This window comes from Panthera uncia, chromosome D4 (genome assembly GCF_023721935.1).
Source record: "Panthera uncia isolate 11264 chromosome D4, Puncia_PCG_1.0, whole genome shotgun sequence".
Classification (NCBI taxonomy): domain Eukaryota; kingdom Metazoa; phylum Chordata; class Mammalia; order Carnivora; family Felidae; genus Panthera; species Panthera uncia.
In genome coordinates this window covers 65905501-65977589 of record NC_064807.1, presented here as the reverse complement: position 1 = coordinate 65977589, position 72089 = coordinate 65905501, and the positions used below count along the sequence as shown (strand labels likewise).

The 72089-nt window shown below is 40.8% G+C and overlaps 2 long non-coding RNA genes across 3 annotated transcripts; both read left to right on the top strand.

Annotated features, from left to right (window-relative positions):
- Positions 1 to 43615: 43615 nt before the first annotated feature.
- LOC125920304 (uncharacterized) lies at positions 43616 to 50609 on the top strand. 2 transcript variants are annotated; one of them, XR_007457006.1, is made up of 4 exons: positions 43616 to 43723; positions 47572 to 47749; positions 48566 to 48688; positions 49691 to 50609. It is a non-coding gene; the product is annotated as an uncharacterized LOC125920304 (long non-coding RNA). The 2 variants fall into 2 exon arrangements; XR_007457007.1 differs by lacking the exon at positions 48566 to 48688.
- Positions 50610 to 55174: 4565 nt separating this feature from the next.
- Positions 55175 to 60988, top strand: LOC125920311 (uncharacterized). The gene is made up of 4 exons (XR_007457018.1): positions 55175 to 55653; positions 55975 to 56115; positions 60007 to 60205; positions 60599 to 60988. It is a non-coding gene; the product is annotated as an uncharacterized LOC125920311 (long non-coding RNA).
- The last annotated feature ends 11101 nt before the right edge of the window (positions 60989 to 72089 follow it).

Here is a 72089-nt window from a genome sequence, read left to right as displayed (position 1 = left end):
AGTACAGTTTCCATTTTATAGATGAAAAAACTGAAAATTTAGACAGGATATTTAAGAATAGACATATATATAACAGGTAAGAAATAGACTGATGACTTTCACATACCATAGATGCTATTGATGGAGCCATTTGCAACTATGTGAAACCCAGGAATCCAGCCTACTGCTGGATTTTATCTAACATAATTATTACAATTATAATTTTAAATGAGCTCTTAGGGGATATTTGGTTTATGAAAAATGACTGTATTTTTAATATATCAGTATGGCAAGTAATAAACAGAATGAAACAATCAGAATAAATGAAGAGGATTTTAAAAAAAACCTTTTTTTGTGGGTGTTCTTAAGGTCACTAAAGGTTAGGTTGTTTTGTTTTGTTTTTATTTTTGCCATCACCCTTCAAAGCCATAGATTTAATTTCATTTGTTTTCATAGACTAAAGTTCTCCTGGATGGCAGTATTAAATATGAATCTGGAAACCTGAAATCTGTAGACTTCTAAACATACAGTTACCATGAAATAGGAAAGAGCCAAAGCTCCTGGATTGCCTCTAGCAGGTCCAGGGTTCCATCCTTAGTCCCTACCTCCCTTTGCTCTGTATACTTTTCCTGGATTATGGAATATATTCCCATGATTTCAATTATACTCTATCAGCTAAGACCTCTCTCATTTTCCAAACTGGTAGAGATGGCCGTCTGACTGCTATCTCCAACTGGATATCCCTCAAGCACCTGTAACTCAAGTAAACTTTTGTTCTCCTCCATATCTTATCCCCAGCCCCACTGTACCTGTACCCCTAACTGTGTGCCAACATGCTTCTTCTCTGTCTTTGAAGCTTCTATGAATTGCTCTATCATCCATGCAGTCATCCAGCCAGTTGAGGGATTTCTCTTCCTCTCTTTCTGCCCTCTTATAGCCCTGCTTAAACAATCATCAAATTGACCTACTTTTACCTTCTAATTATTACTGTTATTCACCCCCTCCTCTCAATCTCTGTAATGTCTGTCCTGGTTCATTTCCTTATCTTCCCTGGCCTGACGCAGGACAATAGCTTCTTCAGTGGCCTCTCTGCTTCCAGTCTTGACCCTCTTCAATTTATCTTTACTTTGCTGCCAAAATTAATATTCTAATAAATAAATGTGATCATGTCACTTCCTTGATTGAAACTTTTCAATGATTTAGTATCATGTGCTAGAAAGTCAGTAAATAATAAATGTGTGTGTGTGTAAAATGAGTGAATAAGATACTGACAGAACCCCTTAACTCATGAGACCCTTCATGAACTGCCTCTGCCTACATTTCTAGCCATACTTCCTATAATTTCTAACTCACTACTTTATATACTAATAGTTCCACAAATATATCATATTGCTTCACTTCTCTGGACAGGTCTGGAAAGCTCTTCCTCATTTTCTTCATTTGGATAATTTTTAGACTTCCTTCAGGACTCAGCTTATGTGTCATTTCCTCCAGCTCATCATTTCTCATCCATTCTTCCTCAAACAGTTAATTATCCTACCATGTGCCAAGAACTGTGTGCTAGGCACAGGGAACAAAATGGCAAGTTAGACCATCTCTGCTCTCAAGGATAGATAGGAAGATAGATATGGAAACAAACAAATGTCACTCATTCATTGAAAGAAAGGCTATGAGGAATGCAAGAAAATGGTGACCAGGAAGGAGAAGAAAAACAAGGTGTTAGTTTATCAACTCTATCTGTAGAACTTAGAGGGTTGGTGATAAAGAATTCCTAGCAAATGTACCAATATGTACAGAAACATGGGAGAATGAAAGCAACTGAGGGCAGTGTGATGTTATGGGCTGAACTGTATCCCCCTGCCCAAGTTCATATGGTGAGGTCCTAATCTTCTGTATATCAGAATGTGATCTTGTTTGGAAATGGGGTCTTTGTACAGATAATCAAGTTAGATTGAAGTCCTTAGGGTGGGCCCTAATCCAGTAAGCCTGTTGTCTTTCTAAGAAGAGGAAGTTTGGAACCTGACACAGAGAGGGAAAACTGTATAAATAAACATGGAGAAGACAACAATCTATGAGCCAAGAAGAGAAGCCTGGAGCATATTCGTCCCTCATGGCCTTCAGAAGGAATTGACTCTGCCGGCATCTTGATCTCAAACTTCTAGTCTCTGTACTTTGTGACACAATACATTTCTGTTGTTTAAGCACCAAGTGTAGGGTACTTTGTTACAGAGGCTCTTGTAAACTAATACAGATGGTAATTTGTTTGGGCTGGAAGATGGCGAGAGTGGACAGAGTTGAGAACAAGTTATGGGAAGTGTTACATGATACACTGAGGTTTTCCTCTTCCAACTAAAGTTTGAAACTTACTTTATAGGTGATGGGGAGGAATGAAGACAAACAGTTTAGAACTGAGTCTAGAAAGCCCATTCTGGTGTGGGCAGAGGATGGGTCAGAGGTGGGAAAGCATGAGAATGATGGACTACAAACAAGCTGTGGTGATAGTTCAGATGGGAGGGGCCAAGAGCATGGTCCATTGCACTGGCTGTGTGAGTGAGGGGCACTGCCATATTGATTTGATTGCATTTATCTTTAAATTATGTGAGACTTACTGAGCCTATGCCTGAAAGCACAATGAGGGAAGAGACAAACCAAAGAAGTTCATACAGATAATACATTTGCTCCCAAAGTGTCACCAGCCCTGATTCAAAAATCATGGCACAGTCCAGACAGTTATAAGTCATACTCAGTATTAAATGCTTCAGTATTAAAGAACAGTTGGAACTTATTAAAATTGATTATGTTTAAAGCCTACAAACAAATGAAATGTTACCAGAAGCTACCAAGAGAATAATAATTAAAAAAAAAAAAAGAAAAAGGAAAACTCCAGTGGACTTCCTTCTTGAGACAGCAAAGAACATTCTTTCTTCTTCCCACCTTCCTTTAATTTATCCTTTTTCTCTTTCCCTCTTTACACCCTTCAACAAATAATTATTGGGCTCCAACTTCACTCCAGGTGCTACACTAAATGCTGGCACACAGAGAAAGCAAGCAAGCAAACAAAACTTTGTATGAGGATGTCAAGACTTACTGGAGGAAAGATGTATAAACCAAGAATCACCATCCAGTGTTATAAAAGCTGTAGGCACTCTGAGCTGTTTGGCAATGTCTGCTCTGATGGAAGAAATTAGAAAATACTTCCCAGAAGCTGTGACTGGAGTTAGATCTTGAAGGGGAGAGAGAAGGGATCAAAGTCCTGGAGTGTGGGAGAGTGTGCTATCTTTGGGGAAATGCAAACTGTCGTGTGACTGCCGAGTTAGGCCATCTCAGGACAGACAGAAGCCGAGTGAAGAGGTTGGGGAGATGACCTAGGGGTCTGACTCATAAGTCTGACATCTTGCCACTGAACTCATCAGTTTGGTCCAATGACACCAGAAAATGTTTGATTCCAGAGAGGAGAGAAGATTCTTCAGACTCTTTTCTCAATCGTTCAGCTTTCAGAAAAAAAAAAAAATCCCAGTAAGATTGTGGATAAAGAAATGAATCTAAACTCAGAGATCTTCACTAGGGCAACATGTTCTATAAATTTTTGGGTCTCACTGTGGAAAACTGAGCAAACTTCTTCAAGGCTCTGGGTGTTAGCTTTTCTATAAGATGGCATTATGATGGTGGAATTGGATATGAGTTATAGCTCAGTGACTCACTGGTCATGCCAGCCGGGATAAGTTGCTTTGTTTCCCTAAGCCTTCTTTGGCTTCCTGAGAAGTACTCACATTCCTGCTCTCAGTCTAACATCCCTCAGGAAAGCTGCAGCCACTGCTGCTCCAGCTGGTGCTGGGGCTCCACGATAACATGCACAGGTACCATGAGAGGGACAGAGACATTGACTCTCTCCAGTCCCCTTTAGGGCAGGTGCCAGAGCCACCAGCCAGAGTCGTACCCACAGGATGGCTACAGTCAGCTTCCCTGGTGAAGTGAAAACTTTAGCTAAATCAAAGTGCTGGTCACAGGGCTGTTCTAGTTAAAAGCACAGCTCAGGCCTGGAAAATTCCAGACTGGCACAGTCAGAGGGCATTGGTGCAAGGAAGAGCCTTGCAAGTCATTGAGTCAAACTCCTTTCATTGTACAGAGGGAAAAACTGAGACCCAGAGACTCTAGAAGAGCACAGTTAATCAAGCATTATTAAGCACCTCATTAATTCCCTTTATTAGGGCCTTTATTAGGGGAAATAATCTGGTGTTGGAAGAAACCCTATTTCACTTGAGCAACTGATTTGGTCCTTATCTTTTGGTCATGAAGAACCTAATTATAGATAGTGTTGCCAGCTATGATACAGGAAACCCAAATGAAGCTGAATTTTTGACGAACAACATAATTTTTTACCAAAGTAAAAGTATGCCCCAAATATTGCATGGCACAACTTATACTAAAGTTATTCATTTTTTAAAACAGAAGTTCAAATTTAACTCTGTTTCTTGTTATTATTTTTGCTCTACCTAGCAACCCTAATTATAGAGTGTCTTTCCATCTTCCATCCTCACTCCGACTGCTAGGAAGCTTAAAGGCAAATGTATCAGCTTTGCTTTCTAATAGGACTTTATGCTATGCACTTAGCTTTATCTGTCCTTACCATTCGTTTATATTCCCTTCTTTTCTTTTTTACCAGATCATTGGTTTATTATAAAAGGACATCAGTTAGGAACAGCTGGATGCATAGGTCAAAGTATGAGCAAAGGACACACACATTGCTTCCATTTCCTCTTCAGGTATAAGCCTCCCTCAGGACCTCCATGTGTTTGCCAACTCCAAAGCTCCTTTCTCTCTCTCTCTCTCTTTAAAGAAAATCCAACTTTTATAAATATTTCAGTAAACCACATCAAAAACTTTGCTTGGGTATGACTTAAAAAAAAAAAAACCCACAGCACAACACTAGGTAAGAATTAAGGGCCAGATTTTGTACTAGGTCCTGCAGGTGTTAATATGAAAAATACCTGCTGTCCAATCTCAAAAAAAACCTACTCAAGTAGAAGAGATAGTCATTTATACAAGTACTCACAGTGTAGAAAGATGGATGACGAATGTGGCCCAAGGTCACATGGCTAGTTGGTGGTAGAACCAAGATGTGTTTCTTTACACTGTATTCCATATAGTTGGCTAGCTGATAACCTTTTTCTTACACATATCTACCTAACTGCCTAGGGGACAGCACAAGGGTAACTGATTGGCCTTCTAAGCACTCATCCTTTTTCTAGGAGTAGCATCCTTTTTCTGGAGGAAACTCCTCTCTCCCTCTCTTCCTTATACTTTGTAATATAAATAGGAGCTGCCAATTGGAGTATTTGTTCTCCTGGTCATGGATGATTGGTCCAGGGTATGGACACATGACCTAAGCCGGGCAGAATCCTTCCCCAAGAATTTCCACACTGGAACAAGGAAAGAGGCAGTCCCTCTCTTACGGCAAAGATGAAAACAGAAGTATCAGCCATATTGCCTGCTGTGTGGAGGAAGCTGGGCTAAGCACATAAAGGTAATATGTGAAGAGCAGCAGAGACCAGAGATGAGAACACTCTTGCAATGTCTGAGTTTCTAATTTCAGCTATTCTCAAAGCTCAGCTGCAAGTCTGCTTAATCCTTTTAGCCTAAAATGGTTTGAGTTGTGTTTCTATCACCTACAAACAAACAAACAAACGGGTTGTAGCTAATAGAGATGGTTTGAGCTCAATTACCATTAGCATTTTCCCCGACCCCTACACCATAAAGGGATACCAATGGGTTCCGTGAAATTCTGTGGCTCAGAGCACAGTTTACACAAAGCCGTTGATTCTGCTTCCAAACAATACAGAAAAACTCCTGCCTCTCTACTGCCAAAACTAGTGTTTCGCAACCTGCTTCCAAGATACCCTCAAGATGTTTGCACTTAGGACATCGTTGTATCCAGCAGAATCGAGCCAAGCTGACCTTGAGGTTTCCAAGCTAACTTCATACTGCTGTGGTAACTGCTTCCATTTTAAAAAATGGGGAAATTAAAACCCAGAAAGGCCAAGTAGGTTATTCAGTTCATACATATTTGGCTGAGTTCATTCTAGAACTTATCTATGTCTCTTGCCATCTAAAACACTGCTCTTTCCAATATGCTCCCTCTTAATGGCTGGTATCATTCATTCATTGAAGATCCTCAATGTGGAGAGAAATTATTGATTGCGATGAACATAAAAAGAGCAAAAAAACTTTCAGGCTATGTGGTTGTGTATTTCAATAGTCATTTGGGGGAGAAACCTTCAGAAAGTTAAGACATAATATACATTAGAGCATCCCCATTTTGGCTACATATCACAATCACTTGTAGAGCCTTTAAAAAGGAAAAAAAATGAGGGGGGGGGATGTTCTCCACTCCCACCAAAATCCATTGAGTCAGAATATTTGGGAGGTAGGCACCAGGCTTTTATATATTTAAAGAACTCCAAAGATAATTTGAAATGAACTGATCTACAGACCAGCATTTGGCATCACTAATGCAGATTGTTGGGGGCCAAATCATCAGTTGTTTTAGTAGTAATGCTTAGGAAAAAAATTTCTTTTGGTTGTATTTATGTAAAATCAACAGAATCACTTATACAACAATCTAGACTTGCTATTTACGCAATGTTCTATATCTCATTCATTCAACCGGTATTTACTAATTCCATACTAGTTGCTGGGCGCTGTGCTTGGCACTTGGATTTGAAGATGAGTCAGAGAAAAACGCTGCTCTCAAGCAGCCTAATGAAGAAAATACATGTGTATGCATGAAGTTCAAATGAAGTTGTGATGTCAGAATACCGTGGGTAGGTGTTCCAGGGAAGAAACTAGAGAGAATTAGGGACAGCATGGTGGAAGAGTATCTGAACTGGGTCTGAAAGCACTGTAGGATTCAGATTCGCAGCCAGGAAGAAGCTCTTCAGGCAGAGGAACCAGCACAGGCCAAGCCTGGCGACACAGAAATGATGGCAATAATAATGAAAGTAGTAATAATAATAGTTATTATAGCAATTTTTGAGTGCTTGCCAAATATGTCAATTAATTTTATAAGCACTTTACATGAGCATCTCATTTAATACTTACAACAAAGCAATGAAGTAGTTACTTCTATTATTCCTATTATACGGATGAGAAAACGGAGTTAGAGACGGGTTTGGTAACCTTCCTAAGGTCATGCACCAAATAAACCAGCTGCTTCTATTTTGCTCAACACTTGTTTGTGGAATGAGCAGATATGTTAACCCAACACCTTTATTCATAGATGAGAAAACAGGGTCACAGAGAGGTCAAGAGACTTCCTAAGGCCACCAGGCTGGTTGGTGGCAGTGCCCAGAGTAGAACATTTTAGTGCATTCTCCTCTATGCTATGTGCATACACGATGTGAGACTGAGAGAAAAGTGTTGGTATGTCATCTCCTTGTAGTTATAAAAATATGGAGGAAATGCAACTTAGAACTGATGCTTAACCAAGCTATCGCTTTTAAAGGCAGGAGAAAAAAATATAAGGGAGAGGAAGTAAAGCATAGTAGAGTAGTTCTCATTTTGGACAACTCTCTTCACCTTTGTGTCCTCATTTATAAAATGAAGTAATTAGACACGAAGAACTTTAAAAATCCTTCCATTTTGGCTATTCTGTATGATCCTAGGAAGGGCTAGAAACAGAGATTATACAAATGTATACATCTAGGCTTGATGGACTGAAATATAGTCAGAAACGAATAATCATGGTCTAAGAAACCTATATCTGGGGGCCAAAGGCAGCTGTTAGATGAATCGAGAGAGTAGTGTTCTTTGGTGGAGGCCTGATGCTTCACTTATTGCCTCATGTGATGCTGAGAAAGTCATTTGATCCATTTACAGAAACCTCCAGGACCTAATCAACTTCTTCCTTCCAAAAAGAAGGAATGTAGCAAGAGACAGCATCATTTCTCTGTGATGTCAAAAGCTGAAGAAAAGACTGAGCAGATGGTTGGGTTGAGGCCGCTGGGACACTTCTGGTTTGTTGCCTATTGTCCCACTACATACAGTATACCCACCTGGTTGCAGAGTTGAGAGCTTTACCCCCTTTAAGTAACAAGATAGGTTCATGTGTATTCCCTGTGTTGTGCTGTAATTTTTCCCAGGGAAAATAAATAAAAGAAAAAACATCTGGGAGTTGAGGTTGTTTGTAATCTATTCCAACTGGTACCACTGCACCAAATGCAAGCTCTAGCTGCATCACCTGTTTAGAAGCTTGAGAAAAGCAGTGATGCTAGAAAATGTTCTTAGTCTATTGCAGAACTAGATGGATGTAGAAACATTTCCCACATAGCAACAATGATTATATTTTGTATTTATATAGCACCCACTTCTGGAGAGCCTCAGAGAGCATTTGAGAATATTTTTTTCATTTCTCATTTTAAGAAGACTGTGAAGCCAATTACATAAGGTCTACTGCCAGGTGAAGAGCTAGACAGTGAGAGGCACACAAGTAGCCTCTGGGTCTCCTGAGTTCCCCAGTCAGAGGTTTTACTGCTAAACCTGAGGTTTTACATGGCCCAACCACCAAGGGACAGTGCTGATTTAGTGAGTCCCTGTATCTTGAACACGTTGGCAGCTCTCAGGTGAAATGCAAAGGCAAGAAAAAGCCTTTGCTCTCAAGGCTCTCAAGTTTTAAAAAAATATCAGAGTCAATAGTGAGCATAATCAGAGAAAAGTTTCATAAATATGGAAAAGGGAAGCCTAGAAAGAAACCTGAGGTGTTAGATTGGAATTGGAGATATGAGTACACTCACAGCTTAGTTTTAAAATATTTATCTATCTATGTAGCTATAGAAACAGACATAGATGTGTATATTAATATATATGCATATGTGTTAATGTACGTACATACATGCACATATTTCTTACCTCTGTCTGCTTACAGGGCCTAGAAGCAATGCCATTCCAGTAGCAATGAGCATACCAAGCTTCCGTATCTTGCTTCCCAAATAGAAATTTCCACTAAAAGGAACTGAGGTCCCTTGGGGAAAGGATTGACTCCAGGGCTGAGGCAGGAAAAGCATAAGTTGAGACCCCCAAGTTTCGTCAACAGAAAGTAGGAAAGTGCTCTCAGACTATGGGGACAAGTCAAAAGGAAACTGGAGTCAGGGGCTCCTGCTGACCAAATCTAGGACACTTTAAGCATTACAATAAATATTTGTAACAGATTAGCACCTGTTGCACAAAATAGGCGTTTTGGGGTCTATAATGAAGAGAGAGAAAGGAGGGGGCTCTTCCTTCCAGTAAAATGCCAACTAAATAAATGCAGTGGGGATGATGAAGATAGAAGCTCAGCATTTGACAACCATCATGGTGATGGCTATTTTAGACAGGAATCATGAAGGCATGCTAAAGCATGTGAGTAGAGGTCTGTTGAAGTACAGGGTATTGGTTAGTTTGGAGTATCTTGCTATAAAATTATGATCTATCACAAAGTTAAAAACTGTGACTCTAGAGAAACCTGGCAGAAAGCAATTTGACCAGGTGGTCAAGGTTTGGTGTCACTAGAGGTTAGTAAAGTGACATTAGATGTCTCCACATGGAATGCACTAAAAGGAGCAGAGCATAAAATTTATGATATTCTTCCAAGAATACATGCCCTGGGGCTTGTCATGAGGAGACAGTGGATCCAGGTTGAGGGACATCCTATGGAATGGAAGGCTAATCATCCACAACTGTCAAGTTAAAGAAAGATTAGAAAGGATAGAGGAACTCAAGAGACATAACAACTAAGTGCAATGCATGATACTAATTGGATCCTGGATCACAAGTAAACAAGAGACATTGTTGAGAGAGCAAGAATTGAATGGGGCCCGTATCCAGTAGTGCTGTATTGATATTGATTACCTAAGTTGGAAGGGTACACTATATATATGTTGGAAAGGGTTTGTGTCTGTTTGGTGATATACATATTGTTTTCAAAAGACTAAAAAAGAATAAGAATAACATGTCTGTAGGTAAGGGGTGGGGGTGGGGTGGGGAGGAGACACAAATACAGCCAAAGTTGACAACTGAGAAATATGGGTGAAGAAGATACAGGAGCTCTTTGTACTGCCCTTGCAACATTTATGAGAGCTTAATGTTATTTAAAAAATTAGAGCTAATTTTATGAGGTCAGATAAAGTATGCTCCAATCTGAAGCATTTCCCATCCCCTAACATCCTAACCTTAAATACAATGATTAAAAGGATCATTCGCTCCACACCATGAATTTGTTCTTTTATTTATCCAATAGACATTTTCATCAACTCAGTACAAGGTCCAAAGCATGGTAACCAGATGATAAGAAGAGCAGAATTAAACTGTGGATCTCAAAACTGAGAGACTGTATTTCGAATTCAGGAGAGATTTCATAGAGAACCTGAGGTTTGGGTTGAATCTTGAAAACAGGATAAAACGTGGCCAGGGAGAAGTGGGAAGAAGGTATTCAAGATAGAGGGAGGGGACAGAGCAATGACTATTTAGATTATAAGCAGCAGAAACCCATCCAAACTCTCAACAAGAAAAGGAGACCTTATTTGGCCCTGTACATGGATGGTACATAAGTAGTCTAGCTTCAGGTGTAGTTAGAACCAGGTGCCTAAAATATGCCCTTAGGACTGAAGTCTCTGTCTCTTGGCTCTGCTTCAGCCTGTATTGACTTCGTTCTCAATTTACTTCTTCCCATTGCTAGTTACAGTTGACAGGCTCAAGAATCCTGGTGGAAAAAAATAGCTTCTCTTTTCCAACAGTTCCAACACAAGTCCAGAATTACAGCTCATTGGTGTGGCTTTAGTCATATGCCTATTTCGGAATCAATTATGATAGAGAGAATGGAATGCTCCAATTGTCAGGTTTGCCACTGATTCTTTACTAGGACTGGGAGTGAGATTAGCCCCCCAAGAACCACAAAAACTGAGAGTGGAAGAGGGGCAGCTTTCCAAAGGAAAACTTGAGTGCTGTAACCAAGAAAAGAAGAAATGAACACAGGGCAATCTAATTCTGCCAATGAGTGTTTGGGGAACCCCAAGTGGTCCAAAACGACCTTAATATGGGCAGCGTTAAGGACGAGACTAGGAATTAGAATGGGAAGCCAACTTGGGGAAACTGTTTCGAAGGTCTTAAATGCTGGCCTGAGGTCATGGTTCTTATTTGATGGGTTAGAACAGGCATCAGCAAACTCTTTATTCAAGGCTATCTAGTAAATGTTTTAGGCTGTGTGGGTCATATGATCTCTATCACAACTACTCTACTGTTGTAGTGTGAAAACAGCCTTAAATAATACATCAACAAAAGAGCATGGCTGTATTGTGATAAAACTTTATTTATAAAAATAGGCAGTGGTTTGGATCTGGCCTGTGGGCTGTAGTTTGCAGATCCTTGGTTAGAAGAAGCTCTTGAAGGCTTTGAGTCTATAAATGGTATCATCAGAATTATGCCTTGGAAAGATACATCTAGCTCTCAGATGGAGAACAGATTAGAGAGAATGTCTGAAAGTGGGAATAAAAATTAGGAGGCTGTTGCAACGGTCCAGATGTTTGTACTGTGAAGAAACCAGTATTGCTTTTATGAGCCAAATGTACCTGGGAGTTTGGCTTCACAGACTAGCTGGCGCACATCTGGGCCTGTGTGTCCTTAGCTGACCTAGATTCTCAACATCTTTCCAGTTTAGCCACCTCTGAAATCCTAGCCACCTCTGAAATCCTGTGTCAGAGTTTGTAAATTATCTTGGGAGCCTGATTATTCCTTTTCTTTGCTCTACAGTGTTTTGATTTTGAGGACTAAGTCTGTACTATTTGTATGAGAGGGAAAAATCAATAGAAAGAGAAAGTTTAATAAAAAAAAATACATTCTCCATTGACTTTAATTAACTTGGCCTTAGGTTTACAACTTGGGCAAGTATGGAAAATGAAAAAAAAAACCTTACATTTTACCTTGTACACCAAACTTTTTAAGAATAAAATCTCCAATTAAAATCCATATGTTATGAGCAATTTTTTTCCCTGCAGAAAGTTGAAGAAAAAGAATAAGAAAGGAATGAAAAGAAATTCCCTTGTAGGATCTGACAGAATAGGCTGGCACTTTTAATTCCTGTGGTAAACGACCAAGTACCAGAATCAGGTCAATAATTTATCAGTGTCAGAGAACCCTTCTATTTTTCTCAGATGGTCATGGCTCTGGTGTCTTCTTCAGTCTCATGACTTAAGATGCACAATCTTTGAAACCTGTCTGCACTAGCTTGTCTCTTCAGCACCAATGCTTTCTGCCTTGGGGGCAGGGTTCTCTTATAGGGAGGAATAAGAGGAATGATGTGGGTACCTGGCTTCTGCCAGATGCCTGCAGAAAAAGCCCATGAATTTGTGGACAGTTCACATGACATACTTGTGAGATTTTCCTGTCATGTGAAGTGACACATGGCTATCGGTAGACACAGGCATTAATGTAATATATAATAAGTACACATGCACCCATGCGTATGGTTTACCACACGTTCCATAAAATAACACGTGCATTCGATTGCACAATAGATACATGCATGAACATCTGTTCTCGTACATACAGCACAAATAGATATAATCAAGTAACTGTGTCACACAAATGTATATATACTAGTTTTATTTCTCTATATGTATATAATAGGTATTTAGACAGTAAAAATCCATGTAAGACTAAAAATTCATTTAGAACTAAAAAGATACATACGTCCATATTCATTATATGATCTGGTTCCCCTCATCTCTTGAACATACTCCTTCTAATATTCTGTCCTTCCATCATTATATTCAAGTTATCCCTTGTTTTTCCATAAATGTCAGGTACATTCCTCATCTCAGGGTCATTGACCGGTTGTTCCCTGTAACTGGAAAGCCCTTCCCAGCAGATATTATATAGACTCTTCCCTCACTTCCTGTAGGTCTTTGCTCAAATCAGCTATTCAATGAAATCTACATAACTACCCTGTTTAAAACTGCAACCTATCCACTGTAGCCATATTTCTGTTATTAGTCCATTACAGCACTTACCATCTTTAAGATATCATATAATTTACTTATTTATTATACTTACTTTTTTATCATTGCATCCTCACCTTTCCACTGGAATATACTCTCTAGAGGGGGCAGGACTATAGGATATATTTAGGACATATCCCTAAATCTCTCTCTTTCTCTACACACACACACACACACACACACACACACACACATCTTTGTTGGGCCATATTCATATACTAACAGTAGCAACATCCATTCCTATAAACATGCCATATATATATGTATATACATATATGTACATATATGTATATATGTATATATACATATATGTACATATATGTATATATACACATATATGTATGTGTGTGTATATATATATATATATATATACACACACACACACACACATATTCAAAGAAACAGACACACTAGTAAAGGTGCGTGTGTGTGCTGAAAGTATGTGCTCCTGTTGAGTGTGCTCAGTAACTCATGGTAATTACTGATTCTTCACTGCCAAACAAAGTTTCTGGCTCATTACAGGATTCAATAAATATAACTGAATAAATTCATGAATGTAAAGAGTCCACACCAGTTTATCTGGGACCACATCCATTAATCATGACCACAGACCTCCTCTGTCCCACATTAGGATATGGAAGGAGCTAGATTGGTGATTCTATGTACCCCAGCTACAGGAACCTATTATGAGAGCCCATAGCAAGACAGGTTCAGAGTGACAAGAAGTTTTGGAAGAGAAAAGAAACTGATTGGATGCTGGGAGACAGATTTTGAACTCCAAGAACTATGTTGATTTCCAGAACCTAAAGGTCAGGAGTTAACTCTGTCTTCTATTAAACTTGATAACAAACCAACACAGAATTTCAACTTTGAAAACATTGCTTTAAGGTGAGGTAGAGGGAAGAGGCAGAATTGCTTTTAGTACTTTAGATCTGGGCTCAAACATGTCTGTCTCTTTTAAGATTTCTATCAGGTTCAACCTGGGGAATATGAACTAGATGGAAAGTTTCAAGTCAGAAGCCTTGACTTTTGGAAATTTAAGAAAATATAAAACGTCTCATACCTCTCTTCTCTGTTTTCCACATCACTGGTGTGTGTGTGTGTGTGTGTGTGTGTGTGTGTGTGTGAGAGAGAGAGAGAGAGAGAGAGAGAGAGAGAGAGAGAGAGAGTCTGTGCACATGCACACATGCCTGTGTGTGGTATGGTAGGAAAATGTTTGAGAGGTATTTTTATTTTTCTACTACTGCAACAAAGAAACCAAGTCAATATCTGAGCCTTTCCTGAGCAGCTGGATAGATACAGCCCTTTGAAGATTCAGGGCACCCTTGATACTCCTTGAGACTCCTCTGGAACCATCAGAAATTGAGTTGTCCCATCTGGCTTTCTGACTGCCTTGTGACTTCTCTAGAGATGGGGCAAATTTCCAAGTCCTAATTTCTCTCATGTCCCTTGCTCTTTGACCTAAAAAATATCTTTGAATCAATAATGAGGCATAACTATGGTGATCGTGTAATTTATTGTCTAAACTAGGACACTTTTGAGAATAAAGGGGTAATATTGTTAGTTATGTCTCTTCTTCTTGTTCTTCCTCCTCTGCATCTTTCTTTTATTCCTTACTTATTTACAATATTGTTGACTACCTACTGTGTGCCAGCTGTGTAAGTCCTTAGACACACAATGCTCTGCAAAAATAACACTGTATCCTCATGGAGCTTTTGAGTTTAGGAATGGAGAAAGATGATGACTCATTCTTTCAACACACAGTTCTTATAATTCTTTCAACACATAGTTCTTCTATATAATATTATGTGTTTGGCATTATTTTAGATACTGGGACAGAGTAGTGATCAAGATAAAGTCTCTGCCCTTATGAAACTTATAAATGCACATAAATGTGTAATTACACACTATGATTTGTTCTCTGAGGGAAAGGTATGTGATGCTAAGAAAACTAAGTAACACTCAGTTCTAGTCTGGGGGTCAGGATCGACTCCTCCAAGGAAATGAAGAGTGAAGAGTTAACTACATGAAGGAGAGTGGAAGGGTAGAGTGGTAATGTTTAAGGCAGGGAGGACAGGATGTGCAAAGGCCTTGAGGCAGGAAGAAACATGGCATATTCAAGAAACCAGGGGATTGGAGTACAGGGACATGGTGGAGGTGAATAGTGGGTGACATGATATAGGTCTGGAGTAACCAGGGAACAGACCTCCTAGAAGATTCCAGACCGGAGTGAGGTTCCACTTCCCACTTAGTTGTCCAGGGAGATGGTATGCATCAGAGAGTTCCTGGGGTACTACAGTGTGGCAGATTCAAGGGAAGGTGCTGCACAGAATGCTCGGGAAGATGAGCCTGAGTGTAGCCTTACATACAGACTCTACTGCTCTGATAAGACACAAAGAACAGTCAGATGCCTTCCTGTGTGGTGACACACAGGAAAGGAAGTGGCAGTGAGAAGTGGTGGGACAGAGGAGGTCTGTGGTCATGATTAATGGATGTGGTCCCAGATAAACTGGTACAGACCATGACTGGAGGTACTGTTTATATTCATGAATTTATTCAGTCATATATATTGAGTCCTATAATGAGCCAGAAACCTTGTTAGGCAGTGAAGAATCAGTGATTACCACGATAGATACTGTTTTTGCCACCAAGGGAATGACATTCTGCTGGACAGAATAGGTCTATGCATCATATTTTAAGAGGAACCACGAAAACTAGAGTCTAGGCCTGACAAAAATCATAAAGAATCTAGACATGAGAGCCTATGAAGAGATTTGAAGATTAAAGGTCAACAAGGTGATTGTCTTTTTATTCTCTATAGAAGACAGTGCAGGGATATTCTGTATTATTTCAGGAGGTGGGAGTTGAAGCAGGGGATACGAGTTTTGAAGTGGTCTTGCCATTGGCAACTATGTGGATGGAACTGGAGAGTATTGTGCTAAGTGAAATTAGTCAGAGAAAGACAAAAATCATATGACTTCACTCATATGAGGCTTTTAAGAGACAAAACAGATGAACATAAGGGAAGGGAAACAAAAATAATATAAAAACAGGGAGGGGGACAAACAGAAGAGACTCATAAATATGGAGAACAAACTGAGGGTTACTGGAGGGGTTGTGGGAGGGGGGGTGGACTCAATGGGTAAGGGGCACTAAGGAATCTACTCCTGAAATTATTGCATCACTATATACTAATTTGGATGTAAATTTTAAAAAATAAAAAATAAAGTTAAATTAAAAAATAAAAAAAATTAAAAAATAAATGAAGTGGTCTGTTCTGATAAAAAAATAATAATAATAAAGAAGACTGATTTATGTATTTATTTGTTTATTTGTTTGTTTATTCATTTATTTACTTAGAGAGAAAGAGAGAGAGCGTGTGCAAGTGGAGGAGGCACACGGAGAGAGAGGGAGAGAGAGAGAATCCCAAGCAGGCTTTGTGCTGTTAGTGCGGAGCCCAATGTGATCTAAGCTGAAATCAAGAGTTAGACACTCAACCACTCAGCCATCCAGGTGCCCCAAAGAAGACTGTTTTAATGGTAGAAGAGTTTTGGGATATAGCAAGGTCCCCATTGATAGGAAATGCTTATAGTTTGGACTGGTGGCCATCCACTGTAGGTACTCTAGTAGCAACTGCCCACAGGGACAGAAGATGAGCTGAGAATTTGCACTCTACTAAGGGATACAGATATGTGCACAATGCAAAGTAAACTCAAGGGGTGGGGGGTGAAGAGGGATCATTAGTTGCAACATGGAAGGTTCATGTTTCCTGGTCATACCCTGAATCACTGGGAGCATGTATTATTCAACACGCCGTCTCAGAGCTCTGGTAGGTGAAAGGATATCCTCTCAGGTTTGGGAATAGAAACAATAGTCTGAAGGGACATTCTGCTGCTCTGTCAGTTCCTGGCCAGGTGGTCAATGGGATGTAAATCTCTTGGATCTGGAACGTTTCAACTATAAATTTTTTTTTTAGTGTTAAGCTTCTGATTCTATTGGGTAATGTTTAAGCAGTGGATTTCGCTCCCTAATGAAAGTCTGGTGATAAAGTTCACTGGAGATTTTCATTATCGCTGAGACTGCTCTTCTTAACCCAAGGCCAAACCTTGAAAGAAATGTGTTCTGAAGTCATTTTGGGAAGGCAAATTCCTCCATCCTCAGGAATGGGTATCTGGCAACACTTGGCACTGTTAAAAGGATTTACTGTTTATATGCTAATTTTAGATCTTTGGAAGGGTTGATCAAAGTAGCATTATTACAGTTATCTCCATTTTAGAGATGAGAACCCTGATTCTCAAAGAAGCAACAACTTTGTTCAATAATCTACAGAAAGGACTTGCATCAGTCAGGATAGGCTGGATCATATGGTAGTAACAAACAACTTCTAAATCTTTAGGACATCAAATGATAAAAATTTAATTCCCTTTCATGCTAAGTGGAATTGAGGGCCCACCAGGAGACCTGCTCTGCATCATCTTGGTCTTTCTTTGGGACCCCCGCCACCAAGGCAGCTACTGGCCATTGCCATGGCAAGGGGAAAAGAGAATTCAACTCTTAAATCACCACTTGGAAGTGACTCACCTGACCTGCTCATATTTCAACGGCCAAACTTAGATCACAGCTAACTTTAAGTGGGTGGAAAATTCAATCCTACCATGTGCCCAGGACAGAGAAGTGGACTATTTGTAAACAGTCCTAGTAACTGCCAAAGTGCTAGCAGTGAGCTTCTGCTCCTAACACATTCTCTCTGTCCTAGCAAATCATGTCCTTTCCACTGGGCTCACCGCCTCTTCATGCTAAGTGTAGAATCAAGGCTGAGGTTGGTATAAGCAATTCAACTAGCTGGAAAAATCCTATATTACTTTCTTGCTTCTCAACTTTGTTTCTTGGTATCTTTTCTTTTCCCAGGCCACAGCCTTTTGCATGTTAACATAAGTCCGTTTCCCCTTTCCATGTGACAGTATGATCTGGTTGGGAGACACTGGTCAAAGCTCCCCTGAGAAAGTTTATGATGAGCCTTGTTATGTTTTCCAAAGTGAATCGTCCAAAGATTTACCTGGAACACAAGTCTAAAGGAATGATAGCTATTCTCTCCATAGAGGAAACACATCTCATCTACCATTGAAACATGCCTCCAGCTCTACCACCAGCATTCTCAATGCATACACACACTTGTAAAACCACATAGATATATAAATTTCCAAGTACATAAAATTACAGGGGATGGGGAGAGACTGACTAGATGAGATGGGCACCTAGACAAAATTGTCAAGTCAGTGGATAATATGTGTCCTTGTTACACTTTGATCTATGGCCCCATTGTGCCACAAAGCCTGTTAGGTTGATGGAAAGAAAGAGCACACAGAAACCGGTCAGGATCTGGATCTGTGCTTGGTGGTCTACATACATTAACTTATTTACTACTATGCTATCCCTGGACGTCAAGTGTTACTATACAATGAAGAAAGGAAATGAGGATCAAAGAGACTTAGGAGACCGCTTAGAGCTACACATTTAGCAGAGCAAGGGTTCAAATGTAGCAGTCACTGTGGAAAACAGGATGGAGGTTCCCCACCAAAAATAAAAAAAACAGAATTACCATATGTACAATAATTCCACTACTGGGTATTTACCCAAAGAAAATGAAAACACTAATTTGCAAAGATATATATACTCCCTATATTTATTGCAGCATTATTTACAATTGCCAAATTATGGAAGCAGCCCAAGTGTTCATTGATAGATGAATGGATAAAGAAGATGTGGTATAGATATACAATGGGATATTATTCAGTGGTAAAAAAAAATGAAATCCTGCATTGTGACAAAATGGATAGACCTAGAGTGTATGATGTTAAATGAAAAAAGTCAGACAGAGAAAGACAAATACCGTATTATTTACTTATATGTGGAATCTAAAAAAAAAAAAAAAAAAAGAACAAAAAGCAGAAACAGAGCCACAGATAATGAGAACTAATGGTTGGCAGAGCATAGAGGGATGGGGCAATGGACAAAATGAGTATGGGGGAATCAGATATCCAGGCTTAGAGGTATAAAGTTAATATGCCACAGGGATAAAAGGTACAGCATAGAGAATATAGTCAAGGGTGTTATAATAGAGTTGTAACAGACGGTAGCTACACTTGTGGTGAGCATAGTATAATGTATAGAGTTGTCAAATCGCTATGTTGTATACCTGAAACTAACGTAACATGGTGCATCAACTATACTTTAATAAAAAATAAATTAAAAATAATTCAAACCTAGATTTGGCTGACTCCCAAATGCAAGCTTTTTCCTTCCTTCCATCCTCCCTCCCTCTCTCCCTTTTCCTTCTTTCCTTCCTCCCTTCCTCCCTTCCTTCTTTTCTCTCTTTCTTTACATGCATTTCTGCCTCTTATTGATTGTAGGGCTCGTCCCTGAGAAGCTTAGCTAACTAACCAAAATGCAATCCCCTAAAGAAATGCCAACAACAAGGGCTAAAACTGGGCAATTTCATCATGCAAAGTGGCCCAATCCACTGTATATGGGTGGAACATAAGTAGTATATGGTGGCATTCACGATTCAGGCGACCATTTGTCACAGAGCCGGGTCGTGGAAGAGGAGTTCCACAGAGGTTCTATTGTGCACCTATGCATGCAGTACACAACCTGCACAACTGTAAGTGGTAGGTTTGCCTGGACAAATGGTTGAGAAATGTAGATAGAACTTAGCTTTCCATGGATGACTGTAGGCAAGGGTTGGCATGGTTTCAGGGCCCAGCCAAGCCGGTTGGTTTGAGAGCTGAACTCCATTACCAACAAGAAGTACACTGCTATTTAGGAAAGAGAGCCAACGTTTCTTCATACACACCAAGCAAACACACACAATATAAGGACTCAACATTTAAAGTAGATCAATCATTGCTAAAGATAGGCAGAATGTTTAATTACTTAGAATTGCAAAGCTGTCAATGGGACAATGACCAAAACAAATGACCTGCTAAGCTACTTGGAAATGGTGATGCCTGAGCTTAATCTTGAAAATCTTGTGAGTTAGTCATGAAAAGTTGGAAAAGACACTCCAGTAAAAGTGAGGGGTATGTGCTAAAGCAAAGAAACAAAGAGAAGGCACTTCCGAGTCCAATGTATTTCAGTGTGATGAAAGGAGGTTGTGCTGAGATATGATGCTAGAAAAAGGAGGCACGAGCTGGATTATGAAGGACCTTTTATGTTAAAGAATTCAAACATTATCCAAGGTTAAGAAGAGGTAAGTGCAGTGTTTTGAATGAGGAATAACATAGTCAGATTTTTAGTTTAGGTAGACACCCTGGTCACAGAAGACAGATTTCTAGGACTGAGGAAGGGGACACAGATTGGGACAGAGAGATCAGTTAAGAAACGTACATAAATCCAGCACCAAAATGGAATAAGCTAAGGGGTTATGGAGACTAAGAGAAAGACAAAAGATTGTTTAAATAATAGTTCCACAGGACTTAATAATTTGCAGGGTGTGGGGTGGGAAGGGATGAGAGAAGTCAAGGATGAATCCTACCTTTATGGCTTGGGGAAGTATGAGAGAGGTGGCACATTTAAGCAAATGAGGAACAAAGGGGAGGAGCAGGATGGGGATGGAGGAAGTGCTAAGTTTCCTTGGGGATATCCAGTACCTACAGGAAGTACCCATGGAAATACACAGATACACCATGGGAAGTCATGCACATGAGTGTTGCCCACGACAGAGGTGTGGGATTTGTATCCCCAAGGTAGAGTTGGGACTCATCCAAGCACAAGCCACGGTTGAAGCCACAGAAGTGGTGAGATCGTTCAGAAAGAGCATGCAAATTGAGAAGGTGGACACAGACACGATTCCAGGGAATACCAGTGTGTGTGGTATGGGCAGAGAAAGAGAATTCTGGCAAAAGAGATACAAGGGAGTGATCAGAGAAATGAGAGAAAGGCCAGGGGAGTGGAGGGTCACAGAATGCCAAGGGAAGAGAGAGAGCCAAGGAAGGAGTGTGCAATGAGATTAAGTGTTGCAGAGAAGGCAAGTAATGTAAGGACTAAACAATTTTATGTGAAGTTAATGGAGATACAAGCCAGACTAGGTGCAGACAGGGAGTGTAGACTGTTCTGGAATTTTCCAACCTATGTGTATAAGGACCTTTGTTAAATTTAAAATAAGCATGTAAACCCCCACATGATAGTAATTATTCCTTTTTCAGCCAACAGTTGCCCCTTGCCACTTCTGGGTCCCTTATCCTGTATGTTTTGCCGAAACTCCAGACATTCCCGGCTCAGCGGCTATAGCTCCTGGGACTGCTCTTTTAAGGAAGAGTCCATGTGAGGCAAAGTGTAAGAAAGGTTGTCTCTAAAAGACTGAGTGTACTCTTTTCTTTCCAAGATGGAAGAGAATGCAGCAGCTTATATAATAGTATCAACGAATACTTTTTTTTTTTTACTTTTTTTTTTTTAACGTTTATTTATTTTTGAGACAGAGAGAGACAGAGCATGAACGGGGGAGGAGCAGAGAGAGAGGGAGACACAGAATCCGAAACAGGCTCCAGGCTCTGAGCTGTCAGCACAGAGCCCGACGCGGGGCTCGAACTCACGGACCGCGAGATCATGACCTGAGCCGAAGTCGGACGCTTAACCGACCGAGCCACCCAGGCGCCCCCGAATACTTCTGTTATTAAAACATGAGGTACATATTTACCTGTCATTCCTACAATTCTCAGGGGTGAGGGAAAGCCATCATCATCTATGTTCCTGCTTCTCTGCCCACCAAATTCAAGTGGGAAAATATGTTTCCAAAATTATACTTTAATTTTAATAAGTATGTTAAATAAAAAGTTAAAGCTCTACTTATATCAACAATCACATTTACGTTTGTTTAGAAGTTGAAAACTAGAATCTGAAATTAGTTAAAAATTTAAAGTACTTTCAAAGATTTATTTAGTCATGAAGCTTCAAACTACTGGTTTTGGAAAACAGATTATTATTTGTTTCTTTTTGACCATGATTATTCTTGACTAAGCCAAAGAAACAGATTAGAAACCAGAAACAATTGCCTTCCCCTGACCCCACCCCTATACATCCATTAATGTGATATGGAATGTAGCTTAGAAAGCAGATTCTCTCCTTAGACAAAGGGTCAACCTATCAGAGCCTTGGTTTCTTCATCCTTAAATGGAGAGAATTATCTTTACCTCATAGGATTGTTAGGAGAATTAATTAGAAAATTAGCACAGTGCCCGGCACATAGACATTCCATAGATGGTAGTTCTATTAAATGCTCATGTTGAGATTAATTCGTCATTCATTGTAGAGGGAAAAATTTTACCTTTATAATGGAGTGATCAGATTTAGCCTCATTAATCACACAGCAGCCTGACATTATGACATTATATTCCTAACATTTCTGAAGGCATATGGAAATGCTAAGCAAAACCATTAAAGTATTCTTGCAAAAAAAGCCGTATGTAAGTTGAATCTAATCAAGCTTTTAGTCTTAACTTCTAGACTAAAGGAAACAGGTAACTGAGGAAACAGTTCATGACATCACAAAGAAACCATGAGAAAAATCCAGAATGTGGGTATTTAGAAGGCAACTGACCTGGTCTCTTCAAAAAAGTGTGTCATAAAAAAAAAAAAAAATGTTTGTGTGAAGGGGACTGTTGTAGAGTAAAGGAGACAAAAGAGATGTAACAAACAAAATGTATGAACCTTTATGGATTCCGGCTTCAGAAAAAAAAAACTATAAAATATATCTTGGGATCAGATGGGAAAATTTTGAATAAACAGTCATTAGATGATGGTTATTAATTTTTTGGATGAATTAATGGCATTGAGGTTATGTAGACTAATGCTTTTACTTTTGAGAGATACAGGTTGAAATATTTAGGAGTGAGATTTCATAATGTCTATAATTTACTTTCAGCAAGAATGTAAACATATTCTTTGTATATAAATAGAGATATAAAGTAAATATGGGAAGATGTTAATAATTACTGAGTCTAGATGGTGGTTATATTAGTACTCATTGTACAATTCTTTCAATTTTCTGTATGCTTGAAAACTTAATAATAAATGTTTGAGAGAAAAATGGAAAATAAATCACTTAGTAAGATAGTAACAGCCAAACTGATTTAATGAAAAGGTAACAAATTTAGCAACAGAATCTCAGCAAAGTATCCATAGCACAGAAAGAAAGTTTTTGTATATTTTTATACAAATATGGAATGCTAAAAAATAAAACGTATATAAAATAAAAAGAATGTTACACAGCATAGGCAATTTCATAACTGATTTAGTGAAAACACATTCAGCAAGCCAAGGATCTATCTGGCAATAACTTGAATTTCCTCAATTGGCTAATACTGAGAACTATCCAGGTGATGATAACTCTATTGCTCCCTCTTTTGGAGAGGAATGTAGAATCTGTCTCCCTTTTATTTTCTCCCCTCCTTTTTTTTGACCACTGCAGCAAGAGTGGGCAGAAACTTTTTTCATCCACCCACCCATCCATTTACCCATCATTCATTCACTCCAGCCCCAGTGCTGGGGACATGGAGGTGGAGGAGCCCACAAGAGATCGTGGAAAACCAACATGGGGATGAGTAGCCACAATGCAGTATACTAGGGGCTATTAGGAAAGGCTATAAAAAATGCTTTGGGGTATTGAAGAAGAAGTGAGCTCTGGCTAGGGAGTTTAAGAAAGTTGAATTTAAAGTCAATTAATGCGAGAAATCAAGGGGAAATCAAATGTTTTTGTTTTAGAACTCCGTTTAAATTTATCTACCAATGTTTTATATCTATTGCATTTTATTTTATTTTTAATTGTTTTAAGCTTATTTATTTTGAGAGACAGAGAGAGCAGAGGAGGGGCAGAAAGAGAGGGGAGAGAGAGTCCCAGGCAGGCTCCATGCTATCAGCATGGAGCCTGATGCAGGCAGGGCTCGAACTCACGAACTGTGAGATCATGACCTGAGCTGAAACCAAGAGTTGGATGCTTAACCGACTGAGCCACCCAGGCACCCCATATATGTATTTATTTTAAATATTTTTCTGTTGCAGTATTTTACAGGAAACATAAGACTCAATGAAAATTTCTGGAAGTCCTTCTCTGCATAGTTCCCTTATTTCTAGTATATTGCCTTGCAAATTCTAGCTACCATAGCAGCTCTGATTTCTTATCTATGTTTCCTTTGCCCACAGAGACCAATGCTTTCTGTTTGGGCTCCACTTCTGTGGGCAGAACTTTAAAGAGTATTTATTCCCTTACAGAAACATAGGATGAATGTGGAGTTTACCTTATGTACTTCTCTGCTCTCAAGATAAAGTTCTGAACTCTTAGTTGTCCAATGCCCGAAAACAGTTGCTTCACATAGTTCATCCTATTCTAGAGTTGCTTACGGTGGGACAGTAAAAATAATACCCATTAATTTATCATGGTTGAACTTCATGACTATTTAAAAGGTTACAGGAGAGTATTTTCAAGCCCGTTTATAAGGTAAAGAGAAGATAGGTAGATGATCGATAGATGGACAGACAAGAGATATAAAATACATATATACATATTATATGCATATCACTATATCACTGCATATAGTGATGTATACAAAACATGTGATATATACAAAAATATGTATATGTGTGCATATACTATGTGTTATTTTACATTTCCCTCAATGTATTCTTTCAGAGAGATGTTTTAAAAGGGCCCTATTTATTCTTCACCTGGTTTAAACCAGTTTGTAGAAATAAAAGAACAAACCTCTCAGGATGGGAGAATTTGTCAGCGATGCCTCGCTGACTATGGGATAACATCTAAACCCCAGTGGCATTGAATCTGAGCCCTCCTCACACTCTGGCCTCATTTCCTGTCATTTCATATCCCTCTCCAGCCCCGGTACCCTTTAGGGCCCCTAGAAATCTACTTGTGACTTCCCAAATATGTCATACTCTTCCACACCTCCATGCCTTGTGTATGCCATTCTCTCTGCTTGGAATGCCCTTTATTTCTTTTCCTTCTTCATTTTCATTTTTTTTTTAAAAGAAAATTGTTTCATCTTTTCTGCAAAGGCCATCTTCCTCACCGGAAAAGCTAAATACTCTATTTCTATTAAAGTATTGTCTTCTTTCTTCTAATATTTCACTTATCTCAGTGCATTGAAATTACATTTTTATGATCAATCTCCCGACATCCCATCCCCATTAGATTAGAAAATCATAGCAGGATCATGTCTTATTAACTGGTGTATTCCCATCACATTCACTGTAAGTGGCACATAGTAGGCCCCCAATGAGTGTTTGCTAATAGATGAATTAATAAATATATACATGGTGAAATGAAAATAGATATCTCCGTTTTCTAATGATAATTACTCCTAACCCCAGGACAGTAGGATCTAAAGACCAAGTCACATGTTTCCTATGCTGTGCAACCTTCACTCTTTTGTCTCCTGGTTGCAGATCTGAATTGTATTATTTCTCAAAGGCCATTAAGAAGCCTTCAGAGAAAGCACAAGAGATTACCTCCAGTGCTGGTTTGCAATAATGTCCTTTTGTTCTCAGATAGTCTCCAGTTGACAGCTATCAAGGTTGTTCTAATTTGTGTCACACGGGCCATCTACAGGGAACATTTTGGAATGGGGAAGGTTCAAGAGATAGAAAAAAAGTAATGAATATAAAGTGTAAATGCCATAGTAAAGTAATAGAGACATATAATAACAGCAAGGGAAATTTGACCTTCTGGCCGGAAACTCGATCGTGAACCAATTGGAGAACTTTAGAAAATTGGATCAGCCTCAATAGTCACAGAGTAAACATGGGAAGTGCAATCCAGTCTTATTAAACATAATGCACACTTAATGCATAATTTTATTGCAACCAATTTCATGCTACTGCTTTAAATGAAGCTGGGTTTACTTCCACTGCACCAGTCCACTACCATTAGTGCCTCTTAAGAGAACAGCAAGGCCAGTAAACTGTTACTGGTCTGATCTCTTCCTCAGCCCATACTTTCTGCTTCATAAATTCACCCTGCTCCCACAGCTTGTACTGAGATCTTGTCTCCATTCAGTACATGGCTTTTGAAACACTACACTGTTTTGGCAAGTTGTTTGCATACGGGAATGCTATAGCATTTCCATTTTATGCCAGCATGTACAGCAGTCAACCTTTGTCTTGGTAGAGTGTTTGCCTGAATCCCAGACCTAAACACTGGGGTTTCTATTATCTGTAAATTCAGTTTGGGGCAAAGGTAGCATCTGCATTGTGATTAGAAGGGGGATGCAATTATGAACCCACAGTATACATTCTCTCCATATCTTGGGGCTAATTCTTTCTTATCAATATTAATTTTGGAAAATATGCCCTTAAATCATTCAGTTTGTCTCCCTCTGGGGTCTGGTCTTCATGCGTTTAAAGATAATGGGATAGAATTTTGAGCCTGCCTAGTGACTTTGAGGTCCCAGTTCTTCTGTAAAATGTTTGCTCTCAGGAGGTCACTAAAACCTCCCTCAGCCTCAATTTTTTCATCTGTCAAAAGAAGTTCAGTCAACCTTGAGCAAAAGAAGAGGGCAGGCTGCAAAAGCACTTTATAAACCCAAAAGTTGATGCGTATATTATTATAATTTAAAAATATCAAATGGGATGCGTTATGAGCCGACACAACCCTGGAAAAGCCACACTCCTTTCTGTAACCTAATAGACATTGGATTTCTAAAGACATCGAAAAACATATTGGACATGTTTTAATTCTTGTACAGAATTCTCAATTCCCGTCTCTAAAACCAACTCTGAAATAAAATATTTGTATTGAGACAAAATTTCTGCAAATATTTTCCACCTGCTATAGGATGAGAAAGCAAATGACACCCAAGTCTATGGACATAGGCAACAGTAGCAGAATGTCTTCACAGATCTCTGGGGCTTTTAAAATCCTGTACAAAGCTTTGCTTTCCCCTCAAGCAACTCACCACCCACAGGACTCCTTTGAATGTGCCTTTTTTGCAGGAGCCTTGAAGAGCTGTGGCACTGTGGATTGTGGTGGCCTCATGAGAAGTCCTCTTGGGGATGCCACAGGAGATCCCGAAAGAAAATTACTGATCTGCATTCTAAATTCTGGATTCATCAATATTTCTTTTCTTTTTTTAATTTAGTACCTTTTTTTTTAAAAAACATACTTTATTGCCAAATTGGTTTCTATACAACACCCAGTGCTCATCAATATTTTAAAAAACATCTATAGAGGTGGAAACTGCTTCCAGATAAACATTAAGCTCAGTTAGGGTTTTCTGCATTTACCAAAACCGACCTAGTATTGTAAGGGGAACAGTGTTCTGGTTGTACATCATGCTATGGGTCTTCAAAAACATAAATAGAAGCTGTTGCAGCACAGTATTGAGTGGGAGCTGTGTCCCTGGGGAAAGTGAGGCTAATTTGGGGAAGGCCAAAGTGGGCATAGGCTACAAATTCCCTTTTCCTCTGAGATCAGTAACATTCTTACATTGCTTTCTTTCTTTTTTTTTTTTTTTTTTAATTCCTTGAATATATACTCCATCCAGTACCAAATGGAATTGGAGGCTCATTGGTTTGTTCACGAACAAACATCTGCTGAGCCCAGGATATTGTTGGCAGGCCCTGTGCTAGGCCTTGGGAAGCAGTGCTGATTCTTTACTGAAGAATGTATAATCTATAGTGAGATGATCCAGACCCGAAAATGACATAATGTAAGATAGGGCAAAATAACGGCCACAAAGAGAGGTTACGTTCAAGGTTAGAGAAGTTCAGAAGGGAGCGAGGTCATCCCAGCCAAATAGAGATTTATTTTGTATGATGTCAAAATTAGTTATCATTATTCTATTATTATTATAGTCTCTAAAAACTCTTTCCAGATTAAAATTATAACTTTAAAAAATTTTACATCACTCGGGGGCATCTGGGTGGCTCAGTCAGTTGAACGTTCGACTCTTGGTTTGGGCTCAGGTCATGATCTCACGGATTTGTGGGTTCAAGCCTCGCAATGGGCTCTGCACTGGCAGTGCAGAGTCTGCTTGGGATTCTCTCTCTCTCTCCCTCTCTCTCTGCTCCTCTCCTACTGGCGCTGCTTCTATCTTTCTCAAAATAAATAAATAAACTTTAAAATAAAATAAAAATAAAAATTATACATCACTTGGTCTAGGGCACATCAAATATCTATGAAAATTCACAGCATCCATACATAACATGATGTACAAAAGCCCCATGTAATCATGTTGTAGCTGGTGAGTACAGTTTAAGATGGCCATTAGGTGATGGGTTGCATGAAATCTGGAGTTTTAATGAACCTGATCTTTGTTGCAAAGGTGGCCAGCTTGCTTTCTGGTCACTTTTCTGCATTCTTGGAAATCATTGTCTATATTTAACATCTACTTCTTTACTTTTCCTTCTCTCTCTTCTTCTTCCTTTATGTTTTTAAATTGAGATATTCAAATATCATGAAATTCATCATTTAAAGTATACCATTCAGTGGCTTTTAGTATATTCATAAAGTTGTACAACCATCACCACCATTAAAATCTATAACCTCCAAAAGAAACCTTATACCTCTCAGTCATGACACCCTGGTTCCCCACAAACTCCTCTGTCTCCCTCTTCCCCCAGTCCTAGGCAACCATTAGAAACTTTATCTCTATGGATTTGCCTAGTCCACATATTTTATATAAATGGAATCATACAATATGGCCTTTTGTATCTGCCTTCTTCCACTTAGCATAATGTTTTTTAAAAATTTATTTTATTTATGGGGCGCCTGGGTGGCTCAGTTGGTTGAGTGACCGACTTCGGCTCAGGTCACAATCTCACAGCTCGTGAGTTCGAGCCCCGTGTCAGGCTCTGTGCTGACAGCTCAGAGCCTGGAGCCTGCTTCCGATTCTGTGTCTCCCTCTCTCTCTGCCCCTAACCCACTCTCATTCTGTCTCTGTCTCTCTCAAAAATAAATAAACATTAAAATTTTTTTTTAATTTATTTGATTTTTCTTTTAAAGAGAGAGAGAGAAGAGAGAATGCATGAGTGGGGGAGAGGGAGAGGGACAGGGAGAGGGAGAGGGAGAGAGGGAGAGAGACAGAGAGGGAGAGAGAGAGAGAATCTTAAGTAGGCTCCACACCCAGCATGAAACCAGACACAGGGCTCAGTCTCACAACCCTGAGATCATGACCTGATCCGAAATCGAGAGTTGAACACTTAACCAACTGAGCCACCCAGGCTCCCCTCGCATAATGATTTAAAGGTGCATTCATGTTGTAGCATGTATTCTTTGTATGGCTGAATAATATTCCATTGTATGAATACAGCACATTTTGGTTATTCACTCATTATTTGATGGATATTTAGGTTGCTTCCACTTTGGGAGTATTAAGGATAATGCCTCTATAATTATTTGTGTACAAGTTTTTGTGTGGACACATATTTTTATCTCTATTATATACATAAAAGTGGGATTATTGGGTCATATAGTAATTCTATGTCTAACATTTTGAGAAACTGTCAGATTATTTTCTTTTTTTAATCTTTATTGATTTATTTTGAGAGAGAGTGCGTGCACATGAGGTGGGGAGGGGCAGAGAGAGAGGGAGAGAAAGAATCCCAAGCAGGCTCTGTGCTATCAGCACACAGCCTGACGCTGGGCTTGATCCCACGAACCGGGAGATCATGACTTGAGCCAAAATCAAGAGTCAGACACCTAACCAACTGAGCCACCCAGGCACCCCTGTCAGATTGTTTTCCAAAGGAGCTGCACCAGTTTTCATCGCCAGCAGCAATATATGTGGGCTCTAATTTCTCTTTATCCTGGTTAACACTTGTTCTTGTCGGTCATTTAGATTACAGCCACCCTAGTGGGTACAAAATGGTATCTCATTGTGGTTTTGAATTGCAAATCCCTAATGGCTCATGATATTGGGAAATCTTTAACAAGTTTATTGGTCATTTGCACATCTTCTTTGGAGAGATTTTGTATTTCTTGAGAGAAATATCCTTTGCCCATTTTTAATTGGGTTGTCACTTTATTATTGAGTTGTTAAGAGTTCTTAATATATTCCAGATATAAGTCCCTTATCAGATATATCATTTGTAAACATTTTCTTGCACTGTGTGTGTTTTTTTTACTTTCTTGATGTCTTTTCAAGCGCATACGTTTTTACTTGCAATGAAGTCCACTTTTTCTAATTTTTCTTTAGTTACTGTGCTTTTGGTGGCATATCTAAATAGGCTTTGCCTAACTCGAGGTCACCACAATTTATCCCTGTTTTCTTCTAAGAGTTTTATAGTTTTTGGCTTCTATATTTAGGTCTTTGGTGTGTTTTAATTTTTATAAATGGCATGAGGTAGAGGCCCAATTTCATATTTTTTGCGTGTGGATAGCCAATTGTCCCAACATCATTTGTTGAAAAGACCACTCCCCGTTAAGTGGTTTTTGCTCCCCTGTCAAAAATTCACTTTGCTTTTTGATCAACATAAGAAACCTACCAGCAGAGACTTGAGAGAAAGCTACCAAATCATCCTCGACCAGGGGATTAGAGGAGCCTAGGCACCCAGATAGCTGTGCATTGCAGTGAGACTGGGGGAAGACTAAGCCATAAGTAATAAGCAAAAGAAAATATGAGGCAACCTTATGTGAGTGGGTCCGATTGTTTTTTCCATCCTTCTCTAATGTTAAGTGTGGGCTACAGGCTAATGGCTGGCAACCGCAAAAATCTTAGAGAGATCTGGTAGCAGAGTATAAACTGATGTTTCTGATGAGAAAGAATTCTTGGGAATTTTTTGGCATATGTATGTGCAAACCTTGAAGCAGTACACATTTCATAGACACTAAGGACGAAGCAAGGGAGGAGACTTCTCTCCCCCTCAGCACCCACAGTTGAACAAGATGGCCATTCCCAGACTCAGATGGCCTAGCATCCATACAGTCTATCATACTACACCCATGCAGTTCACAAATATAATGCTATTTTACTTGTTTATTTCAACATATTATACTGCGTTAATTAATTATCTTTCTTTACTCTTGTCTGAAGATTAACTATCAAGGGGGCACTGGCAAGACCTCACCTATTCCATATAATAGACATTCCCATGAGTGCTGGAAAGACTTCTGGAAGGGGGAAGGTTGCGTGTGTGGCTGACTTTAAGGAAGACTAGCCATGATTCCACAACATGCCTCTTTGAGTCAGGAAAGTGGCAACAGAAGGGGACATGACACTCAAACAGGTAGTTCTGACAGCAAATCTATTGAATAGCCCAAGTAGGAGAGAGTCCAGGAATAAAGAGGGCTGTAACAAAGAAGACAGAAAATAGGACATGTAAGAAAGGACGATAGGAGAAAGCACTGTAGAGAAGACCCAGGATGTATTGAAACTGCTGGAAAGTGTGAAGCATACCAGAGAAGTTTAACCAAATGTGGTCAGAGAAAACCCAGCCATGGTTTACATCATATTTCATATCATGTATCTGCTTTTATATCTTTGTCTCTTATTTATGTGTCATCTACCCTCCACACGGTTCTGGCCCATCTACCTTCTCTAAAATTCCTCCACCCAAGATCACCAGGGACCATTTAACCTCTGCCTTATGGTGTGCATCATCTTCTCTATCATACTGAAGAAGTCAATCAAGTCTTGCCTTTTGACATTCTTTCCTCTCTTGGCCCTTTGCTCTTCTGTTCCCTCCCCGATTTTTCTTTCTCTGTCTCCATCTAGCAATCCTTTGAATTCAGAGTTTCAGCATGCTCTACAGTTCATTCACATCTGAGTTTCATATAGTTTGTCCCATAATGAGCTCATCATTTCTTCCCTAAAATTATCATCCTCCTCCGGCATAGTTTGCTGCTGTAAATACCAAGTTGTCTCTTGGACTCAGATTCTCCTTTCCCTATTTATTCTAGGTACATTCTCAGTAACATCTTTCTCCATCACAGCTATGACCATCATTCTCTAATATCTTCAATGACTCCCCATTATTCACAAGATCAAGCCTGCCTCTAAGGCCTCATTTCTGTTTCTGGGTCTTTAAACCTTGGTTCACAGGGCTCAGGCCCCATGGTGGACTGTAGCTTTGGGATTTTCCTCATGATCTCCATGCTCTAGTCCTGGTTGCCTGCTCATAATCCCAGTTCCTGGATTATGAATAAAAGCATTGCTCCTTCACTCCACCTTCCATATGGACTATTATGCAATGCCTCGCACTGCTATAAGTATTCCATGATTTGATCCACACGACCCTGTCAATACCCTATTTATCCTTACACACACACATGCACACACACACACACCATATTCCTTTCAATTGGCCTGAAAACCCATTACTTACCCAAATATGTGCCTTTGCTCATGTTAAACATGTAAACATGTGCACATGCATGTACATATATAGCTACATAGATCATGATGACTTAACCACAACAGAAGTCTAAGACCCTTAGGAGTTCTGGTGAGCAAGAAGCTGAATATGAACCAACAGCGAGATGACTGGCCAAAAAAGAGTAGTGCCATCTTGGTTTGAAGGGAGGGAGGTAAATCATGCGTTTATTCTACAGTATTATCAACTGTCTATGCTGGATGTTCCAGATATGATACAGTTCCTGCCTTTTTGAAGTTTAATGTCCATAGGGAAAATAGACATTAAACAATTGTAGCCATAGAAATAGGTATAAAATTAGAAACTGGTAAATTCTATAAGAGAACAGAACAGAGTTCAGGGAAAAACTATAATGAAGAGCTAATTCAGATTGGGAGGTGGGTGTGGCCTCTTGGGGGAGTTACTGAGAGCTGAAGGGAAGAGCAAGGAGAAGTATAAGACGAACAGAATTCTGGGCAGAAGGAATCACATGACAAAGGCCATGTTAAGGAGCTTGACTATTATCTTAGGTTTAATGGGCAATCACTGATGATGGGTCATAGTGGATAGACAGCATCTATTTCATGGTGGTCATACCACCATAGTGTGGACTAGGCATTTCATCCTATTTTGCAAATGAGCTTTAAAAAATGAGTATTGTAGCATAAGAGCATCTGAAAAGGAAGGAAGGAAGCAGGAGGAAGCTGGCAGTCATTAATTCTGAGACGACAAAATGCCAAAAAAAAAAAAAAAAAAGAAAGGCAGAAAAGAAAATAATATTTATTGAGTATTCTGCTATATTGTAGTCACTGTGCTGGAAACTGTCACATACATTATCTCACCCAACCTTACCACAACCCTGAAAGGTAAGCATTATTTCCATCTTCCAGATAGAGAAATTAAGGCTGAGTGAGGTTTAGTGATTTGCACAATTAATAAATAGTACAACCAGCTTTCAAACCTCATTCTATTTGATGTTAGTGCCCCTTTACTCTCCCCTTTTCACAAGATCATTATTTTCAGATCTCCAAAGGGCTGCCAAATGTCAGAAAGACAAGGCTCTTAGGTTCCCATAGCAAGAGAACTAAAGGCAACATGTGCACCTGAAGGTAGAAAGGGTTAAGTTGAAGTGGCATTCATGGAAACAATGAAGTTAGGAGCCCAGGGAAAGGTCAGATCAGGCAAACAGACCAGGAGGACCAGGGGTCAGCAGAGGAATGCAACTGAGTGTCTAGAAGATGCAAAGGAGAGCCAGTGAGCAGGGGGACCTATTCAATGAGCCAGAAGCTGTGGTAGCCATATGTGCACTCCTCGGACGCTCTTAAAGGTAAATATTATCTGGAAATCTAATGCACAGAATAGCGATTATAATTAACCGTAATGTATTCTATACTTGAAATTTGTTAAGACAGTAGATCTTAAATGTTATCAGTACACACACACATACACACCACACACACACACACACACACACACACACACACACACACAAAGGGTAATTATGTGAGTGACTGGAGTGTTAATAAATCTTACTGTGGTCATCATTTTTCAATAGTACATGTATCTAACCATCACACAGTAAACCTTAAACTTATGTATGTTATAGGCCAATAGTATCTCAATAAAGCCAGGGGAAAAAAAGAAAAAAGAAAAGAACCTGCCAGTCAGCTGGGAGTCTAGAGGGTTGGAGCTGACTCTGCTCTCCTCCTGAGCACTCTTCCCCGGCTGGTTGCCAAGCATGATTAGCTGGACTATGGCCTGACCACTGGTACAGGTAGGGTTCCTTGAACAGGCAATCTTTGCCCTGGAGCTTCTCAGTGGATTCTCTAAGACTTTGCCAGATGGACACTGTAGTCTGAAACTCTCCCTACCCAATCTGCTTTCCAGAAGACCTGACACAGAAGAAGTGCACAGAAGGAAAGTAGGAGTCAGGCCACTGGCTTGGACCATCATAATAACGACAGGTTTTCATATAGCACTTATATGTGCCAGATACTGTTCTAGCTGCTTTATGTATATTAATTCATTTATTCCTCACTCTGAGTGAGGAATAATTACTATTATTTCCAATTATAGATGAGTATTCACAGAAAAATACATAACTACTCTAAGATCACACAGCTAGTAATGTGTAGAGCCAGAGTTTGTACCCATGCAGTCTGGTATAGAATTCAAGTCTATAACCCTTGAGCTCCAGTTGGGCAGCCCACTTCAAGGTGGTTATAGATAAACAGGAAAGACAAAGGAACAGGCTTTGTAAGGTATTGCATCACACACAGGATAGCTTCCTGATCTCTCTCTCATCTTACTCTTTCCCACTTTGCTCCCCCACAATGGCCTTCCTTTCTTTCCCAGAACTCCCTTGGCCCTTTTCTTCAGAACCTTCACAAAAGCAATTTCCTTGGTGCAGGATCCTTCTCCTCACATCCATCTAACTTCTCAGTCTGTCACCATGGCCTTGGGGAACTCTGTCCTGACCGATGTCCTGGATTCAGTCTCATGTTACACTCACTCATGGCATCTGATACTCTTCTTCTAAAAGAAAATGTAGAATGTATATACAATGGAATACTAGTTGGTGATGAAAAAGGATGAATTCTCGTCATTTGCAATGATGTGGATGGATCTAGAGGGTATATGCTAAGTGAAATAAGTCAGTCAGAGAAAGACAGATATCATATGATTTCACTCATATGTGGAATCTGAGAAACACAACAGATGAACAAAGGGGAAGGAAAGGGAAAATAAGATAAAAACAGAGAGGTAGGGAAACCATAGAGACTCTTAAATATAGAGAACAAACTGAGGGCTGCTGGAGGGGAGATGGGTTGGGGGAGGGTTAAATGAGTGAGGGGTATTAGGAAGGGCACTTTTTAGGATGAGCACTATGTGTCAGATGTAAGAGATACATCATTGGGTTGTACTCCTAAATTTAGCCAAGATTACACTGTATGGTAATTACCTTGAATTTAAATAAGAAAAAATTCAGGGTGACTGGGTGGTTCAGTCAGTTAAGCATCCGACTCGATCTTGGCTCAGGTCATGATGTCACGGTTTGTGAGTTCAAACCCCACATTGGGTTCTCTGCTGTCAGCACAGAGTCCACTTTGGATCCTCTGTCCCACTCTCTCTTGCCCCACTCCCCACTTATGTGTGTGCGCATGCTCTCTCTCTCTCTCCCTCCCTCCCTCTTTCAAAAGTAAATAAACATTAAAAAATGTTGTAAATGGGGTGCCTGGGTGGGTCAGTCAGTTAAGTGTCTGACTCTTGGTTTCGGCTCAGGTCATGATCTCATGGTTATGTGAGTTTGAGCTCCACATCCGGCTCTGCGCTGACAGTGCAGAACCTGCTTGGGATTCTGTCTCTCTCTCTCTCTGCCCTCCCCTACTCACGCTGTCTCTATCTTTCTCAAAATAAATAAATAAACTTAAAACAATAAAAAATAAATTGTATTTGAATTTTGTATTTGAATTTGAATAATTGTATTTGAATTATTTGAATTTTTTATTTAAAACTTTTAAAAATTGTATTTAAAAAGTTTTAAATAAAAAATTCAAATAATAGTTAATGTTTAAAATGTTTTGTAAGGTTCAGTTTTCCAAGATCTGTGTTCGTGATCTATAAAATTAGGAAATAAGTTGAAACGGTTGTGTATAAAAGTGTGTAAGATAAGCTTTCAATGAAGGTTGATCAAATTTTTACAAGTTTAGATCCTTTTATTATTGCATGTGTACTTAATAGGATTCACAATTTATAATAACTACTTAAAAAAAAAAAACCTCTTAATACAACTCCAGTGAAGTAACTTGTTTGGTAATGATTTACTTGTATTTGTAAACACTGACTGGATAGCCCTACCCTGGCAGTGTGGGTCGCAGCCACAAAGTAGAGTAGACAGAGGCTTACCCAGGAAAACAACATATGCCTGAAAATTAGCTCTGCATGGCACAGATGGGCACTGCGTATACCCTAATACCATCACCAGGGGTACGTGAAGAGGACAGTTGACAGTTGGGAGGGAATTTGGGAGAGGAGAGTCAACATGGCAGGTCTGATTACAGAGTCCACTCTAAACCTTCCATCTCTGAGAGTCCCCGAGTCACCTCCCTGAGGCTGGAGCATCCACAGGTCGCCTTTCATCACCCGGAGAATGTGATATTTGATCCTCTTAAGTGAGGCAGCACAGTGGACTGAAACATCTAGAGAGAGAACATGCAGCATATTCTCTGGCTTTGGTTTGGTCTTCGTCCTTGCCCTCCTTGCCCACATCACCTGCCCTGATTCCTTAGCTGAGAAGCGATGAGATAGACTAGATGATCCCCAGGGCCTTTAATTCTGCGATTTATAGGCCATTATTTCTTAGTGTGACTATTCCGTCCTTTCAGATTCCCACCCTCTTTAATGTCACAGGCCTTTTCCTTCCTTATCAGTGATCAGCACAATGGAAAACTGACCTTTGGGGTACAGCAGTGCAAGATTGAATATCCTTGCCTAATAGAACTATAGCTTGAAAGAACTGTAATGGAAAAAATTTATTTTCCATAAGACTGTACATTTTTTAAAGCTCTTACATAAGAGTTGTTTATTTTATTTATTTCAAGAGTGTCATAGATGGAATTATTTCCACTCTACGGATGATGAAACTAAGGTTCAAGGGGGAATGTAATATGCCCAAGGTGTCGGGGCTGGAAGTATTTCTGGGGTTGGAACCAGCTCAGTAGCTTAGCAGTGTTGTTATTATTGCACGTCACCAAGTGGAGTCAAAGAACACATATTTAAACAGTATTAGTACACGGTGAGTGTGTACATAAACTTGATCACTGGCCTTATACATGCAAGTAGTAACTGAGAACTGAAAATGAATGATTTCATTCCATGAATTATTTCACTGAAAAACCAATTCATTAAGAAAGTATTTATTTGTATGAGAATTTAGCAAGTGAAAAATCTGGGGGTTGAGGGGATGGGTGAAATAAGGGATGAGTGAAACAGGTGATGGGGATTAAGAGCCCACTTATGATGAGCACTGAGTAATGTATACAATTGTTGGATCACAATATTGTACACCTGAAACTATTATAACACTGTATGTTGACTATACTGGATTTAAAAACAATTTTGTTTAAATCTGTATATTCTTACTATGAGTGTACTTAATATAGAAAAAAAATAACTCTTCCCCTCCCCTGCTCATGCCCTGTCTCTCTCTGTCTCAAAAATAAAAAAAAACATTAAAAAAAACAAACAAACAAAAATGCCTGGGTGACTCAGTTGGTTAAGCATCCGACTTCAGCTCAGGTCATGATCTCACACTCTGTGAGTTCGAGCCCCACGTCGGGCTCTGTGCTGACAGCTCAGAGCCTGGAGCCTGCTTCCGATCCTGTGTCTCCCACTCTCTCTGCCCCTCCCCTGCTCATGCTCTGTCTCTGTCTCAAAAATAAATAAAAACATTAAAAAAAAATTTTTAAAGGAAAAAAACCCCAAGGACACATGTTTCAGTCACTCAAGCTAAAAATTTCCAGTATCTCAGCCTTTACAAATAGTTACAAAGTAATATACATAAGTAATGGGGAAGAAAAATAAATTCGGGGAAAAATCATTTTGATGTCCACCTTTCAAAGAGTTATTGTTTGAAGTCAGATTTTTAAAAAATCCTGAAAAACACCTTTTTTTTCCCCCTCTCTTGGCTGAATGGGCATTCTGTTGGAGTGGAGGTTGGGTGAGAAATGTTTTTTCCTGAAAAAAAACGTGGTTTAGACACAGGCCGGGGCTAGGTTTTCTCATATCATTGGTCTCTGGGAGATGTAGAGGAGTTACATTACCTGTCTGGGCCTCATTCTCCCTGTCTGTAAACTGGGAGTACCTTGTCAAATATTTAGATATATGACCAACATAGATATAATTACATTAATCCTTGTGTGTAAGATTTTAGATGTTGTCAGTGCTTCCCCTTATTTATTTTCTCCCAAATCCCTGTAAGGTAGGTAAGAAAGATGTGCATGTCCCTTTGGTAGACAGGGAAAGTGTCTAAGTGAGGTAGATGGATTTGCCAAAGGTACATCGCCAAGATGGTGTGCAGCCAGGACTTGACCTCAGGTCCGACGGCTCTAAACAGGTATGTGTTCCATAGTGCCACGAGGTGCTAATTTGCACAGGCAAGCTACTGAACAAAAGCTCCATGTTTCCTTTCTAACATACAACTTTTGGGCAGGATGTGTAAGGTGCCTGAGCTTGGTGAGAAAGGCATTTATGTGTAAGAGGTGTCTGTGCATTAATGCGGTGAGTGAGAAGCCGAACTAACATCTAATTTTAGTATGCAGCTAGTGCGATGTTCCTGTTAATCGTATTCAGTCAGGCTGACTGAGGAGAAAGGAATAAAATAAACATTTCACTTAACCTTTACAATTCGTATATTTTGATTGTCCCACCAGCTTAGAATACCATCCCCCCTGTAATTGCCAGCCATTTTCTATGCTCTCCACACACTCAGCAGCTTTTTCGCTCTGAGTTCTTTGTCTCCTCCTCCTCTTCTACCCTGTTCTTCCCCCTTTTCTATCTCCTGTCAATCCTCATGCCCACTGACTTCAGGCCAAGTCCCCTGTCTGTCCTCTTCTCCTTTGTCCTTGTAGGCATGAAGTAGCTCGACTGGGGTTGGAATGGGGCTCTGAGGTGACCTACTGAACATTCCGCACATGAAGATCTCCAGGAAGAGTAGGCAGCATGAAACTCCGTAAAGCACAGAAGCAGGACGTTGACAACATCTTCAACGGACAGGAAATGAGAAGGAAAAGAAAACAAGCAAGTGGAAGAGTAAAGTAAAAGAATCTTTTTATCTTCACATCCTCATCCTACCTAGGTAAAAACAACGGCAACAGCAACGACAATAACACATTATGAAGGAAAAGCTACGGAACGGAAATGCTTTTTGCGTTACTGTGTTCAGCATGGTAATTACAAATGTAATAATTGAACAACGACGGCACAAGGGGGTTGGCATGGACAAGGCTGTGGAGTTGAGCACACTGGAATTGTCATGGTGCAAATCCTTGGTGGGGGAGTAGGGAGTTATTTTCAAGTTGTTCTGAATCAGGAAGTTATATTTGCCACCAAAGCGGGAACAGGATGAAAATCTCTGTTACGATACCTACTCAATCAGAATACATAGTCCCTAGAGTAGATGATTTGTGCTGTGCTGTCCAATATGGTAGCCACTAGCCACATGTGGCTTTTGGGCACATGTATTATGACTAGCCTAGATTCAGGTAAAACACACACCAGATTTTGGAAACAGTATGACATAAAAAAAATAATGTGAAAGATCTCTAACGATTTTTAAAAATTGACTAGATGCTATGCTAGATATTTTTATATGTATGTATATATATTAATTAAAATTAATTTCACTTGTTTCTTTTTATTTTGCTCCTTTTAATGTGGCTACTGGAAAATTTGACATCACATATGTGGTTCACATTGTAGTTCTCACCAAATGGCTATTGGACAGCCCTGGATTAGAATTCCAGAGCTGCAATTAAAAGCAAATAGAAAGAGAATTCCTCTCCAGAATAATAATCAGTATGCCCAGTCTAGGCAACACTGGGGAGTATTTGAGGTAGAAAACTATCATCAGATTGTTGTTGATAAAAATCTAGGTACTCCAGGTGAACTTCGAACAACTGTGAATAGAACTACAGCAAATAAGCCAACATTAACCTACGGTGACAGAGACAACTACTTGGAGAGGGTTGTGCACGGAGCCCAATGGAATTAGGACAACTCACAGGGAGGAAACCAGACCAGATCAGCCAAAGAGTTTTTACTTTTGCCATATTTCCCTAAAGTTGTTTTTTATTTTCGTGAGGAAAAATGGAAGTTCTTAGGAGGAACCTATTGTTACCTGTACATTATTATATAAGGCATTGTATATGTTTGCATACCACAGGTTACACTCAATAACAAACTGCAGTTAGCCCCGCATAGAATGTGTATTTTGTAACATCCAGTGAATCTTTCGGCAGGCTTTGGTAAGGTCCATTTTAAGGAACCCCTTCAGGTACTTCAGTAGCTCTCCATCTCATCTCAGAATGACCCTGGACAAGGTTCCAGTGACCAAGAGTGTCTGGAAAAAAGCAAGCTGCCCCTCTTCTGGAATGTGACTTCAACCAGGTCTGTCTTAGCAGGAGATGCTTCGAGTCCTATTAGCATTCCTGTTCACTTAAATCCCAGTTTTTCAAAATCCCATGGGAAAAAAAAAAAAAGAGTCCCAACTTAAATGAGATCTTTGCAAACCCAGTGTTCCAAAAGGAAATGCACATATCAAACCATCAGTATAACCAAGTAAGTGTGGGTTATTCCCACAGAGGGGATTTAATGAAGATTTCAACTGTTCTTTCTGTGTCCTGGAGCTACTACTATTCAGTGACTGTCTGCATGTGGAGCAAGCTGGGACCCTTTGGGTTTCCTGTTAAAAATACAACATTGGTTTTTAAACCAACCAAGAAATCTAACATCAGAAACTTTTTTTTTTCTTTGTCTTCGGTCTTCTTTGGTTCTAAATTGCATAAGAACGGGAGATGTGGCTCTTTCCAAACCCGAGAGATCATGGATGACCAAGAGTCTTTTGTATGTCTCGTGTAAACACAAACTGAAAGGAGGCTGCTACGGAATGAAAATCAAAAGCCAGATTTTAATCCAAAGTAGAAGATACAACCTAAGAGACTGAAGTCTTTTGGATTCTCTTTAGAGCTACCCCAGTCAAGAAAGAGGTCTCTTTTACTTCTAGGTTTCAGAGAAGGAATACTCAAGGTAGAGTCTAGTCCCATCTCCAAAAGCTTGCTGCAACCACTTGTATCATAGCTGCATGTTTCAGGGTTACGAGCAGCCCCGTGTTCCGTGTTGACCATTAAGCACATCTGCAACTTATCGTTTCTCTTCTCTGTTCTGTTTTCCAAGGGTACAGATACCAATATACAGTTTCTTAATTACTCTCATCCACCAAGATTGCCAAGCTTTCCAAACTTTTCCATTGGACAGTTTGCCACAGAATTCATATCATGTTCTGACCTTAACGTTCAGGGTGTCCAATTGTATCATGGTCGATCACGTTTCCATTATATTCCTTAAAGAGGTAAGCTCTTTGGTAGGTTATATAATCAGTCTGAGACTTAGTTTTCCTCATATATAAGGGGAGGGATAATGATACCATCTTTCCATGGAGACTGAGTGAGACCTGAACTGTGGCATAATTTTCTCCACGTCTGTAACTTCCCAGCGCATAGTAGGGGTGCAAATCATAGCTGCTGAATAGCTGCTTCTTAAACTTTGTTCTAAAAGGCTATTTTAGAGATAGCTGGGAGCAACTTCAATTTTCTCCCATGGTGCTGAGAGGAAATCAACAGGACTGTCCTGTAAGACCCCCAGGAAGAGACGTAACACTTTCAGCATGGGAAACAATGCTCAAGAGGACTTTGGGCTGTTCCATCCAAGTTAGCAATCCAAGGAATAATTGCCTAAAATTTCCCAGTTCTCAGTGGGCTCTGTCTTGTCCCGGAGCCTCATTGCACAGGATGTTGGCTGCCATCATGACCCAGGTTAGACACAGATCAAGTTATATCATGGTATTGCTCAATTCATTCCTCATGCATTTATTTAAAAAGGTGCTCCTAACAGGTGACAAGTACCGTTCTAGTTACTCAGAATATGGGCGTGAACAAGTCAGGCAGTGTCCTGGCCCTCAGGGATTGTCCACTCTGGAAGGAAACTGGCATTAAAAAAAAAATGGCCAGAAATAAACTCACATTCAGGATCTATAATAAGAACAACATAGGCAAAGCATATTCCTTTGGAATCTCATAACAACCCACCAAGGCAGTAGAGGTCATAACATGTTATGTGAAAATGGGCCCTGAGAGGCCAACAAGCCCACACGGCCCCTTGGAGACAGGAGCAGAGGTGAGGCTGGGCTTTTCCAGCTCCACCACCCGCTGCAGGGATCATGCTGGGGCCAAGGATGCAAGGTAAATAAATCTTCAGTTTTGTAAAAAGGGGAGAATTCCTTCCTCTCAGGGTCATGAGGATTAAATAAGCTATAGAAGAAAAGCACTCAGAACAGTACCCTACACTCAGAGTTCATTAAAAACACATGGTGGCTGCTGTGAAAAATGTGGAGAAGACAACCACACCATGGTGTGATAAAGTTACTAGAAGAAGGTGCTTGCTTCCAGAAGGAAGAGTGACTAATACTCTTCAGCAGAGTAAGAGAAGGAGCCTAGGTGGGTTTTGAACACAGGGTAGGAGTGTGTGGTGGGGCCAGGGCATCATGACAGCAGGAAATAGCATATACGCTGCACGGAAGAATGTGGCTCATTGGCGGGGGTGGACTGTAATTGCTTCTTGTGGTCGGGATATGAATGCCCTAGAGGAGCGAGAGATGGGCTGGCTGAGCTGAGAAAGTAATCCCTTTTCCATGGCTGTCAGGAGCTCTCAAAGGTGATGGGAGAAGAGGAGCACCAGAGAAAACCTCCACCCAAGCCCAGGCGCAGTGAGCCATTTGGACCTCCATCATCTGAGAGGTGAAACCCCAATCGTGTGCCAAATTGCCTCTTCAGGCTCCAGTCTCTCCCCACTGTGGACTGTTTGCCTGTCTGGAATGAGATAATTTGTCAGACACCAGCTGCTGATCATTCTTTCCTCATGGGCACATTTATTATTATGTTACAATGCGCAGGAAGAATCTTTACCATCACTGGAGTGAAAATGATTAAAATGTTGTTGTTTTTTTTTTTTTTCTCCCCCAAATCCTCAAACCTTCCCTCTGCCGGAGACAGCATCGGTCATAGACGATATCGGGGGAGTGAAATGCAGGTGGGGGGAGGATCATTGTCATAATTAACAAAACAGCAAGCACAGAACCCCAGGGTGTGGGGCTCGGGAAGGAGGACCATTCAGAACTACGAGCAGAACAGGAGTTTGGCAGCACAGAAGCCGGGGCGTGTGTCTCTGAAAGAGTGCCGAGGATGGGCTGGCTGGCTGGCTTCTAGAGCCGCACCATGTCTAATTATGTACCAGGAGGCAAGAAAAGGTGTAGGTCTGTCTTTCCAGTTCAGGGGGAGAAAAAAAATATGTGGTGTCTCGCGTCTAAGAAACGAACAGGCTGACCTTTTCAGAGCGCCTGAAAGAAAAAACCAGATGTATTCCTCAAGAGTCACTGTGACTGAAGGCTTGCATTGTGCAGTCACATAAAGGGAGAGCTAACCAGAAAACAGCAGCTGATGATCTGAAGCCAGGCTGTGCTATTGTCCGGCACACAAATGTTCTACAAGGACCCAGACCACCATGCAGTTCTCTGTGCACAGACTATGAAGGTTGGTGGGGGGAGCGGAGGGGCCCAGGGCTTTTTTCCCTCCTTTTCTTTCTTTCCTTCCTGAAACCTTTTCCTTCCAATCCCTCTACAGCCGCTCACATTCAACGGCTAGCAATTATTCCCATTGACCCTCCTCACTCTCCAAATGGGGTGTGGGTCTCTGAAGGTTTTCTCTTTGTACCTGACAACCCCATGTTGCAGGCAGGCTCCAGGGAGGAGGTAAGGGCTCAGCTCCCTGGGGACAGTGACTGGGAATGGAGTGGCTGTGATTTATTTTCCATCGAGCAAAGTCAAAGCGAGGCAAATGCGGGCTGGGAGGCAGACAGGAGAATCCCCCCAGCTCCATCAAGGGCTGCTTCTCTATTGTCCTCTGGGAAGCTCGGATGAATGCTGGTGGTGTTGGAGGGGGAAGGGAGTAGGGGGAGCAAGATGAAAAAGAGGAGGCAGCCGAGTGAGATGAAGTGAGATGTTTTCTTCATTCCAACTCAGTTCTTTTAGATTTCCTCCAACGGCCTTTACCATTCTTAGCGTTCATGGCTACATTTCAACTCCCCTACAAACTGTAAAGTCCTTGAAGGGAGACACTTGTTTTGCCCTCCTTCTTGTCTTTCCATTGCCCTGGGATTATATTTGCTCCAAGCAGTTTTCAATCAATGTCTACTAACTAGGATTCACTCTGTGTCCCTAGATCTTTGGATCTGGTTCCTCCTTGTCATTCATAGACAGTCCCCTCCTAGCAGCAGCCTTCACTGACTGCCTAATGGGAAGTAGCCCCAACTCCAGAAACTCTTTATCATTTCCTCCGTTGGAGTGTTTTTTGGCCACGTCTACAAACATTTACTAAACAACACTAATTGGCCAACAGGAAAAAAAAAAGTTCAATCAAGAAGATGAAATCATAGCTCTCTGTCTTTTTAAGTGGTCTGACCACACTTTTCATAAACCACGTGAGGCCGACTCAACGGTACTCCAGAAACAGGATCATATTACCGCCGTAATTGAGATCAGGAATCCTACTACCTAATGGCTAGACAACTGGGCCACTCTGGGGTGAAGCCTCAGGTATTGTCCTTGAGGTTACAGGCTCTATACCCAGTTTTATGTTTGACATAGCGCTTTGCATTGGACATAGTTCTGGCCATATACATGTTCTGTCGTTTCTTGTCTCCTTCCCCCACTGGACTCCAAATTCCATCCAACAGCAACTATTCCTACTGCTGCTACCAACAACCACCACCACTACTGATTGTTTAGTGTGTGTCAGGCACTATTTCAAAGCTTCATATGTATTATCTTCTTCAATTTTTCATTTTGTGAAAGTATATTCCCGGTGTCAAGAAGAGTGGTTGGCACATTTGGAATTTAACAAATACTCGTTGAACCAAGAGAAGGAATGAGTGCCAGACCCCTCCAATATTGCCACGAAATTAAAGCAAAGTTCTAGAAAAAGAAGTTACTTTTCTATGAGAAAGTAACTAAAGGCACATCCTAAAGCATTCTTGAACATACAGGTGAACCTTGCTTTATACAATAAATTGCACGGCCTCTGGGTTTTTCAAGCATGTGTTCTTACTTACAAAGCATTAAGGAGTTAGAAAATTCTGTTGTAGATTCTTTTGTTAGGCAAAGACTCATTTTGTAATGAAAATAAATCATCCCCCTCCTCCAAAATAGTAATCACTGGCAAGAGCATCACAAATTAGCATTCTTCAAAGTGCTTTTCTACATACAGCTTACACATAGGCTTTTCATATCACTGGAGAACTCAGTGTATTGAGCACCTATTCAGTGGAAGATCTCTTAAATACCAAGAAGCAAATACTCACAACTTAACAGATAAGGAAACTGAGGTTTGGGTGGGGGGTGACATATTTTGGCCAGAGAAAGTCTCTTTGATAACTTCTGTATCTGAAGGGTCTTCTCAGGCATGTTATCACTTTGAACCATGACCTGGGATAATTCAAATTTAGAGCTGGCCTGGCTTTTTAGGTTGTTCCCTGACCAGAGATGCCTGTTTCATGCCCAGATTTTTAATTTATTTTGAAAAAAATTTATTGAGGGCCTCCTATGTACCTCCTATTGCTCTGGGAACTGGCAAATATGACAAGAAACAAGACAGAACATAATCCATGTTCACAAGGACTTTTCTGGAATCCCACTGGTAGCCACTAAGCACACGTGGCTATTTGAATTTAAATTACATACAAGTTTAAAAAATTATAAATTTAGTTCATCAATTTCACTAGCAAATTTCAAGTACTCATATACTTGATTTCTTTTTTTTTAAATATGAAATTTACTGTCAAATTGGTTTCCATACAACACCCAGTGCTCATCCCAACAGGTGCCCTCCTCAATGCCCATCACCCACTTTCCCCTCCCCTTGAATTTCAAGCCCTTCAGTTGCTACCTGTGATGAGTGGCTAACACATTGGAAGGTACAGATGTAGAATGTTGCCATTATTACACAGAGTTCTTTCAGACAGTACTGCTCTAGATAGATGATAAACAAATATATCATGTGTCTGGAGGTGGTGAGGGCCGTGAAGACCATTAAGGCAGGGTCAGAGGATGAGCAGAGATGGACAGAGAGGTGTTCATTTACACTGGGTGGTAAGGTAAGGCCCCCGAACAAGGGCCTGAATGGAGATGAAGCAGGCCCCATGGAGATCTGGAGAAAGAACATTCCAAACAGGGAAGTACTTAGTACAAGGTCCAAAAGGTAGCATGCATGTGTTTGAGGAGGAGCAGGGAGGCTTCTTTGGCTGGAATTGGGTAAATGAGGAAGCAGTGATTGGGGATGAAATTAGAAAGGGGGGCTGGATCAGATCACACGCAGGTCAGGATAGTCCTTGAATCTCCACAAAAGCGGAGCACCAGGGATTTGGAGCTTTATCTCTCCCTCCTCTTTCCTCTTTTCCTCTCAAACTTTTTCTCTCTCCATATCTCTCCACACTTCTTTCTCTCTCCACACCTCATGACAACTTGTGCCTCTATAAGAGATGGCCTCTATTTGTTAATGCCCTCGAGGAAACAATGCACAGGATAACATTTTGCACCAGACGGCATCAGGTTCTCTTCACAGCCCAGAACTCTGACTCTCTGTGACTGTAGGATTTGGAAGTCCTGCTGATTGTTAGGTGGGCATAAGCGTGACAACTGGGAGTGTTAGGCTGTGTTGACATTTTCACCTTCTGGCAGAGAGATACTATGGGTAATGAATACTAACCGTTACTGTAGGTGATCAGGACTAACCCTAGAGTTTACTATTTGCAAAACAAAGGTGATATAATATTGTTCTTATTAATGCATTTAACACACTTAGTGAGCACATACTGTGCACCTAGAAGTCTTCCCAGGAATGAGGGGATTCCCAGGACACCAGACTTTCTGCTAAAACCAGAAAAACCTCAGGCCCATTGCAGTGAATCTACTTGCGGTGGACATTGTGCCTACAAAGACAAGACACGGTGCCTACCCTCAAGACGTCACAACCTGGGGGAGAGAAGACAGACAATAGAGAGTTCTGAGTGCTTTGACAGAGGAGAACTCAGTTGCTCTGGCAACTTGCACACTTGTAAGGCCTCAGTTCAGCAAGGGCAATGAGGGAAGGCTTCCTGGCAGAGAAGGATATCTGCTTTAATTCTGAAAGATCACTAAAGATGCCTGCCTTGTGGCCCCAACCCAAATGGGGTCTCTGCAGAGATTTCCTTAATTGTAGGACACTGGGCACCCACATGTCTGACTCTTTCCCACTGTGCCCTCCCCAGCAGAGAACCACATCACTATCTGGCCTCAGATTCTACTGGCTCCCAAATTCTTCTAATTGTATTGCTTTGTTTGATTCAGAAGCACTGGAAGAAGGGGGTAATAACATTCAGGCAAAAGGAGGCTGTTGATCACATCTGTAATTCTTTCTGGCATAAAGAGAACTAGGGGACATCTACAAGAATGTATATTCATCTAAATTCGTGGGACAGAGGAGTCAGGCAGAATGGCTTTTCAAAGGCGTGCTGCATCTTGCTCGGTGAGTGAGCATTTCTCAACTCTTTCTTAGAAGCAGACATTAAAACCTGCAGCACAGTCATTTAGAATTTCAAAGGTTTCTTCTTCAGGGGGTGGGACACAAAGACATCACCGTTATTCACATAATGCCGGGATGGTGGGGAACAGCGGCACACCATTAACGAAGTCTGTGCAGCAAACCTTTATGGAGAAAGGCAAGAGCTATTCTGCCAGGATAAAGAAGATGCTCATTACAGTTGTGGAAAAAAAAAGATTATTATCATTATTGCTTTTTAAAAATCACTCCTGCATTCTACCTAGGTTGGGAGAACTTAAGAGGGGAAGCAATTTTTAAAGATAGTTCATGGATCACTAAAGAATCACAAAACACTCAACATTCAGTACACATCCATCCATCTCTCTCTCTTTGTCTCTCTCCCTGAGTTGAGGGTGTCAATCTGAATTTAGAATAAATGCAACACCCACATCAAGAGATCCTTCCTTTCTCAAGGCAGATGTCTTTAAGTACTGCTTTGTGTGGTTTTAAATGGCACCCAAATCCTAGTCCATGGTTTGAAGGACCAAATAAGATGGAGCTTCTCACACATAAAGCTGCTGGTCCTTCAACATTATCTTGTATGACTTTGCTAGTCTTCTCCCTCTCCTTTGTTTTGGAATTACATGAGGCGAATACCACAGATCTTAAGTTGGAAAACCAGGAGCCCAGGCTGCAGAACAGCCAGCAGACAACATTGTCTCTGAACTGCTATTGTTTCTATTTTAGGAGCACATTGAGTGATTAGCTTGGGTAACAGTAACATCGCATTACCTTGCACAGGCTGGAAATGTCTTTCAATAAGGAGGCAACACGGAGGCCATGTGATACAATCCCGTAGACAGAGCCAAGTGGAATACATCAAAGAGAGCCTTGATGCAGATGTTTCATGCAGAAGAAAATTAGGTCAGAGACCACTTCAATTTCAGCTTCTGCCAGCCTCGTTTGAGAGCTTCCAGTGAATTCGTAATGAATAGCTTCTAGGGCACTTTTCTCTCATTCAGTCACAGGCTGCCACAGCCAGATGAGCGTTCCATGTGGAATCTTCTCTCATTATTTAAAACTGCTACTTTGTGTTCTGAAATTCCAGAACCCTTCCAATGTACCACCACTATGGCCTAAAACAAAAAGACTCTCAAAATACGGAGAGACATTAATCTGTATCATATTCTTGCTCTGTCCCCTCTCTCTCTCTCTCTCTGTCTCTCTCCTATCCATCATATACATACATGTTTTTAAATACATCCCCCAGTCTCTTGTTCATCTGCCTATGCAGGTACATAAACCATTGCTGAGGGATATTGGAGATGTCGGGATTTTTTAATCTTACTCAACTTTGAAGAAGCCGAGTGGCCTAGAGATGACCAAAAGGTTTTGCTGGCTTCTTGCAGGGAGCATGCACGTGTGAGTGTGGCGTGCATGCATTAAAAAAAAAAAAAAAAAAGCTTTTCTCTGAAAAGAGCAGAGAAGGGCAGTGTGACCTCAATGAAAGTGAATGATGCATCTTTCCCCTGCCCACCCCCAGCCCCATCTCACACGTTATTTATTATATTGGAGGGTTAGAATCTGGAGCATCCTGGATGCTTTCTTTTCCATATGCTCTTACTGCCTACCTTTTGCAGGGTTCACACTGACAAATCCTTGCTGATTGGAGTGGGGGTGTGTAGAGGGATCTCTTCAATTCATGCCAGGAGAAGAATCATTAGATTCTGAATGCATTTAGAGGAGAGGGGCAGAGAGACAGACACACAGGATCACAGAAACTCCTCAAAGCTGGTGACGCTCCCATTTCCCATGGGAAAGGATATGAAGTGGTGGCCCCAGCTCCAGCTCTTAGTGACACAATTGCTTTGTCTTTGCTACCTCCAAAGCACTAGGGCATTCATTAACTGTTTTTCTCAATTCTAGGGTTTGCAAAGCAGTGGCAGAAAAGTATCAGAAAAGTGCTCAAAGGTCCGCATCTGCTCCAGTCCGGGATAGGAAGCCATCATGAGGATGTTGCCTTTCTTCCCTGCATTTAAAAGGCTTTATCTGGTTTAAAAAATGATACTAGTCTTTCTGCTTTTCTTCTTCAACTTGATCTCCTCTCCACCAGCAGTCTCCTACCACTGTTTCTCTCTCTCTCTCTCTCTCTCTCTCTCTCTCTCTCTCTCTCACACACACACACACACACACACACACACACACACACACACACACACAATTAAAATTTCCAAGGAGGGCAGAAGTGCAGGGAAGCAGTGACAGTGGAGTAGAAAGGTGACCTGATAAAAAGACCTAGTTTCAATCCCACCTTTGTGTGGATGGGAGAAGCAACTCTCTTCTGTGGGCTCAGTGTTCTCACCTGGAGAAGTGTGGGTGCTGATCCCTGATACCCTCACAGCTTTGCCACTGATTCCATAAATAGCCTTTCTCAGGAAATTGATGTCGTCTGGAAATGTCTGGCTGTGGGTTGTAACCACATATCTACCTACTAAGATGTTACTTAAGACCTTGATCGTAGGATTAACATCAAGGCAATGGGCATGTTCATGTAGCAGTGGGTCAGTCTGATTCCTTCCAGATACACCTCAGTGGGGCAGCTCAGCACAGGAGAAACAGTATTAGCTTAGAAGGCAGACAGAGTTGAGTTTGAATTCAGGCTCTGTCACTTCCTGGCTGTGTGACCTCAGGCAAGTCACTTAGACTCTCTGATCCTCAGTTTCTTCCACAGTAAAATTGGGATAGTAACCATTAATAAAGGTTGTTATAGGATTAAATAAAATATATGACATATATGTGCTTGATACATGGTAGGTACTCAGCAAATATTCATGTGATTTTTACCATTGTTATTAAAAATTGATAATGGAGATATATATTGATGTTCATATATATTGAAATATATAGATATCTATATTATATTGATATATATTTCTGTATATTTCTGCCTGTATATATGTAGAAATGGCACATATGACTTAGGGTAGTTAAAAAAATTAACACTATGAATCAACTTTTCTCGTGCCATGTGGAAAATCTTCTAAGACACACACACATACACACACACGATTCAATTTCTAAAGGCAGTAGCAACTAATAGTCATTTGAAATGCTTAACAGAGATTTTAGCACATGAATGCTTAGTTAGTTACATTTATTTTTATTTCCAACAATATCAGCATGGTGAATTCCCAAGTTATCATGCACTCCTTTTTCATTCTCTTGAAGAGAATTCTATTTAAGAGGCAGAAAGGGGCATACAGAACCTATGTTAGTGGGAGTCATTGATTTGATGTTGAGTTCTAAATCACAAAATCATAGCACTTCAGAACTTGGTAGGTGAGAAGCTGAAACACAAAGAGGTAACACGACTTGCCCGAGGTTATGGAGGAACCCTAGTCCTCACTGAGTCCTCCTCTGTGTCCTTAGCCATCGTAAGATTCAACCGAGGCTGTGAGCATGAAGATGCTTAGCAAAGACCAGGTGCTGTCCACATGCCAGCGCCCCCTTTCCTGGCACCTGCCAGCTCTCCTACAGCAGCCGTGGCAGAGGGCCATCAACACTGCAGTGACTGCGGGGCTGTCTGCCACCAACTCTATTTAATGACACCACTATCAAGCAGAGCACTGCTTGCCCAGAACCGAATTTGGTCCCTGTCAAGTTATGGGACACAGAGGACAACACGGCCCCCAGGAAGGAGCTCCATGGCCCGCCATACTGAGCAGGCTGGGCCAGCACCAAGACTGAGAATCAAACCTCAGTCTGCCAGATTCTGGCTCTGTGTGCCGGTCTGTGACATTTACCGAAGCTAGAGAGACCAAAGTAGGGCAAGAGAAACATCCATTTGTTCTTTTCTACATTTATTCATTCACTCACCTGCTTATTCATTTACTTATCTATTCATGTAATTATTCTTTATTGAACGCTGTGTTTGGAGAAACAAGGCTTCTGAGAGTTCATTATTTAGTAAAAGAGACTACATGGATGGAGATACAAACCAATCACAATACAATGTGGCAAGTGCTATAACAGCAAGCTCCTGTAGCAACACAAGAGAGGGAGGTATTCAACTTTCCTGCTTCTCAAGCATCAGGTGCAGTAGAGATTGTGTAATAATCCGGGTTTGATCAGAGAAATAAGACAACTGATAAATAAATGTCTGCATATTCCTATATATGCGTAGACACGTACACATATGTATCATATAAATGTATATATATTTAGGGATTTGAACTTACACAACTGTGGGGATTGGTTTCACAGTTTTTATGTATGACTACTGTCTTTGCCAGGGTTTGGCAAACTTTTTCCATAAAGGGCCAGACAGTAAATATTTCAGATCTTGGAAGATCAATGGTCTCTGTAGCAACGACTCAACTCTGCTGATTTAGCACTAGAAGCAGCCCTTACCGGTTCATAAACAAATGAGCTTAGCTATATTCCAATAAACTTTATTTACAAAAAAAACCAGGAGACAGGCCAGATTTGTCCTGTAGGCCTTAGTTAGCGGGTCCCTGGTATTTTGGAACTGGTTGCAGAGTTGGAATGGACATCGGGTAAGGAAGATGGATGTGAAGCGGAGGACAGCAGAAACGCACTGGAGGCCAAGAGACGACCTGGAACCTGTGTCCATCTTTTACTGCCTTCAAGGCTCCACCTTCAATGATGTGTGAGTCCAGAAGGAGAATGGATGCCTTTCCTCATGGAGCTAACCCTGTTACGTGACCCAGGAATCAGACAAATTGAAACAGGACCCAGCGGGGCCTGGAGTTGCTGCTGGTTTGGCTGCTGCCCCATGGCTAGGTCAACAGATAAAGTGACAACAGGCATGATCTGTAATCGTTTCCTGGTGCTCCTATGATGACCTTTGGGGTATAAAGTGGATATGGATTCTGTGTCAGTTCAATCATCCAAAACTCATACAAAAGGCCTCTTATGACCCACACAAACTTGGAACAATGTAGGGAAGGAAATTCTGAAACCTGTCATTCCCATTTTGCTAAGTGATTCAAGTCCACACAGATGAGAGTGTTTCAGAGGGGAGGTTACACTGGAACTGGACTTAAAGCATGGGTGACGATTTTCCAGGTGGAGGGCCTCCTTAGAATCCTCAGACAGCCTGCTTTGTGAGTGATCTGTTTTCAAGTGCTTCCAAAACAGAGCTCAAAAGGAAAAAGAAACAACTCGTTCTTTTGCCTGCCAAACATTTGAAGAATTTTATTTTCCTAATTTGTCACTAATTAACTATTTCCATTTGCATCCTAATGTGAGCAGGGTAGTGAGTGCTGTGACAGACTCGGCTCAAATCTCCCCATGCAGGCTGAGAGTCACTCTGCCTGTCCAGCCCCAGCAGGCATACTTGCCTATGGAACAACATGGCTGATCTGTCCATGCGGCCAGCCCTGGACGTCCAATGAGCATAGTCCCATTTAGGAATATTTTAGCAGATAACTCCCATAAAATTGTATGCTGAGTCACAGCACTGGACGTTTCCCCTTTTTTTTAGTAACTTGTTCTTTCTTCCCGTGTTTTGTCTTGATTAATGCTGTCAGGATTTACTAAATGTTCTGGCACCAAAAGTTATATGTAATGCCTTATTCTTTCCAGTTCCTTCATTGTATTGATAATACCTCCACACTACCTCTTGCAAACACCCATTAGTCCATCCTCCACCCATATGTCCATCCTTCCATTCATCTTTTGCATTTATTTGTCCATCTGTCCATCCCTCTCTTACTTTTTTTCTTTCTTTTCTTTTCTTTTTTTTTTTTTTTGGCTACTACCCCAGTTCAGTCTTTTATCATCTCATGCTTAAATGATTACAAGATCCAGTAAGTTGATTTTCCTGAAAGGCCTACTGAATGAATAGGAATTAGAGTAATATAGGCTTTGATTTGAATTGTGTCTCTGTCCTTAACTATCTGTACAACCTTATGTTACGTTATGTAATTATGTTAAGCACATAATTGAAACTCTCTAAGTCTGCTGAGAAACTAATAATCCATATCTCAGCATTGTTGTGAGCATTAATTGAAATAAGGTGTATAAGGCAGGTAGTTCGACGTCTGGCACATAAGAGATACTCAATAAATGTTATTTTATCTTCATCTTCCTTGTTTCTCTTACCCTATCTACTTTAATATCTTCTTCATAAATACATGCAATTGTTACATCATCCTGGTCTTTGCTGAAGCCATTCTTCTTTCTAAAATTGTATCCATCACAATTTCTAATTTACCATTAGGAATTCACTCTCTAACTCTGGGTCTTTGATCATGGAAACTCTTCTCCCTGAATTAGCCATATTCTTAGTTTTCTTTGTAAGGAATTTGTCTGATTTCTTGGATCTACCCATTCCCCAGGTAAAATGCTGTTTCTTTCCATAACCCCTGTGGAATCCCCTCAACTTAAACTTTTACTCCCTGTGCATTATTATGATTTTATTGCAGGAAAGCCTAAGGGGAACTGCATTTTTGATCAAAGTCTGTTGAGTGTTGATAACTGTGTCATATACTCTTCACCAGAACCTCATGAAGTAATTATCACCCTCCACTGTTCAGCAGAACATTGCCAACATTGCTTGGCTGGTAAGGACCAGGGCAAAAAGTTGAACCCAGGTCCACCTGATTTCCTTTCTGTTTCACACTACCTTGGCTTCCATCCTCTACACTAAAATAGTAATAATTACATTCTGAAATTTATGCAAGATTACAAAAATGAAAAACCATGAATGGCTCCATTAATGAATTCTATTAAAGGATAAGGATAGTATAATTATTCTTATATCACTTTAATTTTTTTTAATGTCTACTCATTTTGAGATACAGAGAGAGAGAGAGTGCAAGCGAGGGAGGGGCAGAGAGAGAGGGGGAGATACAGAATCCAAAGCAGGCTCCAGGCTCTGAGCTGTCAGCACAGAGCCCGACATGGGGCTTGAACCCATGAACTGTGAGGTCACGACCTGAGCCAAAGTTGGATGCTTAACCGAATGAGCCACCCCAGTGCCCCTATTCTTATACCACTTTAAATGTCCTGGTGCAAAAATTTAAACCTATCAGAAGGCATGTGGCAAATGTCCAATTAAATGACATTCAATGCACAAATAGAACTTTCACTACAGTCCTTATTCTTGGGAGATTTTATCCCAATTTCAAATGCAATAAGTGACCATAAATCCTTTAACCATCATATTTTCAGGGTATGGTCAATTTCAGCTTTATTCCTTTTTAGTAAGGAAGTCTGCAACAAAGAGGAAATCATTATTATTATTATTATTATTATTATTATTATTATTGGTAGTAGTAGCAGTAGTAGTATTTGGTTAAGATCTTATCACAATAAAAGACTCTTCATACACAGCCCTGGGGTATTGTGTGAAAATTCTTGGACCAGCCAGCCCACTATCCATGGTATTTAGTAACCCCGTAAAAGTTAAATTTGTTTTATTTATAGGTTGGAAGAGCCTTTACCCACGAGGAGTACTGAATAAATAGACTTTTGCTATTTCTCTCCAAAGATGTTGGGAAGGAACCACTCATGAGGAAAGCCTGGAGGGTACAAATTGTCAGAATGAAGTATGGTCCTTTGTTCAGAATCAGAAGAGTTAACCACTCAAATCATAAAATACCAGCTGAAGCTCACTTCACCAAGCAGAGGGGAGCAACATGCAAAGAAGAGAAAAAGGACAACACTGAAAATACTCGAGATATAATCTCTCCAGATTAAATCAAGACGAGTCCGCTTGGGATCCTAGAGGTCATGCTTTTGACGAAAAGATCTAGGAAGCATGCTTCAAGGTAGCACAGAAGAGAGTCAGAGCTTTTTGTCTTCTTTTTTTAATTTAATAAAACAGAATGAGATTGAGCGATGCAGAATAAGCTGCCTATCTGGTAAGTGTTTATGTCTGGTTATTTGCACTTGAGTGAAAGAAGAGCAACTCTAAGTTATTAAATTGGGGGGAGGGTGCCAAGATCCACAAAACATCATTAAATAATCATATTATGAATTAAAAAATATTGTATTTTAAGTCTGTTATTTCTTTGGAGAGAAATGAAATGGTTATACATCTGTGCTGTCCTCACAAAAAGTAGCATGCTGCTGAGTCACCATGAGCTTTGAGATCTTTTCCAAGAGAAAGAATGGGTTTTTGTTGCTCAGTCCAGATGAACTTGCCTGGTGCCCCTTCTGATTAATGGCATTTATTCCCCCAGAGAGCTGCCTGAGGCTGAAGGAAGAGATACGACATTGAGACAGAGCTAACCTAACTGGCTCTCATGGGGATTGATCGCATGCCTGACCTTCCACTACAGTGTTCTAAGCATTTGAGATAACTGGGTGTGCCTCCCCTACAAGTAAGTCCCAGTCATTCCATAAAAGGGAATATGGGATGCTCAAATATCAGGTTTCAAGCACTGTACCTTTAAGACAAGTCAAGGTTTACCTTCAATGCTGGGTGTGGGACCTTCTAAAGAAAAGACCTGTATGGTCATAAACTATTCATGCAGGTTATCAAGTTTCTAGAACTACCTACTTTCTGGTTTCCTTCCTTGTCTCATTACCACCTGTCTCATCTCCTTGACAACTCTGATCTCAGGTCTACCTTTGATTTATTTTTATTATATTTATGCCCTCATCCTGGTCATATCTAGTCTTGTTGACTTCATACCTGACCCTGACTTAACCTGACTCCACTTTCCCTGCTTGTTCTAGAGGTGGGTGTTGGTGTCTGACCCATTTGTCAGTGCCTGTTCTTGATTCCATCCCCTGCCCCCTTTTTGGCTTTGTTCTTACTGTGAAAACATCAATAACTCCAAGAGGTCTCACTCCATGACACAAAGCCAGAGGCAGGACCCACGAATAAAGTCTGAAGGGTTGCAAGCCTGAGGGAATGTGCCCCACCATCCTTGGCACCTAAGCCACAGAGGGTTAGTGAATACATCCCAGAGAACTCTTAACTAAAGAAGGAGCTGCACCCATTTCAGACTGTACCCCAACTGTATCTTTGTCTTGAGAAAAGCCAACTATGTCACTGTGCATCACCCAATGTGATGCAATAGAATTATCAAGTACTTTGGAGTTAGGCAGACTTAGGTTTGAATCCTGATTCTACTCCTTGTCAGCTGTGTCCTCTTAATCAAGCTTCTTAACTTCTCTGAGCCTCAGTTTCTTCATCTATAAAATGGGGCTAAATATTCTTACTGTATACTGTCATTGTGAGAATGAAAAGACATAGTAGAATAAGTAGGATTTATTATTTGTTAATATTATAATTATTAATATATTATTATTATTACCATAATAATTAGGCCCTAATACCTAAATTCTGGCAAGAATAGAGAATATTTCAAATATTCAGGCAGCTCATTTCTTGAGACATGGGCCACAGGTTTCTTCATGCACTTGGGCTGGTTGATCAGTGTTGTAAGTCACCAGTTGGCTTCCTGCCTGAACTTTTAATCTTGTCCCCATCTAGATTTAAAGAGGGTGAGAAAGCAGAGACATCAATCGTTTCCTTGTCAAGGACAACAGCCCCTTCCTTCTTCCTTAGTTCTCTTCTGGGGCCCCATCCACCCAGTGCCAAGGGATGGGGACTGCTGCTGAATACAAATCACCACGTGGTGGGGGAGCCTTTGTGCCTCCATGGGAGGCCGGAGTAATTTCACTGTCTCTATGTTAGGCTGTGATGAGTCCAATCCAGCCCTCCCACCCCTCCTGGGGTTAAGAGCCCCACCGTGTTCCACAGTTGCCCTGGAAAGTGATGTAACCATGAAGATGGCAGTTACCCAAGGTACTGGGACACAGACTTTATTGATTTGTTCTTCTAATGCATTAGGAGGAAACAGGAAACCTCAGGAAGGTCACAAACAACAATTGTGCATTGACTGGCATAGACATTTACTTCATTCAGGAAAGCACAACTCAAGTGGCCTTGCTATCAGAGAGGAAAGGATACCATAGATGCATGACTCAAAAATAAAGACAATAAGCATGGGCTGGATCAGAAGGAATCAGAAAGGACTGAAGCACCTAATGCTCAAGCTCAAACTGGAGGGAGAGTCTTTGTTCAGTTACTGCCAAGGCCAGATGTTCAATCAATGTTGCTAAACAAGCGGATGAAGAAATAAACCAGGCAAGGGTGATCCCCTCAGGTCTTTGCTCTTTTGATTCTCTAGGCAGCACTATAGCATTCTGCCATTTGATTCTATGGTTATATGTCCTTCTTTCCATCTCACATTGGTGATCTTTAAAGCTGAGTGTGTGAGAGAGCTCTCTACGCATTTTCACTGTTCTCAGCTTTCTGGCCTTTGTGATCCTCTTTGGAATCATTGACCATTGAAAAAACACAGCACAACTAGCCTTCCTGTACCCTCTTTCCTTCCAGACCTGTGCTCTGAATGTTTGGGGTCTGCCTCCCATTAGTCTAGGCTGCCTTTGTCTTCCCTGAGGATTTTAAGAGATGAAATCTTCCTATGAGGGTTCTGGTTATTTCAACGTTAGCAATCAATTCTTGTTTTCTTGTGAGCAATTGTTACGGAATGTCAGCTCCCCATGTTAGTCTGATACCTTCTAAGAAATGAAACCTACAAAATCAAGCCTTTCCAAATGTTGGGTCTTTAATCATTTCAGGAGATTCTGGATAGGATGCTAAGGTCTCTTCTAATTCCACACGTCTATAAGGAAAGCCAAGTCATCAGTTCAGGACTCCGTGGAATATTTCCATTTTTCTAGAAATGTTTCTGTATTGCTTAGTAGAAGCTGAAAAATTATACAGCACCAAGGAGAGATGAGCCTTTAAACTGTACTTTTTGTTCAAGATTTTTGAGTCACTGTATGGACACTTAGTCTCTAATCCTGGTGTAAGGAGCCATATGAAACACCATCTTTGTAGCAGGAGAAGCAACATAGGAGTGATGTCTCCAACAAAAGATATAACACTAGAGTTTACTCATAAGCAATGTGGAGATTGAGTAAGGACAGCCCAATGCTTCTGTGGAGATCAGATTCAAGCGCAGGACTTTGTTTGGCCCAGGTCTGCCAGTCACTCTCCCTGGAATTTAGGCACAAGACATAAATTTTGTGGCCACAGTTGCCTCATATTTAAAAGGGATTACTAATAAACTAATTTAGGGTTACTCTGAAGATTAAAGGAGACAGTGGATTATAAATAGCCTAGCACATAGTAAGTATTCAATAAAACCGTGTTGTTGTTTTTTTCCCCGAGGGTCCACACAACGTCTAGTCATTGGAATGTAGTTTGAGTCTAGGATAAAACAGCTAACATTTGCTAACCATTAACTATATGCCAGGCAATGTGCTAAGCAATTGGAAAGTAATGTTTTATTTATCTGGGTATAATACTATATTCATATTTATCTAGATATTTAGCCAGATATAATATAGATATTATATTCACTTTTCAGATAAGGGAAGTGAGGGTCAGGGGGATTAAATAACTTTCCTTACATTATACAGCTAATCACTGATAAAGCCAAGATTCTCATTTTTCTTACTCCAGAGTCCATTCTCTCAACCACTATGTTGTAAGGACATTTTAGAATGAGAAATCAGTGGTATGACTTTAATAAGTAAAAAAAAAAACAAAAAAAAAAAAACACACACACACACAAAAAAACAAGAGTGAACTGGAGAGTCCCTGGGGAAATAGGGGCTGGAGAATGGAGGTGGAAATGCACTAAAATAATAGATTCCAGTATTGATCTAGTGAGCAGGGCTGAGGAGAACGAGATTAGTAGGATTTGTAAGGTTGTTATTAGTATTTGCCAAAGATGTTTGCCATCTCCCATGTTCTTCTTGGGAATGTTGCCTTTTGAATATCTCTCTGAAAAACAAGGTCATAAAAAGCATCCTTCTTTCTTCCTTCCCCTCAAAATATTTATTCAATCTTTTATTTATTTATTTATTTATTTATTTATTTATTTATTTATTTATTTAAGAGAGAGAGAGAGACAGACTGTGAATGAGGGAGGGGTAGAGTGAGAGGGAGACACAGAATCCAAAGCAGGCTCCAGGCTCTGTGCTATCAGCAGAGAGCCTGATGCAGGGCTCGAACCCATGAACTGTGAGATCATGACCTGAGCCGAAGTTGGACACTCAACCGACTGAGCCACCCAGGCACTCCTATTTATTCAATCTTTTTAGCACTGAGCAGCATGCTAGGCACCAAGAGTAGACAGATGTGGAACGTGGGGCAAGATAATACACTTGATATGTTTGATTTACAGATGCAACAGGTTGAGTCTGGAGGGAAAAAATGGGACAAGATCTGAATGAGTGCTGAGTCTACACTGAGGAGCCTTGACTTCGGTGATATCCTTACATATGGAGTTGTTTAGGAAGAGAATGCTGTTAAATGCTGTGATTTCTAAAACCCACCTTGGACCAGAGATGATGCTAACGTTTGTCACTTGGTGACATCAAGAGGTTCACAAATATGATGAGATAAATACTTTAAGCTTGCAGGTGAAAGTTGTGTCTTATGTGAATATGAGTTTGTTTTCTTTTTCTTTTTTTTTTAATGTTTGTTTTTGAGAGAGAAAGAGAGAGAGAGAGAAAGAATGTGAGCGGGGGAGGGGCAGAGAGAGTGGGAAACACAGAATCCCAAGTAGGCTCCAGGCTCTGAGCTGTCAGCACAGAGCCGATGCGGGTTTCAAACTCACAAACCGTGAGATCATGACCTGAGCCGAAGTCGGACACTCAACCAACTAAGCCACCCAGGTGCCCCTGAGTTTGTTTTCTGAAGGTAGCATCCAGCCATCCAGCTTTATTCTCAAAGGGTTAGTGACACAAACTGATTAAGATCAAATGCCATTACAGGTGTCTCAGAAGGAAGAAAAAGTAGAGGAAAATATGTGAAGGCTGGCGAAGAATACAGTCAAGAGTTGAGGATGAGCTGAAGTAGTGACCATGGTGATGATGCTGACAGGTGCAAAAGCTACTTAGGAGCCAGGATTGATAACTGGAAGTGACAATCAACCAGATATGGAAGGTGAGAGAGACGAAAGATGAAGCTTCAGTGCCTCTTGGCTTTCTAGCCTAGGGAATGGGTTAATTCTCCAAGAGAGGAAATACAGGAGAGGTTCTACGTTTGGTAGGGGGGTACACTGTTAAATTTAGTATTGTTATTGGTACTCATTGCTCCTTGGATTGTAATTATGGTATTGGTATTTTCTCTATGAGGCTTAAAACATATCCCAGGAAGGATAATTTCACTCACTGACATACTGAGCAAATAAGGGAAAACATGGTGATTTGAAGTGTGTACTTCAAACACAAGAAAGATTGTTTTCAGTAAAGCTTGTATATAAATTTAAAATTGAGAGGCATGACTCCACCTCCCATTTCCAGTCCTCCTACCCCTCCATAGTCTCAGAGACAAAGGTGGTAATTCAAGATGACTTAGGGTATGTTGATACAATGCCAGATGTTTAGACAAATTATTAAGAAGTGGCATAATCCAGACCTCTTCCAAAGTGGGTATGGGAGCAACCGAGCTGTTGCCTGAATTTTTCCTTTTTATAAAGCTGTTTGGCACTATGCAGATATAGTTAAAGTCCTATAAATGCCTTGGCTATAGAAAGGGCAAAACCTCATAAAGAAGATTTTGAGCAAAGAGTGTGTGCCAGTATTCTAACTCTTGGGGAATATTAACTATTTAACAGCATTTTTTTTTATGGTATCAAGCCTATGAGGTAGATATTATTATCTTTGGTTCACAGACGAGGAAAATGGGAGTGACAAACAAACAAAAACCTGCCTGTGTTTGTTCAAGTAGGAAGTGGCAGAACTCTTCTAACCCCATTCCCTACATTATCTGACCACCTCTGGACCTCTCATCAGTTGATCCCCTTCTTTTTCAGTGCTCCATCCTCTTTATGCCTTCCTTTCACTCTGCCCTCAGCTTAGACTCTGAACGCACAGTTATCATTATCCTCTTGCAAACCCTCACTTTCCTAGCCTCTCAGTTCTTCCATCTTTCTCAACCAGCAAAGCTCAATCCTTGAAGCCAGCCCTGTCCACTTCATACCTATCCCACAGTCACTGATGGGGGGCTAGACAAAAAACACTCAACCATGCTCACTTGTCTTGCCTCAAGTTTGTGACCACAGACCTCAAGTGGGCCCTGTCCCCTGCCTGGGAATCTGGCCACTTTGTCTAGTTGATTGCCTCTTTTGTAATTCAAGACACCCATGGTCAAATGGCTTCTCATTTTTCAAATGTCCTACCCTGTTTCCTTCTCCTTACTTTCCAATGAAGACTTTGCCTCTTGTTTGACTGAAGAAATAGTCACGATCTGATGGTAAACTGGTAAACACACCCATTCTCATGACCAAATTTACCAACCTGTCTGCATCTTAACTTACAGACTCAGCCTTCTTCCTATTTACATATTTATTCATAAGAATCGTTCACGCATTTACTAAGACCAACATCTCGACTTACGTGTTGGAGCTTATCCCCTTTTCTAGGACTTTGTTCCTGCAGTTGTCTTCTCTCTGTCCTCATGATCATTATCCCCCTCTCTGGTGATCATTGCCATCAGCAGACAAGCATACCTTACTATCTCCCATCTTAAGAAAACAAAACTTGCCCTCGATCCACATTCCCTTCTAGCTCTTACCTTATGTTTTTCCTTTCTTTTAAAGCAAACTCCTAAAAAGAATTGTCCATATCTAATTACTCTTTCCACTTTCTTACCCTGAATTCTCTTTTTAACCTGTGCTAATCAGGCTTAGGCTCCCAATCCTTCAAAAACAATTTTTAAAACCATGCTCGTCAATGTCACCAAAAACGACAGGTTGTCAAATCCAATGATGAATTCTCAGTACTGCTTTTAAACTCTTAGGAGCTCTGACAAAGTTGTTTACTTCTTCCTTCTTCAAACACTTTGTTCTCTTGGCTTCTGGAATTGTGTGTTCTGGATTTTATTCTTCACTGGTCACCCATTATTAGTATTTTTTTTTTTTTTTTGGCTTCTCCATCCCTGCCATAATTCAAAGATTCAGGTGGTTCTCTGTTGTTTCCTCTTCTCCAGATGCGTGTACTTTCAGGTGACCTCACACAATCTGATAACTCCCAAATGTTGATCTCTTCTCCTAACCTCTTCCATGAGTTATGAAATACCAAGCTACCTATTGAATATTTAGAGTGTCTGTTACATATATTATACTTACTATGGCCAAAATAGAACTCTTGGTTCTCTCTCTCTCCCTTAAAATATTCTGATTCTTTTCAGTCTTTTTCAAAACCTAGAAATTGTTCTTGATTTCTTTTCCCTTCATTTCCTACACCCAACTCATCAGCAAATTTTGCCTGCTTTCCCTTAATCTCATCACTTCCCTCCATGGCTACCAACACTTCTAGTCTAGGTTACTATTTTCTCTTGCCTGGACTATAAAAGCCTACAAATTGATCTCATTGCTTCTACTCTTCCCTCTACCCAGTCCTGTTCTCTATGCGGCAGCCAGTGTTCTTTTTACAAAGAATTATGTTCTGTCCTTCTAAAACTACTTCAATTACTTCCCATTTTACTGAGAATAAAAATTCAGACTGCTTAATGGCCTACCAGGTGTTACCTGATCTAGCCACAGTTTACCGTTCTCACCTTATTTTCTACCACTTTTCCACTGATCAACATGGCTTTCCTTTAATACAGCAAACTCATCCCTGCCCCAGAGCCTTTGCACTACTTAATCCATCTATCCAGAATGCTCTCAGCCCAGATATTTATAGAACTCCTGTCATCAAAAAGTACAGAGCATCTTAAAAAGCATAGAACATCAGAATTTGAAGAGTCTTAGGGATCTTCAAAACCCATCCTTGCATTTTACAGCTTTTTTATAAAAAGCCAGACAGGTTGAGACTTGCTCAAATCCACAGTTAATGACCAAGCTGAGACCTCCATCTCTCTTGACCAATTCTCTCTCTTTTATTAAAAAAAAATTTTTTAACATTTATTTATTATTGAGAGACAGAGAGACACAGAGTGTGAGCAGAGCAGGGGCAGAGAGAGAGGGAGACACAGAATCCAAAGCAGGCTCCAGGTTCTGAGTTGTCAGCACAGAGCCTGGTGTGGGGATCGAACCCACAGACCATGAGATCATGACCTGAGCTGAAGTCAGACACTTAACTGGCTGAGCCACCCAGGCGCCCCCAATTCTCTCTTTTAAATTCTGTTAGATGAGCTGTGTATGGTATTCTTACTTAACTACTGTTGGTGTTAAACTACAGCACAATCTGTCCGTCAGAATTACTTGCTTCTGTATCCTTTGGACATGTTTTTTTCCTGAGGCAGTGGGCTCCAGGGGGGTAGGTAGGGGAGAGAAAAAAGGATGGGGGTGCGAGGGTAGAGATATTTTAATTCCATAGAAGTATTTGGCTTTTTTTTTTTCCTGTAAGATCAAAGTGCCCCGCCTTGGTGTTAATTCAGTTCTTTTGCTATCCTTCTGAAGCAATTTATGGAGACCAATGCACAGAGCAGAAAACTGAGTGTGCGATTTTCTAAACTATACAATTGGCTGCTTCATTCCTCTGCTTAAAATTTTTCTGTGGCCTCCTTTGGCCTCAAGATAAATTTCCAGTCTCTGTCAACAGCTCCCAGCCCCTTACAGCCTTTGGTTCCTCGTTATCTTCATCCCCTCCCACTTCCTTTCCTATGGCCGCTAACCTACTGTCCCCGCTCACAGTGCTTCAGCCACACAGGTGTCAGGCTCATTGTTTTTCTCCTCTTGGGCCACAGCCCATGCCATTCCTGTTCTGTGCCCTTATATATCTGTCCTGTATAGCAAGAAGCAGGTGTTACCTCTTCTGTGCATCCTGGGAGGCCTTTCTTAGGCAATGTCATTTGCTTCCCTAGGATCTTGAACATCTTGAGTGTGTCCCCATTAGAGCGTTTGTCAGACTATGAAGGGGTTTTGTTTGTTTCTGCAGTTCTCAGTACCTTGTGAGCTCTTGAGCTCTTATTCTTTTTGGTCTCCATGGAGCCTAGTTCAGGACCAGGCAAGATAATAACTGAGAATGTGCTGGATGAATGAGTGAGTGGGTGAATGTGACCAGCAGTCTGGCAGGGAGTGAGAACAGCCTCCCCAAAGAATATTTTAATGGATTCTCATCTACCGTCACCTTGACCACGCCTCTTTCAATCCCACTTACAAGTCACAGACTTTACAATAATCTTTCCCCAGGGCTAAAGAGACCAATTACTCTTGCAAGGCTCCTTCTGGCAGGCACTGCCCCTGGCTCTAAAGGGCCTCTTGAGCCATCTCTGTGGTCCCAAACGTGAAGAGAGCGTGAACGTGCTATGGGATTTTACGTTCGTTTATTTATTGCAGCACACTCATTCCTAGTGGAACGCAAGAGGATTTCTAGGTGGACTGTGCATTTTAAAAATAGATATGAATTTATTTACATATGATCTAGGAAGAGTCCCTTTTCCATTTATGATAACATATTATGTTGTTCAAAAAAATGACTTATTTAGTAGAGCGCCTGGGTGGCTCAGTGGGTTAAGAATCTGAGTCTTGATATCAGCTCAGGTCATGATCTCACAATTTATGAGCTTGAGCTCCGACTCGGGCTCTGCGCTGACAGTGCGGAGCCTGCTTGGGATTCTCTCTCTCCCTCTCCGCCCCTTCCCCTGTGCATGTGCATGCCTCTCTCTTTCTCTCAAAATAAATAAACATTAAAAAGAGCTTATTTGGGTTTAAAAAGTGAACCAATTTAAAGAGAAATATTAAATTTACATAACACATATGTATGGCAAAAACAGTGAGGTAGTACCTGAATGATTAATAATTGGGAAATACTGACGCCATTCATGTAAGCATTCACTCATGTATTCATTCATCAAATGGTTATGGCACATCATGGGCCAGGCCCTATGCTGTGTAAGGAGTAGACAGATGATGAGTAGTTTCTGCCTTGGTCCCTGTCCTTTATATTCTAGATACCCGCCCCCTGAGCACTCTGCACATTCCTCTACTGGATGCTGCCAACAATTTGTTAATGTCCCCGCTGATGTGGGGTGACCAGACCGGGTGGGAATGGAAAAAATAAAATATATACACATATACCTGTAAATTTGCATATATGTGTATCTACGTGTGGGAGAACACGTGAGTGTGGGCTGGGCTTACTGTTTCAAACAACAGTAAAGACTATATGGCTTTTCTCTTGGGTTCATTCTCTCTCTGTCTATTGGATGCCATGTTGTGAGCCACCTGAAGGAGAGGTCCATGTGACAAGGAATTGATGCCTCTAGCCAACAGCCAAGGAGGACCTGAGCCTGACAAGAGCTGTATGAATGAGCTTGGAAATGGATCCCCCTAACATGATCCTTACGATGATTGCAGCTTCAGCAGCACCTTGACTGTAGCATTTTGGGAGATCTTGAGGCAAAGATATCTAGCTAAGCTGAACCTAGATTCCTGACCTACAGAAACCATCAGATAATGAATGTCTTAAACTGCTAATTTTGGGGGCATTATGTTATGCGGCAATAGATGACTAATAGAGAACTCTAAATTTGGCAATCACTAAGGTGAGTCTTGAAAAGTAACACGTAGGACCAAGTTCCCTACTCTATATAGTAAGAATTACCATGGGCTCAGATCTTGATATGTCCACAATAATATCCTCTGCATATGCAAATTCTTGGGGACCAGGGTCATACCTTATCCTGAGCCCCAAATTTCTTTCCAGTTTCCTAGTGGATATCGCCAAAAGGATGTTCCACTGGCACCTCCCACATAACAACTCTCAAATCTTCCCTAGTCCTGTTCTTCTACTGTTCCCTATTTTATGTTCAAGCCCTGAAATTTCGAATCATCAGTGATTCCGCCCCCATCACTCACTATATCTTATCTCTAGAATCCCCCCAAGTGCTGTCCAAGTTCACTACTGTAGTGACGTCCAAGTTAACTACTGCCCAAGTGCACTACTAAGATCTCACATCTGATTAGGGCAATACCTTCTATCTCCTTGCTTGTCCTCAGACTTCCTCTGTGCTGCAATTGATAAAATGCCTTGCCTTTCTATCACTGAACATTTATTTTTTATCTTTTTTAAGTTTACTCATTTATTTTGAGAGAGAAAGCAAGCAGGGGAGGTGGAGAGAGAGAGAGGGAGAGAGAATCCCAACCAGACTCTGTGCTGCTAACACAGAGCTCCACACAGGGCTCAAACCCACAAACCGTGAGACCATGACCTGAGCTGAAATCAAGAGTTGGACTCTTACCTGACTGAGCCACCCAGGCGCCCCATATCACTGAACATTTAATATATAATGTGGAGGAGAGCATGTGAAACTAAAACTATCCCTTATCCCATCACCATAAAACCTGATTTAATTTTTATACACCCTTCTAGTGTCTGTCCCTGTACAAAAATGCATTTCACTTGATGGTAATAATAATCTCTACACAATCTTTGTTTTACTTTAAGTACTTCATTAAATAATGAGTATTTCTCCAATTTGCTATATTATCTTAGAAATTATCACTTTTACTGGTGCATACTACTCCATGGAGGAGATATAATCTACGATACTTAACTATTTCTCTATTGGATATTTGAGTTGTTTCTAATATTTGTGGTTATAAGTAACACTGGATTAATCTTCCCAGGTAAAATTGTTTGCTCTCCTTAATTAACTCACTGTACTAAATTTGTAGGAAGAGAATTCCTTGGTCAACTATTATGAAGACTTTTTGGTACAGGTTAGAGGTTCCAAATTTTCTAGAAGGTTGATCCTCAGTGACAAGAGTATAAAACAACATCATTTTATTTTAAAAAAATTTTTTTTTAAATATGTAACACAGTTTTTGAAAGCCCTTAATTTTTTCCCTAAAGCTTTCTCCTTGTCCTTTTCTTACCCTTTCATGTGTTCCTCCTCCTCTTCTACGTCCTTCTTTTTTTTTCTTCCTCTTCCTTCCAATATCAAGCTTTGCATGCTGAAGTAGCATTAGTAAAAAAAAGTCAAGAGTAAAGCCTTTGGCGTCAGGTTGCCTGGGCTCACAGCTCAGCCCTTAAGTACTCAGAGAGCAAGAATATAAACACAGTTCTCTCTCCTGGTTCTCCCAATTCTCTTCCTTGGCAGAAGAGGTCTTTGGTCACCTCTTCTGCGAAATGGGGTAATATTATTACTTCTTTGTGGAGTTGTTATGGTGCTTAAATAAGTCCATATACATACAACAATTGGAACAGTGTTGGCTCATAGTGCGTGCTCAATAACGACCAGCCACTGTGACCAAATTATTTCAGATTATTCCCTCAGAATAGATTCCCAGAGGTGGGAATACTGAGAACACAGGATAAGAGTACCTCTTATTCTCTTCTTTCTATGTATAACTTCCCCCAAATCATTGCACTGATTTTCACTGGATGGAGGTGACATTTTCAAGGACTCTGCCTCACAGAGGGCCGAAGATGAAGGCGGAGAGGATAAATGATTCACTGTGGCCATGATGCTGCCTCAGCACTGGGCAACGAGGCTTGCATCTGAGGAAAATGCAGCCAGACTCACCGATATTATGAAATCGGCTATGCAAGAGTGTCAGGCAACAAGCTGATACTGGAGAGAAGTCGAGGGGAAATATGATTGCCTCAGGATAGGGATTGCCCTTGTCAGGAAAATTCCTAGGAACATGAAGAGAGATGTGCTTAAACAGTTCTGTGAGTCATATCCAGGAATTTGTAGAACAAAAGGGCGATCACACCATGGCCAAGCAGGGCTTCTGACAGAGAGCTTTTATGGAAGGACCAAGGAGGGCCGGAGAACACAGAGCGGACTGAGTCATTACCACCCTGGTGATTCCTGACCCACATTCACAGGCACTGGTTCCCTTTCTTCTTCTTCTAGGAGGGACATTAATAGTTCAGTTCTTTTCAGTAGACAGGTTCTGGGTATCTGAGGGGCTTAAGAATGACTGACAGAGAGGTGTGCAAGGAACTCGATGCATGCTGATAAGACCTGACTTCCCAAAATAACTTACTCACCAGTTCCTTGTTGCCAGTAACTTAGCAGCAGTTGGGGTGTTTTCACGATTGCCTTGAAAGTCAGGGCGCTGGTTGATGCTACTGTTGCTGACAATGATGAAAAGAAGTTGGGGATGTTGGTCATGATAATAATGAAAGGCAAGAGAAACTCATATTTTCTGAGTACACCAGTGCTGGGGGCTTTTATGTACTTTATTTTACTTTACTCTCACGCCCCACCCCCCGCCCCCCCCCCCCGCCACCCCCGGAGAGGTGGACAGAATACTCCCATTGTACAGATGTTCCTCGCAGGGGTTAAGTGAATTGCCTCTGGTCATACAGCTACTAAGTGTCCACCAGGGGCTTACATTCTATTCCTCACTTCAAACCCTGGCCTTTCCCTCTACACGACATGCAGTAGATGAAAATGCCACATGCACACACCCACACACCGACACCCCCACACACCCCTTACTTGGGTAAGACCCCCACATAGCCATTCCAAAGGACACTGGACTTTTTTTCATAATTATACCACTAACTTTGCTGACCATCCTGGACTCTGTCTCCTGTTGTAACAAAGCCAGTTGAACATTTTATTTCTGCCAGTGCTTTAGAATAGAAACCAGTTCTGGATTTATGATAACAGTCTTGAGATTTGGGGATGAAAACAGCCTGATCACCATGGGTTAGACTACTAGGACAGTCTTCCCCCAATGATCCTAGTGACTTGAATCCCACACGGGGTGGCCTCTAGATTTCTCAGCAGAGCAATTGTTCCCAGTTGATTTTCTTTTCTGAGCAGCCAGAGAGCCCTTTTGGTCTCGCCCGCTGGGAGCAAACCTGAGGCTGCCCGGCTTGTCAGAGTGCCCAGCAAGTTTGTTGACCTGATTAACCTATGATAATTATCTTCTGAAGCTACACGGTGGGCAGAAGGGACCAGACAGACAGCCCTGTTGGCTCAGCTTTCACAGCTCATTTCCACAGGGCATTCCCCTTTGGGTCTCTGGACATGAGCTAAGTTCATCCCCACATATTTCTTTCCTTTTTCAGCTTGTCCTCTCCCCTGCCCTCTATCATGCACATGCCAGGGTCACCAATTTCCTTGTATAAAGAGATGCAGAGTGGAGAAGGGAAAGAAAGGTGAATCGCTCATCTCCAGGATAAGCCAAACAGTATAATGCATATTTAATATGAATGCTTTGCAAAGCCGTAGTCATGTCTCCCAAGAATTGTGGTGTTTTTCAGGCAAATGAGAGAAGCAAATTTCCCAAAACACTCTTCTTCACTAGAAAAAAGAGAATGTCAACTCTTCTCTAAATTGGCGGTCTCAAGGAGTGGTGGGCTCCTGGTTTTTATGGTCACAAACCTGGCTTGAGGCTTGGTCTTGCATTTTCCTTGTCTTCTGACTTTGAGATGATTTTTTAAAACTCCGAGCCTCAGTCTCCTCATATTTCAAGTGGGAATAGTAGTACTTGGCCCCAGGGTTGTTATAGGGCCAAAATGAGAAAATGTAGAAAAGGTGCCTGATGCAGAGAAATATCCAGTAACTGGAAGATGTGATGACATTGCATATTGTTACCTGGGGTGTCACAGCTAAGGGAAAGCCTAAGAAACACACAGTCATACAAGCTGGGCACCATGAAACACATTGGAGTCGGGTGCCAAGAGGCTCAGCATGGAAGGATTCCTGGAGGGACCCTCTCACAAAGGCTTGCTTCTGCCTCTTTGACTATAAAGGGGAGTGACTGAGTGTTGCGCTCAGGAGATGGTGTAGGACGAGGGTGATTTGCTTTAGCCCTAAGAGACTGAGAACAAGCACTTCTTTTCATACACCACGATGCCCCTTGAGCATTATAACTTCATTTTTTGCTTGAAGTAAAGCTCAAAAAGTGGCTATCAAATGATATCCATCCACTTGAAGACCCTGATCCGCCTCCGCAGTAGTGAGGGGAAGGTCACGTCATGTTCTAGGCCAATGTTAGCGAGGTCTGCTTTTCAGTTCCTTCATATTAATTCCCTCTTTTGCTCATGCAAGGGGACCTGAAGTCAAATTGTACAAATCACCTGTTACCTACATTCTTTAAAGGGAAAAAATATGATGCTAAGTAAAATTTGGAAAAACCACTCAACCGAAACCACTTTGAGTTTTCTTTCTTCTTTTTTTCTTTTATAAGAATCTGCTCAGATTTTAGGTAATCATGATCATTATAGACTTTTAAAATATTTGTTTCGTTTACCTAAAATTATGTCATAAGCCTTTTGTACCTTCTCCCAGCCCTCATGGCCATCATCTTCCCTAATGTCAGACACTTCGGTTGTTTTACATTTTTTTTTTTTCCTCATTCAGACTAATGCTGTGAAGAGCATTATCCTCTACAGATACGTTTTATTTTTTTTTAAGTGATTTCGGGGGGATAAATTCCTAGTTCAGAATCATCTGTAATTCTTAATACATATTACCAAACGGCTTTCCACAAGACCTGGGCCAATATTATTGCCCCCGTAATATTACACTTTATAGAATTGCTGGACTTGAATGTTACTCCCTTCCTTATTCATTTATAATTTGCTAATTCTTTGCCTGACGACTTGTGAACACAGCCATGCTCCTGAGGCTTATTCACTGTTTGCATTTCCTCTCAGATGGTCTGTTTTTACAAGAGTGGAACCTGGATTGGGTATCCTAAGTGTGACTGTGGGGGGGTCAGCCTTAGCTGCCCCGAGGAGCCACATTTCTCATTCTACCTCGGCCCTGGCCCACTTTGCAAGCACTGTGTTGGGCACTTAAGGGAGAAAGAGTATGCAGCGTAGGGGTACGGAGTTTAATAGGGGAGACCAACAAAGAGCACACAGTATGGGGCAGAGGCATCCCCGCGACCGAGATGGGGAGTCCAGGGAATGCTTCGAGGTATCACTTAGGCTGAAATTGGAAGGAGGAATTAGAGCTTATCAGGCCAGGACAAAGGAAAATGGCACCCCCTCTGCCATTATGGCCATTTCCCCTAGTCTCACTCTCTGTCTCCAGATCCTAACAGTACTTGAGTCGCACTGAGACACTCACACTTTCACGCCCAACGTTTGCTCACACTGTTCCCTGTGTCCAAGTCTCCTCTTCATTCTTATACACTTACTCAAGTCTTATGTATTCTTCAAAGCCCATGTGAGATTCACTTCTTCTAACTTCCCCGTCCCAGTCTGAAGGTGGAGGTGACAACAAAGGAGGATTCCTCTCCCTCCGTGTGAGCTCCCACGGCACTTCGCATATGTGACAGCCGCAGCTTTCATCGCATTTTTTTGCCTCCTCCACTGAACCGTGAACTTGGACTCTGTG